At 39.8% G+C, this 72,089-nt stretch overlaps 3 protein-coding genes across 4 annotated transcripts; 1 reads left to right on the plus strand and 2 right to left on the minus strand.

Annotated features, from left to right (window-relative positions):
- Positions 1 to 24,991: 24,991 nt before the first annotated feature.
- LOC144709840 (inositol diphosphatase DSP4-like) lies at positions 24,992 to 26,927 on the plus strand. 2 transcript variants are annotated; one of them, XM_078583491.1, is made up of 6 exons: positions 24,992 to 25,123; positions 25,258 to 25,560; positions 25,711 to 25,804; positions 26,292 to 26,349; positions 26,432 to 26,475; positions 26,582 to 26,927. In XM_078583491.1, exons 2-6 carry the CDS (start codon positions 25,262 to 25,264, stop codon positions 26,804 to 26,806), a joined length of 720 nt encoding a protein of 239 aa, XP_078439617.1. In that variant the 5' UTR covers positions 24,992 to 25,123; positions 25,258 to 25,261; the 3' UTR covers positions 26,807 to 26,927. The 2 variants fall into 2 exon arrangements, with proteins under 2 accessions (XP_078439617.1, XP_078439616.1); XM_078583490.1 differs by lacking the exon at positions 24,992 to 25,123 and having other exon boundaries at positions 25,142 to 25,560.
- A 13,909-nt stretch (positions 26,928 to 40,836) lies between these two features.
- Positions 40,837 to 43,809, minus strand: LOC144709189 (putative plastid-lipid-associated protein 2, chloroplastic). Its single transcript, XM_078582635.1, has 3 exons — positions 43,220 to 43,809; positions 42,366 to 42,564; positions 40,837 to 41,279 (listed from the first exon to the last, which is right to left on the minus strand). Exons 1-3 carry the CDS (start codon positions 43,663 to 43,665, stop codon positions 40,968 to 40,970), a joined length of 957 nt encoding a protein of 318 aa, XP_078438761.1. The 5' UTR covers positions 43,666 to 43,809; the 3' UTR covers positions 40,837 to 40,967.
- Positions 43,810 to 50,039: 6,230 nt separating this feature from the next.
- LOC144709280 (ethylene-responsive transcription factor 3-like) lies at positions 50,040 to 52,469 on the minus strand. Its single transcript, XM_078582778.1, has one exon. It carries the CDS (start codon positions 51,362 to 51,364, stop codon positions 50,885 to 50,887), a length of 480 nt encoding a protein of 159 aa, XP_078438904.1. The 5' UTR covers positions 51,365 to 52,469; the 3' UTR covers positions 50,040 to 50,884.
- Positions 52,470 to 72,089: the final 19,620 nt, after the last annotated feature.

Genomic DNA, 72,089 nt, shown 5'->3' on the forward strand with positions numbered 1-72,089 from the left:
ATTTTGAAATTTTGAGATCTGATTTTCGAGTTGGTAATTAGTCTTGTGTTTTGTTGAAGAAAAGAAGAAGACAGTTTGTGTTGTTCCTTTGTGGGGCCCTTCCCCTCTTCATCTTAGATTTCATTCGTGTTTGCCCCATCCATGGAGACTTTTCTCGTCACCCTTCTTGGTCCTATCTATGTGGGAAGACCCAGCGGATCTTTGCTCTCGCCAGTCCTCCATTCCCGCTTGAGTGTCCACAAATGCTGGTCAAAAAATCCATGTCAGGAATCAGAATACCAACATTGAACCGCACAGTTTGTCGTCATTTTCTTTTCAATATTGTTACTGATAGGTTGGTGCGACTACACTACCAGCAAGTGCAGTTGACAGATTTAATCGCTTGCGTGGTCATCTATTGTGTTATTCATGATCTGCTCTTGCACGACCAGTGATAACACCCTAAATTTGGTAATTATTTCAAGCAATTATCACAGTTTTGTGCATTTAAATAGTTAAGAATAGGTTTATTATTATATACTAAATGAAAATGGCAGTTCTAAAAATTAAATTTGGTGTTGATTAATGTGGGGATGAATTACTGAATTTTTTGGAATTTTCTGAAATTTTATCCGATTAATTGGGAATTAATTCAAGGAAGAAATGAATTTTTAAGCAAAAAAGTATATTTATAAGATAAATAAGAGTGTTTAAAAATTTTCTAAAGTCAAATGGCTTTTTCATAAATTTCCCTTGGAACTCAAAGCTTAAAAAAGCTCTTGGTCTTGGTAGTAAGCAATTAAGATAGTTGCAAGGTTTTATTGGAATAAATCAGGATTTTTCATGGTTTTTTTAGAAAAATGGAGGAGAGAGAAAGTGAAAAGGGATGTACAAAAATATTTTTTGGGTGGCGTCCTTCTGCATTCACACAATTAATTAAGGACTTTTCTGCAACATTCCAAGGAATTCTCACTCCGGGCGGTAAGTTTACCTCCCGTGTGACGCATACATAGCACACACAAAGTAGATGACGTGGCACTCTATGAGTGGCGCGCGACAGTGCAAGCGCACAGATAAATCCAAATTGCTTTGTACCATGTTTAGTTTTTCTATTTTTTCTTTATTTTGATTTCAGGACAGGGGTACGTGGCGTGCAGAAAAATGAGACCGCCATTTGAAGTTCAAAATGCGCCAACCAATCAGCCATCGACACGTCATTATGTGTAAGGAAAAAATTGAATTAAATAAATGAAAAGGGATCCAATGGATTAGATTGGTCAATTTTTATTTATCAATAACTTTTGTTCATGAAGTCTGATTGAGGTGATTTTTTATAGATTTGATCATCTTGACTTCCTCTTTCTGTTTTATGGTTCAATCATCCAAATCAACCTACATTGATGGATACAAATTAATTCTTAACTGGGGGTAAAATAGTAATTTTTACCATATAACCAGAGTATAAAAGCCAAATTTTGAGAGGAGGAGGTCATTCTGGAGGTGGCTTTATCACAGTTACAAGACTGAGAGGAGCTTCATCCTGGATCAACCTTATTATGTGCTTTCTATTTCCTTGTATTTGATTTTTTAAGTGTAATTTGGATGATTTTTTAGAGAATTTCTTCATCTTTCTTCTTGATCTTGGTCTGAATTTCTAAATCGCTAGGCTTGAGTGGAACGTACAAGCCCTTACTGGGATTGAGAGGAGAGATTGTGAAATTTACCTAGCTATTCCATTTGGACATTAAAAAAAATTTAAAAAGTTTAATTTTCTAGGAGATATTAGATTGACATTATGATCTAATAGTTATTAAATTTTGTTACCAAATTTCCAAATATCAAACTAAATCCAAATCAGATTTTCTTCTTATCCCCTCTAATTGACCCCTTTGATCCTTTTTATTGGATCAAAGAAGCCAATCTAGAGCTTCTAACTTCTTCTATTCCTCCCATCTCTTCTACCCACCTTTTCTAACTTCTTCATCTAATTAGAGTTATTTGATCTTCATTGAAGATTACATTAGCTCTAATTAGGGTCAAAATTATTCAAGCAGATCACTAACTGAATTTCTTACTAGCTTCCCTTGGACGATACCCATACTTATCACTATACATCTTAAGTTAGGGTTTTATAAATTTTATTGTATAAGCTAAAATCAATAATGACAAGGGCTTATAGAATTTCAAAATTCACCCCTATTTTTTGGCTTATCAATTGACGCCATTGCCAGGGGAGCAACGCTAAGGAAATTCAATTGGTTTTCATTTCTGTGAATTGAGTGCTTTAAAATTATGTTCAAAATATTTTTGATTTAATTTTCTATAAAATACTTATTATTCATCTACTCTACATTCTTGCACTATATTTTATTGCTTATAATAGACAATTTTTTCTAAGCATATGAAGCAACAATGTCTCACTATAATGGGCAAATTACATTGCCTTTATGAAAGTTCACAATCTGAATATCTTGATCATAGAGATTTCTTGCATCATGTTGAAAAATTACATTGTGACATCAATCCTTTTATGTATGATTTTGACCATTCATACGAGGCCTTCCCCAATTTTCATGAGCATTTGTATTATCCAAAATCTATAGTGGCAACAATCCCTAAATTTTCCCTCCATAATACCCATGATCATTGCTTCAACACCCATGATACGCACCCTTTGGAATATCCACACTATGAGTGGGGGCAATCACCATCGTTAGGACTATCTTCTACAAGTTCATTGGAAAATGCATCATCTTCCTTTTCCAAAGAGCATTATGTGTTTTTTAATGAGTTTGAAATGATTCAGCATAAAATTTCTCAGCTTGATGACTCCGAAGAGAGTGACCAGTTTATGATGAATTATTTTATTGAATATGACGATGTTTTCAAACATGAATGTCTCTCTAAAATGATTTTACTTCACAATATGATTAGAGGATTTCCTACTAAAACACATGATTTTTATGAAGGGGAGAATACATCTTAAGGTTCTTACAAATGGAGAAATATGTTTGTAAATTTTCGAATGATTTATTAGCATAAAGTGGTCCCCTTAAGGAAGATTATTTTGTCAGAAAAATGAAAACTATTAAGATGGAAATTGCTGAACTCTTTTTGTGAAGATGAAGTACATCGGTATGAGGAAACACAATCAGAATGTTATACTGCTGAGTTAATTTTTCCGGATGATATGGGAGAAGAGGTGGAAAGATGATGAAGGTCAGGTTGAAAACACCCATCCTCATCTTGAAGAGTATCAACCTCCTATTCCATTTCCAAAAGCATTGTGTACTGGAATTGTATGTAAACCCATTTACAATAGAATTAAAGAAGAGATGAATGAAGTTGTGAGACACAATTGTTTTGTCAAATCATAGAAGGATAATTTTGGGGAATCAAGCATCTCAATGGAAGAAGTGGATGAAATAATTTCTGATGTTTACATGTTTCTTGATGACAGAAATCATGTGAAGGAAAATAGCAATGTGAAGGCTTCAATGAGGATGATGTTGATGAAAATAGAAATGGAAAACAAATTTTGCAGGACGCCTAGTAAATTATTTAAAGTTCAACCTAGGACAAAGATGAAAAAAAATTGTAATGAAGTTGAGGTTGAATCTTTCTTATGCAAAATTTTTTTTACAGATTGGCATGATCATTTCTTTGAATGGAAATGGGAATTTTCTAGCAGGGTTTTCTTTATGCCCAATCTCTTTAATGTTTTACTTTTGTGGGCCAAAAATACAAGAAACCCCATTCTCAAATATCGGTATGTACACATGGGCATTGAGTTTCTTATACATGAGGCTTTGAATTTAGGTTTATGCTTAAGATAATATTTAGTTTGATTTATTTTTCCTTCTCCTAATGGGAACTGGGATCCTTTCCAGTTTCTATTTATGTCTTTTATCCAATTTCTTCTTTAGCTGTCATATCAAGTAGGTGGAGCCCATGCGAAGAAGGAACTGAGGGATGCAACAATGCCATAAGGGGGAGAGGGTTTGAAGAGCTATCCACATCCTGATCTTTTAGGACCCAAGTCCTCAACCTTATTTCTCTCTTAAATTTCTCTCTTTAAAGAATTGAAATATTTTGTTCATGTGGAACCTCTATCAGTCTTATTGTTGTGTTTTTATTTTTTGATCAGGATGTTGACCAAGTTGGAGCAATTATGACCAAGTTGGATCAATTATGACGTACGATGCAGCCATAGTTTATTCAGGATTTTTATATCCATCATCTCAATGGCGAGCCACAACTTCCATCCCCACTGTTTGCCATCCTCTCCCTCATCTTTCCTTCTGGTCATTTGTTTAATTATGCATTGAGGACCATGCATTTTCTAGTAGGGGGGAAGCTAGTTCATGTTATATGGCAAAGTGTGCTTTATGCATTTAATTTTGGGGAACATCATATGCATTGAACCTGCTTATAACCATAATTTACATGTATATACATGAATCAAAGTTTTCATCCGTTGGTTTGGGATCATGTGATGAGAAGTTATGCTCCTAGAACGAATCAAGAGCATGTTGTAGATAGAACAGTGTGTGATTTTGAGCAATGTGGATTCAACTTCAAATTGGGGAGAGTGCCTAGTGGGTGATTAGATGATAGAAAGTCAAAGGGTAGAAGCTCTTTGCTCCAAGGTAGAGTGATGAGTGAGTGAGGTCCCCCATCCCATCAGCACAAAATAACCGATCCACTTATGTGTTTTGTCTCGCCATTAGCCTACTCATATTTCAAGATAAGGACGAGTCATTTTCCAAGTCCGATGCACAGAATACCTCATCTTCCACTACCTTATTGATGCAGAATGACGAAGGAGTCCTCATCCTTTAGGAGGTATCCGAGGCGATGCTTGGATGCTGAGGGTGATAATACGCGGAGGTCGTCGAAGACGTCGTCCGTCGATGTGGACCTATCGAGGCGTGACTATGTGATGTGATGCAAGCCTAGGTGACGGTATGTGCAGGCCCCAACTCGTGGGGTTCGCCGGGCTCCATGCTCTGGGCAGGCGACCGATGACGGTGATGGTGACCTCCTGACACTCGTCAGAGCGACGAAGGAATCTATGGTGCCGAACGGATTAAATCCGTCGGTGCTCTCAGGTAACGGATGGGCTCAGCCCGTACCTAGGGAAGATGCTCTTTGGATGCTCTTGTGTCCGTTATACTCTCGCCTACTCTAACCCGAGCGCGGTGGAGTGCAAACCGAAGAGATATAAAACAATGGATAATTAACGGGCGGGCTAGAGGAGCGAGTACCTCTTGGCGACATTGTCCCAGAGTCGTACACCCGTCGATGCAGAGAAACTGGCGGGCAGGGTCAGTGGAGCTGTGCCGGTGGTGGCATGGCCTCGCTCGACTGGCGGCGTGGCGCCGCTCAAGAGTGGAAGTGCAAAAGCAGAGTCGGTAGGGGAGAGGCGCGGAGCGTGAGCGGCAGTGGCGGCGGCAGCACAAGCAGCGGCGGCACGGACGTCGAGATGGCGCGACGGTAGTGCATCAGCAGTCCGGGTGTCGACGACGACGAGGGCGGTGTGGTGCGGCAGCTGTAGCGGCAGCGCGATGGTGTGAGCGGTGACAACGTGGGGACGACAGCGCGAGCAGCAGTGGCGTGGCAACGCCAGCGCGAGCTCCGGCGTACGCAGCAGTGCAGAGCACAACAGACTGGCCGCGGATGTCCAGCGACAACGAGGACCCAGCAGTGGCGGCAATTCTGTGTCGGCTGTGGCGGCACGTCGGCCTAATAGGCAGTGGATCCGGCTTCAAGAGTGCGTCGGCCTGGTAGGCGGCGGAACTGGCGGCGGCAGATCAGGCGTCCCTTGGCTCTTGCGGTGGGAAACCGGCAGCCCTCAGGGGGCAACATCAGCGGGGATTGGTGGCCTAGGGTTCCTGCGGTCCCAGACTCGGCACAGGCAGAGCTGGGCGGCGACCACGTCACATAGGGCAGCCGCCTCCGATTCAGGATGGGGGTGACAGCCTTAGGCGATGGGGCGACAACGGCCTAGGGTTATGGCGATCCCCGACTCGACGCGGGTGGCGCTGCGCAACGATTAGGGCAACAGCCTCCGAGTCGGCGCGGGGCGGCAGCCTTAGAGAGCAGCGGCGGCCATGGGTTCTGGCGGTCCCCGACTCGGCGCGAGCGGTGCAGGGTGGTGGCCTCTGAGTTGATGCGGGGAGGCAGCCTCGGGCGACCGGGCAGCGGCCTCAGGGTCCTCGGCGGCGGAGCGGCGACCGCCTAGGGTTCAGTCGGCGGAGTCCCGACGGAACGAGACTCGACTGAATGGGGGATGGGCGATCGCTATCGACCCCGTTACCGTTCTGCCCCTCTCTCTCTCTCTCTCTTCTCCTTTTTTTTTATTCCTTACTTTCTTCTTTGTCTCACAAGAGGACGGGACGTGATTCCTTCCTTTTCCAAAAATTCAAAAGACTTCTCTTTTAGGACGTCCTCTCCTTCCCTTATGTAGGGAGAGTGATGGGCCCTAAGGAGGGACCAAAAGAGGGGGAACACATTAGGTAAGGGCCCCCCTCTTAAGACCACTAATACAGACTTCTTAAAACAAAACAAAGGGAAGAAAATGAAGAGGGTTCAAAGGGGAAAAGATGAAATGAAAAGGGCCTTTGCGAGGATAATGGCCCGAAAAAATCAAATCTACATAGATACCTTTCGCCCTCGCCTTGGCGGGCCGATCTGGCGGGGCTCGAGCCGCCAGGTGTCGCCGACGACGACGGGGTCTTTGGCGTCATCTTTGGTGGAGCGGGGTCTCATTCTCCATCACTTATTTTTCCCACACATTTCATATTCTACCAATCATCACCTTACTTCCACTACCGAGGATATACCTATCTCCCAAGTACGTCTATCTTCCTTTCCACGATATCACTCCGATATCGACTCTTCGCCTCTTTTTATGTCCATGCTTTGCTCTACATTATCTCAATCTTATTCCTCTGTCATTTCTATCTTGACCAATGTGATTGTATGCCATTCATGCTAGCTGTGATCAGATATTTAGAAACCATTTATAGGATGGAAGGTGTTTTATTTTTGTCATGCCCATCTTCTATTCGAAAAGAAGAAGAAGAAGAAGAAGAAGAAGAAAAGAAAAAAAAATATTCGAAAAAATAACTTCGGTAATTCCACCATTCCCGCTCGAGTGTCGACATATCCTGGTCAAAGAATCCATGTTGGGAATCAGAATAGCAACATCGAACCGCTGAGTTTGCTGTCATTTTCTTTTCAATATTGTTACGGATACATTGGTGCGACTACACTGCTAGCAAGTGGAGTTGACGGATTTATCGCCCGCGTGGTGTTATTCCTCTGTCATCTATTGTGTTATTCACGATCTACTCCTGCACGACCGGAAACCTTTGACAAGGGTAACGCCGTTCTGAGCCATATTGGCCACTCTCCACCTGATACGTAACCTCTGTGCTCAATTTCATCGATTGTTCTGCGATGTTTGGTCACCTTGATGCATGCGGGGTTCTTCTTGCGCAAGGCTTGGATTTGCCATGTTGTCGACATGTTTTCTTCAACCATGATTTTGCGATGGGGTTGCATAGATCTGTGCTTCATCATAAATCCGTGGAGAGACCAAAATCACTTTCTACTGCCTACTATTTCTTCTGGCCATGATCCCGTTGACCAGAACCGTGAACCAGATGCCAGGACTGTAGCCTGGTTTTGACATAGGCGATCTTGCAACTTTCTCTCAGTCCAACGACAACGTTGCTTAGTGATTGATAACTCTGTCAACGCCTATATGGATCTTCCCACCACATCTAACGTGGTGACCGCATCGACCGCAACCCGCCTGGAGCATTCGACCCCCTCGGATCCACAGGTGGCTTGTGATCAATTGATCAATTTTCTTTGACGGCTGCCAATTCTCCTCTAGGATAACGGAATCCTACCACAAGCTTCGGGAGCATAATCTACAAGTCTGTTTCTTCCCCTATTTTCACAGTATTACTATCTCTTTTAGTGCCGATCACTGACTATTCTTTGCTCCGAGTGAACTTAACTGTGTTAAACTTCACCATCATTCGTGTGTTAAGTAAATCTTCTTGTCGGTGTTGGACTAATGTTGCTCTCGGTGATAGTGCAGATGCTCACGGATGGCGAACGTCCCCTAGACCATCGGCCTTGATCTGAACAACTAGGTCATTGGGAGCATGTCCATGTCATCACCCGTCCGGTGAGATGATACCGATGACGTCTTGGATCATCCAACGACTAACGTACTTCTTGTTGTTATTTTCTCAAATCATAAACATCGCATTTAGTGCTTATCCTCTGTACGTAACATGAAGCGTCAATTTTGACCGTCATGTTACAAAAAGGATAGATGTTGCCGAACGGAATGAACGCCTTGTGGTGTAGTCGAATGAATGGTCGAGAGTCGTGGCGATACAACCCTGGATTATTGACAAGCAGAACGGGTTTTCAAGGAACCCTTGGGAGAAGAAAATTGGCGGAGCTTGGCTGACGATGACGTTGGCACAACCCGTCATACTATGGATCTCTGTGTTCAAACGCAATTCACAAAAGCTGAGCGAACCCAATCAAGAAAGATATGGGAGTGGCATCCCGCCAAGCGATTTTGACAACATGTGGTGGTGTTCTCAGCATCCGACGTAGAAATTGGGTGACGACGAAAAGAGAAAATTTGTGTATCGCAGATCCTCTCCTCTCCTAAACTAGCAATGTTCTAGAACAAACGGGGCACTCAAGGATCTCTCTTAAAAAAATAACTGACTTCTCAAGTCTAGATCTGGTTTTTTTCCAAAACAATCAAGCATGCCCTCCCACATCCACCCCCACCCTCTTTACAGAGAGAAAGGGGCAGTTATGGGATGCCCAAATGGGCTTCTTTTAAAGGGGGAACCTTATTGGGCTTCCCCTTAAAAGGGTTCTTTCAGGGGAGAAGAAGCCCAACATGGATTTCCTCCCCCTAAAGATGGAAACTAATTTAACCAAGCTAATAAAACCATACGAGGGGGCATGTACTCACGCAGGAGGGGCCACCCTACAATCCAAAGACAACGAAACAAGAATAATACGACACAAAGATGAGGCTAATATACAAGGAGCGTGCTGCCATAAAATCAAGTGAACATCACGACACGTACCAAGACGGTGTGAATGCAGCTTCTCAAATCTGGTAGCAAAAGTGTGGGTTATTCACGTCGGCTCGGCCTCCGCGAAGTGGCTGATGACGAGTCTGGACGCGCGCGACTGGATGGTCCTCCATCATAGATGAATGTGCAGACACGAAAAACATGGCTGTCTCTCCAATCATCTCTCCCTCTGAATGAGGCTCCCCACATCATGTAAGACAATGTCTGTCGAGACAACCCTTCCCCTAAACACTACCTCATTGTGGTACAACCATATCGCCCATAGTATCCCAAGGACCCCTCCCCATCCCATATGTCCCCTTGGCCTGGGTCAAGCCCCAGCATGCCTGGATGGAGCCCTATCATGCCTCATCAAAGGACACGTCCACCCCCAACTTGGGCAGACAAACATTTGAAGAATAGATGCGAATGATTTTCCTCCTCTTCTGTGCATATGGGAGTCTTAGAAGATGCATAGTAGAGGATACACTTTCTGAGGGTTCTGGTCATAACTCATCTCCTAACCAATAGCCATCCAAAACATTGTGTCCCATTCAAAGGCAGAAAGTATGCCATGGCCTGCTACATTATCAGCCATTCATCTACCCTCTAGTCAAAAGAACCCCCTCCAAAATTGAGTTCCATGTGTCATCCCAACAATCTTTGACCGATGCTTTGGGACTCCTCTCATAGCTTACCACAAGCCACCCAGCCATCCATCCAGTATCAGAATAGAGACCCATCACCTAGCCTGGCTTCAAAGAACCTCTAAACTACCGGGAAGATGAGTTTCATGCCTTGCCAAAAAGGAGACACTCCTCTGATTGGGGATCTTCTTTGCTCCCAATTTATCTTTGTGCCGTAGCTATCTCTCCCTTCTTTCATGACCATATCTTTAACTGACCCCATTATCCTGGCCCCATCTATTCGAAGGCACCAAGCGTAGCAGCCCAAGCCTCGCTTGCTCCGCATGTTGGCAAACCACCTCCCAAGAGACCTAAGCATGTCATGTACCATTCCCTGCTTCACATCCTTTCCAAAAAAAATTATGATCATGGTTTCCTGCCAATTGCCAAGCAACTTAAAGACTGATAAGTAAAACAACGGAAAGGCTGAAAGCACCAACCGTAAGAGTACCAACTGGCCCCCTCTCAACAACACGTCACACTGCTAGCCATTTAATCTCGTATCCACCTTCTCAATCACCAGGTTCCTATCTTTACTCCTGAGTCTTCCACGTAGAGGTGGCAATCCCAAGTCTCGAATGGGTAGCTTATGTGCACAGTATCACTTCATGTTGGCTTAGTTCAAAGCTAAATAATGCAGATTTTGCTCTGTTAAAGGTTGAACATGTACCTGCATTGGCCGCATGACATTGCTGCACTGGCAACTTCTTTTCTGATCGGCCCGTTCCAGCCATCATCCTAGTAATAAACAAGCTAGAGCAGACGCCAATCGACGACCTGGAATGATGTGCCATGAGCGTTGAGAAAAAGAAAAGAAGTCCAAGGTCTAACCTCAAGGCATGCCAGCGCATAAGATATGCCCTTTCCTCTTCTCTTCATCCTTGTTTTTGTATTCTCCTCCTCTTCCCCCTCTTTGCCGCCTCTCTTTCCTTCTAAAGTTTTCATTGTACTTTTTCTCCTTGAAACTTTTCCCCCTCCTTTCTTTTCTCCTTTCCTGTCCTTCCCTGTCCATCTTTTTTTCTCTTGGTCCATTTTGTCCTCCACTTTTTTCTCTTATCCTTTTTTCCTCCATATTTTCACTTCGTCCTTTTTTTCTCCTCCTTTTTTCCCCATCTCCTTTTTCCCTCCATTTTCTTTATCCATCTTTTTTTCTCTGTTTCTGAGTCTCTCTCTCTGTCTCTCTCTCTATCCCCTTCTCTCGCTCTTTCTCTCTCTCACTCTCTCAGTCTCTCTCTCTCACTCTCTCTCTCTCTTTCTCTATCTGTCTCTGTCCCTTCTCTCTCGCACTCTCTCTTTCACTCTCTCTCTCTCACTCTCTTGATCTCTCTCTTACTCTCTTGATCACTCTCTCTCACACACTCTGTCGATCTCTCTCTCTCTCTCTCTTTCTCGCTCTCTCTCTTACTCTCTGTCTCTCTCTCTCCCTCTCTCTCTTTTTATCTGTACATTCTCTCTCTATCTCACTCTCTGTCTCTCTCTCTCCCTCTCTCTCTCTCTCTTTATCTGTCCATTCTCTCTCTCTCTCTCTCACTTTCTCTCTCACACACTCTCTCAAACTCTGTCTCTGTCTCTCACTCTCTCAATATCTCTCTCACTTTCTCTCAATCTCTCTCTCTTTCTCTTAATGAGGAATGTAAAGTGATCTACTTCGACTGATAGGATTTAACAGAAGTAGTTAGTAAAAATGAACATGTACTTATACTCGTTAAGATATTTAGATTGATAGGATTACATGTAGGATTAAATCTAGTGGATAGAATTAAGTCTAGATAGGATTAAGTCCAGTAAATAGGATTAAATCTAGATAGGCAAAATAAATCGTTAGACAAACTAACGGTCATGTTTTATTTAAAATAGACAATTACGTCTCTTGATCTATAACTGTCTATAACTATCCATTGCTAGAAATGCCTATAAATATCAACTCATCTGTAAAAATTTAAAATTTTAAAAAATAGATCAACAATCTTAATCCTTGTATCCTTGTTTTGTTTCTCATTCTCATCTATCTCCATTCTTCTCTTCTTCTTCTGCTACATCTCTCTTTCTCTCTCACACACTCTCTCTCTCCCTCTCTCTCTCTGTCTCAGTCCCTTCTCTCTCTCTCGATCTCTCTCTCTCTGTCTCGGTCCCTTCTCTCTCTCTCGATCTCTCTTGATCTCTCTCTCTCTCTCTCGATATCTCTCTCTCTCACTCTCTCTCTCTGTCTCTCTCTCTCTCTCTCTCACACACACACACACTCTCTCTCGATATCTCTCTCTCTCTCTGTCTCTCTCTCTCGATCTCTCTTGATCTCTCTTGATCTCTCTCTCGATATCTCTCTCTCTCACTCTCTCTCGATATCTCTCACTCTCTCTTGTCTCTCTCTCTCTCTCGATCTCTCTCTCGATCTCTCTTGATCTCTGTCGATCTCTCTCTCTCTCTCTCTCTCTCGCTATCTCTCTCTCACACTCTCTCTCGATATCTCTCTCTCTCTGTCTCTCTCTCTCTCGATCTCTCTTGCTCTCTCTCTCTGTCTCTCTCTCTCTTGATCTCTCTTGATCTCTCTCTCTCTGTCTGTCTGACTGTCTCTCTCGATCTCTCTTGATCTCTCTCTCTCTCTGTCTCTCTCTCTCTTGATCTCTCTTGATCTCTCTCTCTCTGTCTGTCTGACTGTCTCTCTCGATCTCTCTTGATCTCTCTATCTCTGCCTGTCTGACTCTCTCTCTCTCTCGATCTCTCGTGATCTCTCTCTCTCACTCTCTCTCTCTCTGTCTGACTGTCTCTCTCTCTCTCTTGATCTCTCTCGATCTCTCTTGATCTCTGTCTCTCACTCTCTCTCGATATCTCTCTCTCACGCACTCTCTCCCACTCTCTCTCTCTCTCTCTATCAATCGATCGATCCATCAATCGATCGATATCTCTCTCTAGATGTGAACCTTTGGGAACGAGAATGAACACCAACAAGAAAAAGTCAGACGGGGGCATAAGGCAGAAGCGCGGAAAAAAGATGTAGGAGATTTTTATTTTGTGCAGTTCTATATAGATCTTGATTCGATGATCGACTCAAATTATTAAACTCTATGAATTCAATGCAATATTTGCTCAAATGAATGATTTTGTGTTTGATGTTTGTATTAAGAACCAGATATTTAGATCAACAGAAACAAGTCAACTCAAAGAATTCGACACAGAAATTTTTCAGAAGAAGGGATTCGACAAAAATTGAAGATTGTGAATAACTTGAAGTTCAGTAGAAGAGCAGATACCAGACATCAGACATCATTTGCTCGGCTGTTCACTCACTCCTATATTCGATCAATTGATATAATCTGATGTGATAAACTTATATGAACCTTTTAACTTACTGACGTAGGACGACTACGGAGTGATCGACTAGGGTGTGGACGACGAAGGAATGGACGATTAGGTTGACGGGGCAAACTACGGGTAGAGGGACAACGAGGGATAAAACAGCCTCAGAAATCACACAATCGGATTCAGAATTTAAAATCGATGAAAATCTGGTGGTGCAGTTCCGACCCTTGTCAAGGGCGGGAGTACTGTCTTCCCCCACTGCGACGATGCCTAAGCACCGAAATCATTATCCAAATTCGCGTTGCGAGGATACACTCGAGAAAGAGAGAGAAGAAGTAGAAAATCCCAAACCAAATCTAATTCTGACGGCGGTGGAAACTTCTCGAGAAAATACTGAGCGGGGAACACTTCGACACCAAAGAGTTCAAGCGTACCTCGGCACCGTGGTGCGTGAAGAGGATGCGGGAAATTCTGATCGTGACGAGGCTGGGCGAGTCCGGGTGAGTCCGGGCGTTGAGAGGCCCATTGGACGACAAGATCTGGACGTTCCGGGCGTTGAACGGCCCTGGTAGTGAGTAGTTGTCGTTGTCACAGAGTCAAGCGTAGGCAAATACCCGCGCGTGCGAAGCGCGCATAGGGTGCGCGGAGCGCACGGAGTGCGTAGAGCAGCGCGCTCGGGCGCTGAGCGCACGGAGTGCGCGGAGGGCGCACAGCGCACCCCGAGCGCGCGTAGCGCGCGAGGCTCGAAGCGTTGGACGGCATCGACGACGGCCGACGTTGGGGCACAAGCGCGCGCGGTGCTGACCGGCAGCTTGGGGCGCTCTAGGCGGTGGCCTGGGGATGGCCTTGGGTGGCCCTCGAAGGGCGACCTTTGGCGTCCCTGCGTGGGCGGCCAGGGGCGGCCCTGGGGCATCCCTAGATGGCGGCTCTGAGCAGCCTTGGGCGGCCTTGCGTGGGCAGTCTGAGACGGCCCTAGACGGCCTTGATGGGCGGTCGTGGGCGGCCATGGGCGGGGCAGCCCCTACGTGGGCGGCCTGGGGTGGCCCTGGGCGGGCCTTGATGGGCGGCCTTGGGCAGCCCTGCGTGGGCGGCCTGCGGCAACCCTGGGCGGGCCTTGATGGGCGGCTCTGGGCCGCCTTGGGCAGCCCTGCGTGGGCGGCCTGTGGCAAGCCTAGGCGGGCCTTGATGGGCGGCTCTGGGCCTCCTTGGGCAGCCCTACGTGGGCGGCCTGAGGCAACCCTGGGCGGGTCTTTGATGGGCGGCTCTAGGTGGCCTTGAGTGGGCGGCCTGAGGCAACCTTGGTCGAACCTTGATGGGCAGCTCTAGGTGGCCTTGGGGGGCCCTGCGTGGGCGGCCTGAGGCAACCTTGGGCGGGCCTTGATGGGTGACCTTGGACGTTCCAGGGTAACCCAGGAGGGTGAAGGAGAGAGAGAAAGAGAGAGAGAGGGAGAGCGCAGGAGGGAGGGAGAGAGAGAAGGGACGAAGATGGTGGAGGAGACGATCGGGTGGATGGCCGGCAGCGATGACGATGGCGGTTGCGGTGGCGGCACTAGGGTAAGAAGAAGGATAGGGGAGGCTGGGCAGTCCTCCAAGAAGAGTTAAACAAAAACTCGATTCTTGAATTACGACTGCCTAAGTGTTTCTTGAAAACAATGGCCTATATATAGGCCTTGGAGGAAAGAGAAAATGACGAGAAATTAGAGACAAGAAATTAAAGACGTGCGCCGTGTCACGCCAAAGGGCAGTTGTGGATCTGCCTCTAGCGTCGTTTCATGATGCATGTAGGGACGTGCGCGGGTGGAGACGTGCTTGTCGACAGTTGCGACGTGTTGACTTTGGTGTTGACTTCGGTTGATCGTGGCGGGTTGACTTCGGTTGAATTCGCCGTTGGGTCCATAGCAGGCGTGTTGACTTTAGTTGACCGTGGCGACGCGTTTGACAGTGATGTGTTGGCGTCCTCGCCATCACTTACTCTTATTTTGTTCTATTATTCCCTCCGACAAAACTCCTTTATTAGTGACTTCACGATACGTCACTCTCACATATCTTCACTTATATTAATATAACTCCCTCTAATTTCTGTCTAACTCCTCTATTGACTCTCTCTAACTCTATTTCTAGATTACTTAATGCTACTATTTAAGCTCATAATGAGTCCAGCTTCCCCTATCACAGTTTATACAAGATTATTGAATTATTTCCCATTTCCTAATAGAAATGTCAGCCTCATTTCTTACTATCTAACCACATGGTTGTGTCTCACAATCAACAATAATCATATCATACATTTTTGAAGTATTATCCACTTGACTTTTATCTATAATATTATTATCATTCATACTAATTAATTGGAATAAGTATTGCTTATAGGGAACTGAAGGTTGATTATGAGGGAATTGTGTACTTATAATTTTCTAAGGCACAAGTAAGTGGTGTATTTTTACATGATAAATCTTTTTTCAAGAGCTTGCAGAAGTTGCATGTGGATATGATGTTGCCTGAGATGATTTGCACGTGCGGGCTCATGGGCATGGTGATAAACTCAAAATTTGGATTTTAATTCATAATTGGTGATTTAAGTGTAATCAATAAAACTACAAACCTGTAATCACTTAAGTATTTTTGCTAATCATTAGTATGCATTGTCTCCAGAAGGGAACAATACTGAATGATTTAATATTCTTAAATAGTGATTAAAGAGATGATGGGAGATACATAAAACTAAAAGGTCAAGAGATGAGGAAAATATAAGTCGAGAAGGTGATAATTATGAATAAGATTGAGATTAATAAAGTAGATAACAAGTAGATGGTATAGATGTGTTAAAGAAAAAATTGTGCAAGGGCGGTGATGATGAGATGAAAATGACATGGTAAAGTGCATGGCATAAGATGTGATGTGATGGTATAATTAGATGATGAGATTGAACAAAGCCAATGATAATGATGAAAGGAACCAATGTAATAAAAAGGATGCTTATAATCCACCAAGATCATTGCAATTATTTGAGTGCAAGTAGTCTCACTCTCTTCTCTCTTGCCTTTCCTCAAAAAAACAAGACAACAAGAGCAAGCTTCATAGATCTTAAAAACTCACTCTATTTCAACCAGCTCACTAATGTATAAAAAATTTAAATTACACATATTCATTCATCAATTTATAGATCATAGGTCATAGATGAAAATAAGGGATCAAGATGAAGCTACCCTCAAAATTCCAGCTCAATCGATTTTTTGAATTGTGAGATCTCAAGCTCCCAAATTGGATAAATCTTGGTCGTCCATTTTTCTCTCTTCTTCTCAGCAGCTTTGTTGCCTGAAAAATTGATGGAAATATATGTGGCCGTCAAGCCAATCACACATTCCATATTTCATTCCATGTACATTAATAGAACATATTCATTATAGTGTATGTGTGATGCTTATAATGAAGTTCATGAATAAATAATCAGACTTACTGAATTATGATGAGATCATAATATGGAGATCACTAATTTTTAAGCATGTGTTCTAAATATTCCTATTTGAGGGATACTCAAGAAGGACATCAAAGTATCCGGGTAGAATATCGCTATCTAACCTCACTCATATGATGAGTCTGGCCGGTCTCTTAGTCATTAGCGGAAGACAGTAAGGACAGATAGTGGGTGCTCTTTAGTGGAAAGAGTTCACTGAATGCATCTGTATGAATCCCTGAATGGTATTATACTGAGAAATCAATCAAGTTGATTCATGTCACGGTTGTGTGAGTGGTCCTTACACCTGAGACACCGAATATGTATTGTGAACGGATATATGTACTTTGACTATGACATTTGTGTCCCTAATCATGGGATTCTAACTAGTCTCAGTTTGGGTGCATCAAGAAGTTCATGAAGACGATTGAGTGGTCAAGATGGGATTGTCGACCCTTAGTGTAAGGGGTAATAGCTCAAAGAAGACGAGGCGATGAAATCCTTTCCTAGGCAGTGAAATATTGGGAAAAGAGTTCTCCGATGATATTTGAATGCATTAGTACTAACTTGGATGACCAATTAAGGTTTGATAGTTGACCATACCCTAAGTCTTCCTAGGAGTGTCAAGTGGATGAGGGACTATACACACACGATAACTGATGACATGTGCCATGAGTGAGTCGATACATACTCATGTGTATCGTTTGGAGCACGAGGTGTAGCTTGGCGCCCCACGTGTTGGAGACTCAACCTTTCAATTGGGTTAAATCTATCTGACGTTAATTAATCTAAATGATGATATAGTTAATTAATTTTCGAATGCCAATAAATGTTATTGGGTCATTGGAGTTGTTAACTAGACTGATACATGGGCCTAGAGGGTCACACACAAAAGGTCTTTGGACATCGAAAAATATACTTAAGTTTGGGCTTTTATGAAAAATATCCACTTAGTATAAATAGGGGAAGGCTCTAAACCAAATTCACCCAAGCCAGAATTGTTCAGTGGCCTTCATCTTTCTCTCCTTTCTCCTCACACTTCCTCTCCACTCCTAATGCGATCGGGATGTCATGATAACGACGAGGGAGAAGGAGGAGGAGGAGATCCAATGTGCCAAGAACTGTGTAGATATGTCTAGAGGTTGCACATTTGAGCAGCTCAATTTGTCTCACTCTGAGATCCAAGAAATTACGGATGTGATCCATGCGCATGTACTTTATTTAATAGTTTTAATGATGTGATTTTGATTATGTTTAAGTCTTTCGCTGCATCCAATCCTTGTCTTCATCCAGATCTAGGCATGTAGAACCGAACAAAAATCCCAAGAGATTTCTCTTTGAAACATTGATTCAATCTCCTCGTCTTTTGTGAATGCCATGTCTAAGTGCGCAACATGCCCCACAATAAAGAAGAAGATGAAAATACATTTTCCTATTATTAACTAACGCCGATGCATGTCGTTCTTGGCACAAAAAAACAAGGGAACTACATTCATTGTTTACATCATAGACTTGAAATTATGGCACCGTTTAGGAACAGATAGAAATGTTTACATCAAATCCACACCCAGGGTTCATTAACTTCAGGGATTGATATCACAAGAGGAAAGTCAAGATGAGTTTTAAGGGTAGATTTGTCTTTCTCTCATCCATCCATCTTACAGCTTGATCTATAAGATCGGTCCTTGATATTTTTAACAAAATCTGTGAAATCACTTCCTAACTTGGTAGACTGATTGAAAGAGACTAAGGATTTGAAGATTCATCTAACATTCCTTGGTGTGGCGATGCACTATCATATGTTACACCAATATCTTTTCTATTTTTAATAAATTAATTCGCAGATACAATGATCTGTGCCTATAACAAATTTAGGGAATGACTTGGACATGAAGATGTGCTAGATACGTCAAATGTCTTCGCTATTTTCTGCCATTCATTTGTCTCCACGTACTTATACCTTTATTTATTGAATTTTATCTAGGAAAAGAGCCTTCGAAGTAAGAATTTCTTTTGTCAGTCTCTGCCATTCATTTTTACTGTTTGTTCATGTACCATATGTTTTTCACAAAATAGAGAGGCATCAGTGAAATATTAGCCCTTATGGGATGGAAAATGAGATTCCATCATATCAATTTTTTCAATGAGTATCAATGTGTATCAATAACAAAAAATTGTGATTGAACATCGTTCGATCAAGAATCAATTGGCAACACGTTGTTGGGTGCATATTATGTCATAAAAATATGAAAATTTGATTTAATCAAAAATAAGTCATAAAAATATAAAGTTTATAGATTTGGACTAGTCATAAAATGTGTGAGAATAACACAAGAAAATATTAGGATATGAAACTAAAAGAAATAGTTTAACTGATTAATGAGGAGATAATAAAGAAGAAATTTGTTTTTATGTGAAAATTACTAACTCAAAATGAAATAACATGGTGTTTTCTGTGTTGTGTTCTTGAATTAAGAATCCACGTTGTCTTTCGGATCTGCTTCTCTTTGACAATGTCATGAGGTTTCTTATGTATCTTCTACCAGTGTATCCAAAATATTTTTTTCATTCCTTCATTGTTCCTTTCAATGATAGTATCACTTGTAGGACTATTTTCATTCCACTTGTTGATTGATCAACCAGCACCCTCTAGGCGACCAGGGCTGCCTCTCGCCACCCTTGGACAGCCGTCGGTCACCACTACGGCCCTCGGTCACTTCGTCCGCCCTCCGTCTCCTTAGCCGCCTCGGTCGCCTCTACCACGCTCCTCCGCCTCATCCGCCCTTAGCCGAACCGACCTCCATCGCCTGCCTCCGCCGTCCTAGATCATAGTGCGTCGCCTCAGGCATCCATACCGCGCACAATTCAGAGATCCGTACCTGCACCTACCTGCGCCATAGTGTTCACCCGCGCCATATGCACGCCTAGAGTCCCTTAGATTAGTTTCTAGAAGAGTCGTCGCCGGACGACCCGCCGCCGATGCTCACGTCCGTACGTTCATAGCTAGTTAGAGCCCTCTTAGTTACAGCCTTCGTAGCTAGTTAAGCCGATAGAATGTAGAAGCAGCTGCCTTATGCCGCTGCGCTGTCCGTCACATGCAGCCGCCTTCTGCCGCTGCGCCATCTGTCGTCACTTGCCCATCACTCTGGTCTCCTAGAGAAGCTACCAGGGGAGACGATCGCTGGATGACATGCCACCGCTAGTTTACCGCTGCGAAGTACATACCGCAGTAGGATATATAGCTGCCGCTCCGCACCACCAATGTCTATCTTTGACGCTCGATAGCAGAACATAGCCGGGCCCACCCAATCACCGCTGCTGGAGCGTCTGCCTTGCGGTGCTGCTCCGCCGCTCTGCCCTCCACTCCTTGTGGTGTTAATGCGAGCCGCTCGATCCCCGCAGGTCATGTTACATCAACTTGTTGATACACTAATTGATGTCAGACGTCGTCCGGTCAGCACCGAGTATGATGGCTCAGTACCAATAAGTGATCATGGTATCAAACGTCGACGGTGTCGTCGTTTGACAGGTAATCCTAACGGGTTGATGTAACTACGATGCATAAAATGAGTGTCCTACATGTCGTACGTGAAGGCTCCGACTCGAGGGAGCCACCAAGCTCAAAGCTTGGACAGGGTCGCAGGGTGATGCCGACGGTGGCCTCTCAAACCTCGTCGGAGTGACGAAGGCGTCTACGGCCAAACGAAATCTATCCGTACGGCTTGCACGTAATGGACGGTCTCTTTCGTACCGGTAAGACACTCAAAGTTGTTCGTAATTTTCCTCTCAATACCTCTCTCACCTACCTAGCCCCAGCGCGGTGGAGCCAAGACGAAATTATATTGCAAAAGGTAAAAATACGAGCGACGGGAGAGGATGGCATACCTCATCAGTGTGGTTCGCGCTGCAGAGTTTTGTCCACAGTCGGCGGCAGTCGAAAGCGTGTGGAGCAGAGAGGCGCCGAAGAGCGTACGACAACTCGCCGAGCAATGATGATGCTTGAGCTCTATGTAAAGGGTCGGAGGAGAGAGGAAGACAAAAGTGCAGCGGTCGCGGCTCCAGCCAGCAACCGGTCGTAGTCGGCGCTTGTGTAGTGGACTCACAACACCGATGCGATGGGCAGCTATGGCAAGCAGGCAGCAACGGGTTGATTCCCTTTAATAGCAGAATACCCCATTGGGCCGCAATGACTGTCGGAGGTGATATGGGTGATCATTCGAACTCGCTTGGCGGCATGAATCAGCAAATCAGGCAATTAGCCATCGTCGCAGATGCACCAGGCATGGGAGATAAGGATTGTGGCGGATTCCCGATCAACTTTGGATCATGACTAAGCAAGTCCCAAGCAAGCGTGCTCTAGTTCAGTTGGGATTCCCGCTCAAGGAACCACAATCGACAAATTCCCTATCCAAGCAAACTCTCGATCAGAGGGGACTCCCATCACTTTGAGTCACGACCGAGTACTCTCCCAAATCAGATGAAAGTTCAGTCAGGTCGAGTTCCCAATCGATGAGGAACTCGACCACAATGAGTTTCTCAATATGTCGGGATCTCACCCTAGTTGAGTTCCCGACCAAGAATAACACCCATCCAGAACAGCCGAGGAATTCTCGAGCAGGGTGGAACCAGGTCGCGGTAGGGAGTTCTTGGTCGATTCCAAGCCAGTCAAATAGGCCGGGCGAAAAGCAATCTCCGAATCCCGGTGTGGACTCGGCTGAGCAATTGGGTGGAGTCAGCGCTGAATCTCCGTTGCCGTCAATTGCCCCCGCACTGAACTGTGAATTGGGAGGCAGCGATCGGGGGGCAAAGAAGGGGTTGAGGTAGAATTCAGGGGGGGGCCTCCCCATGACAACGATGAAGGACGTACGGGACGAGTCATGAACACGATGAAAACACAACGACGAGACAGGAAAACATAAAACACGAGAGAAAGAAAGACGAAAATGAAAAACGATAATCGAGCATTCAGCACCCAATCTTCGACGACGGTGGCGGGTGGTGCGGACGACATCGTCGACGATCTTTGATGGCGTGCGCCATCACTGATCAATCTATATACAGAGAACAATTGATTGCTATTTAAAAATCAGAGTAGTGATAAATTGATAAAGACATGAACAACCAGACAAACCTCGTTTTGAGCTCAAGATCTCGTGCAGGTTCTGGATAAACCTTCACATGGAAGGTAGGACACTATTACAAAGCACAAGAGAAGAGAAGAAAATCGTGCACAAAGATAACTAGGTTTTACTTTTGCTGTTCTTTTTACCCCCACTCATTCATATATCTGGAAAGCTACATAAATTTAACTTAATAATAACGCCCTTTCTATAGAAAATGCTATGAAATTTGAAGTTAACTTAATAAATCTGGGATTTAAATAAACTAACATATAAATATTTATATGCTCCTTTATACACTTATATGATACTGTAAAGTCATATACATAAATATATATATGTATATTTATCAACGTCCTTATTCATGCATGAATATAAAGCATAAAAGGACAAATAATTATATCAATAATGATACATCATCATAGGTATAAATATATATTAGTTTATAAGATAAAGAGATATATTATATCCTAATATATAATCTTTGAAAATTTTCCTAAGTAATGATATCGTAACTAAGGAGGGATGTTTAAATCAAGGAGTTGTGATAACTATACTCTCATAATCAAATATCCAGATGATGTATAGTAGTCGAGCTAAACATAGTAGAATATTTATGAGTAATATATGTAGATGTAATACTATACTTATAACATTAATATTTTCTCTGACATAAGTCTATGACAGATTTTCCATGAAAAGATCATGTGACATATTTTCTCTAACACTATCCTCTGACAGATTTTCTCTCACATGATTCAATTACCAATTCATCTTTGACAGAATCCTCTGACAATTTCTTCTTCTACCAAGATCTGTACAATATCTTTCTTCTAACTTGTCAGAGCTGCAGATCTTACTTTGTCCCATCATGATCTTCTTGAGCCACACAAATATCTCCTGGCAGCTTCTACAAGTCCTTGAATCTGGATAATATATCTGCTCAGGCCTCTCAAGCTGCTTATCTTCTGTTTTAGCTTGTAATAAAAAAATTTCTCAATGTTTTGAGTTGTCCTTTCATGGGCACAAACATTTTGGACGACCATACACTTGTTGTGGCCTATATAAGGCCTCATGTACCCTTAAAGGATTATTATTGAAGTCTATTATTTTGTTGAAATTCTTATTTCTCCACTTTGGGTGTTCTCTTTGGTAGGCAGTGCTTTAGTCCTTGTGGATTCAAGCACAATCCCTAGTGGACTCAAGGGTTGGAGAAGCAAGGCTTGTGGATTTATCAAACACAGAATTAAATGATTTTTGTACATATAATGAATGACACAAAAAGTTGCAATCACTTTAGTTGATGTTTTCTCCTAAGAAAATAAGTTAAACTTTGCAAAAGATCTAGCTGTTTTTTAATTTTTTCTGCTTGAGTAAAGAATCCAAGAGTTTGATATACTAAACATTGTTACATGATTTTTTTGAACTTTAGAATATTATCTTTGACAAGTAATTAATTAGCTCATTATAGTGGATGAGTAAAGTTTTGATTGAAGATTTAATGAAAACTCAAATTATCAATTGGGTTAAATCAATCCATGATTCATCAATCTATATGTTTCTATTGATAAGTAAGTAGTCTGGTCATAACATTTATTGGGCCATTTGTGTCATTAACTGTACTGATAAATGGGCTAGTGGGTCCATCACAAGTGGCATTTTGGATGTTGGAATATATTTTTAAAGTTGGGGGTTTTATAAATCAGAGAAGGCCCTCAACATACTCCACCTATACCATATTTCTTCAAGTGTGCATCCTTCTTCTTTCTTCTCCCTTGTCTTCTGTCCATTTGCCATACGATTGAAAATTTGTAAGGTTGATGGCGGATTGATCATGGAGGATCTCTAAGATAAAACAGGAGATTCGACACACTGAGGATCACATGGATACCTATAGAGGTTGCACATTTGAGCAGATCATGGATTTAATTAGATTATCTGGTTTTAAAGGCCTGCTATGATTTTGTTACACATCTTACATGTTGATGGAATCTACAAACTAAGTCTACTTGTCTTTTGTGCTCTGTACGACCATGCTCCAACTCTAAGCATAAAGTCAAGAGGGACCCCTCCTAATAGGGTATGAGATGTGGCCTCTTTTAAGGGTGACATGGTTGAGGGACTGACTCATCATTGCACATGTGTAATTACGCAGTTGTCACTACATGGACTCCATTGAAAGTCAATGATTGCCTTGCTTAAAGCTTTACCCAATTTCCGAGACTATTAATGATTCTCAGTTTGGCCTTATTTGGGTCTCCAATTTCCCAATTTACTTGGAGGCAGTGATCAGTCTAAGAAAGCAAGACTCTCTCTCTCTCTCTCACTATATATATATATATATATTTTGCTCCTCTCATTCTCATCGCATTTAGGGGGGTTGCAATAAAGCAGAGTTCATGGAACCCATCAGGCCATTCCACCCTAGGGATCGGCCATCCCGATACCGACATTGGATTACAGTATCGGGACGGATGCTATACTGGATACTAAAAATCAAATTTTTGGTATCCATTTTTTTGTATCCAGATATTGGATATCGATATCGGATATTGGTTGCTACAGTACCGATATCCGATATCAGTATCCGTCTCGATGTCATCATCCGCCTCCGTCTCTCGGGGGGGATGACGATATCGGATATCGGAGTTGGATACTGGATTTCGATATCCATATATAAGGTTGTTAAAAATATAATTTAGTCGTCGACTATGTGGGCAATGGTGGAGATTACTGGGCCACGGGTTAGCAGGAGCTTTTTAGGCTATCAAGCAGTTCGTTTAATATATACAGGAAGAAAACAGAAAGTTTGAGCTCCATATATTAAACGAGGTAGGATATATATAAAAACACATGTCGTTGTTAACATAAATCATCGAAAATGATAATGAATACTTGGTTTTTTCTGTTGATACTGGATAGCGATATCTGGATACCGGTTACGATATCCGGATATCGAAATCCCCAATATCCGGTATCCAATATCTATCTAGTCTTCACCCATTCGATATCCGCCGCCAATATCCATCTTCACCTATCGGACGAATATGGTCTAGTATCCAATATCAGACACCGTCCCCTTTTTTTCCGGACATCGGACGGACAATCCCTATGCCCACCCAATTTACTGCTCCCAGGCGGTGCGCCACGTACGCCTAACTTATGTGGATCCTTTCTATCGCCCTAAACAACCAACACGAGGATGACTGGCGATAATTGGACGTTCTCCCATCGCAGCAGTGCCCAGGTGTCACCCTTCGATGGATATGCGAATATCCTGAGAATCTACGCGTGACTTCCAGAGTCGTGACAGCCGCCGGCAGACTTCATATCACGCGTGATCTAAGCCACCAAACCATTAAAACTTTCCAATCTCCAGAACCCATCATCGTCAACCTCTTCAAAATCCTTTCCGTGGGCGCTTTCACAAAATTTTCCGAGAAAAATCGCATTTTTAAGGTGCAAATCCACCTTATTTAAGTCCTGCCTTCGTCCATGCTTACCTTACGGTGCCGGTTTCTTTCTTCCTTGCTCCTCCAACCTTTAACCTGCTCTCTCTCTCTCTCTCTCTGCATCTCTCTCTATCGCTACAGGCGGATGATACTTCTTGGTGAGATGGCGATAGAGAACGGGGTGGTGGAGAAGGAACATGTGAAACGGCGTGGCATGGAAGATGAAAGTAGCGATGATGAAGAGATAGAGGAGCTAGACGAAGAAATGGAGGCGTTCAATGGAGATGGGCTGCTTCTTGCAGAGGAAGGGAAGAACTTGATAGCAGAAGGCCTTTACGTTCCTCCACTGAATTTCGCCATGGTTGATTCTGGCGTTTACCGCTCTGGCTTCCCCGCCGCGGATAACTTTGGCTTCCTCGAAACTCTCAACCTCCGCTCTGTTCTGTGAGAATCTCATATCCTTTATTCTCTACCCATCTACAAGGATTTCTCTAGCTCGAGATAGAAGTTTCTCTTGCTGCTTCTGCTGAAAGATTTGCCTCTTTCTTTTTACTTTATTTGTACTTAATTGTTTCATTGAAAAAAAATTGATAGGTACCTCTGCCCAGAGCCGTATCCCGACGTAAACTTGAAGTTCCTGTATACGAATGGAATCAGGCTCTTTCAGTTTGGGATAGAGGGATGCAAGGTACTCGTTTTGATCTTCTCCTTTCAATCTTGGACCTGGGAATTAAGATTTTACGATGGCCCACTACATTTTCCTCGTTCCTCAACTTGCTTCACGCATGATAATGAGAATTACTGGTGTTTCTCTTGCGTTATATGATTTTAATAGTTTCTCTGGAGACAAATAAGATCGCGGGTCTGGAGGGAGTCTTATTTGCATGAATATTGAATATTTATGAAAGAAAATTTTCATATAAAATAAGGCTTGACCGTATTTATCGGGGGGGTCCACAGTGGTGTGACTTTACGTTTATGTTTTTCTATGAAAGTGAACTACAAAAAAAGACATTTAAAATATCCTTCCCTCAGTTTGTAAAAACCAGACATAACTAAAAGTGCTGATTGGTTTAAGGGACTTAGTTATCATTGCAATCTTTTCTTCTCCAAGTAAAGTACTTGGGTTTGATGTCCTTTACAAAGTCACTTGACACTGAGTTTGAAATGTTTAGGAACCCTTCGTCAATATTCCAGATGATAAGATTCGAGAAGCTCTGAAAGTGTTACTAGGTAAGACCGCATCTGATGAGTATTCTCCAATTCTTTTCTGAGATTCACATTCGTTGAACATAAGATATTTATGACGATGCAGATGCCACAAATCATCCAATCCTAATTCATTGCAAACGAGGAAAGGTATTTACAGGCAAATTAAGGGACTTAGTTATCATTTCAAGAGCCTGTTTTGGGTTTCCTTTACAGGCAAATTTTCATGCTTTTTTCTTAACATGATTTCTTGCAGCATAGGACAGGTTGTGTAGTGGGTTGCCTCAGAAAGTTACAAAAATGGTGTTTATCATCCATTTTTGATGAATATCAACGATATGCAGCAGCTAAAGCGAGGATTTCTGACCAAAGGTTCATGGAATTATTTGATACTTCCACTTTGAAAAGCTTGCCCAGTCCATTAACGTTGAGTGCTGTTGGAAATTATGATTCAACCTGGATCTTCCCCAAGTCTCTCTAAGTTCGACCTGCATGACTGAACTGTGAAACTCCTGAGGAAGTGAAGGAGCATATATTTTTTTCTCTCTCGATGTGATCCCCACATTACTCTATTACGATGATGAAAAATGACACTTCCTTTAGATATTTTTATAGTTTTGTCAATCAGATCAATGTTATTTCTGACGGAAAACCCAACATATAATAGTGTAAAAGTACAATTACATGCAGTAGTATTTTAGGAATGAGTTTATTGTGTAAAATTCTGAAGCTTATAATTCACAACTCAAAGGACTGGTGTACAAAAAAGTGAGATACCCCCCATCCCCACCACCCACCCTTCGTCTATTATGGAACCCGAAGTGTGCTTAAGAATTAGCATTCACCATCACCTTTCGAATATCAAAACCAACTCTAGATTTAAATACAACTTGCACATGAAGAAATGATAATGTACACCAAAGGTGTTTGTGCAAATTACCAACTAAACGGAAAATAATTTATGGAGATTACACTCCAAATTCAGTGCCAGAAAAAGACATATGGACGAGTGAAAAAATAAAAAAATTATGACAAATATTGTAAGACTTATTTTGACTGGATAAAAGGTAGGACGTACTAACTATAATATTTATTAAAATAACTGGTATAATTATAAACTTTAATAAATATAATATTTATTGAAAGGTTATCTTGAAATCAACATAGTACGGATACATTACAAGAATCACAAAATACTAAAAAATGGATACGGAATGTGAGGGAATCTACATTATAAGAGATTTTATACAGGGAATCTTAAATTTACAGGGAATTAAAAATTGTTGGTGTTCCCTTTCAGTAATGGAACTAAAGTAATTTAGTTTATGGTGAGCGATTTGAAGTAAACTTTTTCTGGTGAAATCCTTCTAATCTTCACCTTTTAATTTATTCCAATAAAGGACCAGATCCGTAGAGCTGCCTCCAAATATGTATGATATTTTTTACGAACGAGGACCAATCCAGAGGTATAGAAGAAGAGTAGGGAGGGAGGCATGAAGGAAGAACTCGACAAATATAAAATAGACACTTTCACTCTTCTCCCGAGGGTCAATAATAATATATACAAGGAAGTGTTGGGAAGAAAGCTACTTAGAACCCAATGTGTGTCTAAACAGTTAGTCTAACAGCTAGTACAAAATTCTTTGGCATTTACTAAGTCCTTTTAACACCATTGACAAGGCCATGTAACATCTTCCCTCGAGCTAAGGAATGAGTATCCTGCATTCCAAGCATGGAGACTTGAAATTCATATTGATCATGGGAAAGGCGCTTCATGTGGAGGTTGGCAAGTTGCTGGTGAGTAGGTGTATATTACATGGAATGAGCTTGGACTCCGATTTGTCTTTCATGAAGTGACAAATGATCAGATATGCTTGGTCCGAACATGCTGCATTTGATCATGGGCCAAGTTAATTTTGGAGTTGTTGTCGCATAGAAGTTAATTTAGGGACTTGGGAGAGAATCCCAACTCCATGCGAATGCCCTTAATCCGTAGTGCATCACAAATGCCATTCTTGAGAGCACCAAATTGTTTGTCAGTGCTGGAGGGTGAGACAACCGCTTGCTTATTAATATGCTTGGTAACCAAGTTCTCTCCCAAAAAGAAGCAGCACTCAGTGGTAGATTTGTGACCTGCCTGCAAGCCAGCTTAGTCAAAGTTAGTGTAAATCCCCAAGAGACAACAGCTTACCTTGAGAAAAGCAAAGGATAAGACCAATTTGTTCTGATAGTATTTGGTAGGCAGAGCCTGTACACGAGAGACTTTAGAATGATGCATAAACTGACTACGAAGATTTAAAACACATGAGACTTTAGTCTTGTGTGAGCTACACAAATAAGTTTGCAATGCACTGATAGGTCATGCAATCTGTATCAGTTCATCATCCTGTTTATGTTTAAGATTTAATTCCATTGGATTTAAAACAGGTAGGTACTGGAGATACCCTGTTTAATTAACTAAATCGTACATATATATATGCTGTGAAAGGGCAATACCACTTAATGAACGAACACTTCAGTACATGATGAGGCAAAATTGGTGTATGAATATGTCATTGTTATTAAGTTTACTTTGATTGAATAATATTTATAAATTTTGAATCTCACTGAAATTTAATAGCGGTTAGCACGGCCGTCTCCACAGGGATTAGCACTCAGAGATAGAATTAACTAAATAGTTGGAAGATAGGAAGAAGGGGTTTTAAGATGACATTTTGCATAAAGAACTTTGTTGTTGTTGTTGTTATTATTATTATTTAAATCCTCAATAAATAAAATTAAGGAAGGTATAGGTGTAGAAATTAAGAAATTAAGAAATTAAGAAATTAGGTGTAGAAGTCAAGAAATTAAGAAAATAAAAATAAAAATGAATTTAATTGATAGGGATTTCCAGGTGTTTGGGCAAATGCCTAAGTGAGAGAGAGCACTTATCTAACTTATCTAAGGTTTTCTTATGAACATATTTGATTCTTTAAATTAAATTACTTTTACAAAAATAATGAATTAAAAATTCAGGAAAAATTAAAAAATAGCTTGAAATTGAGATGAACTTCACGTGTTTTTTGAAGAACCTAAAAGAGAAGTTTGGAAATTGTAATGCAAAATTTTGGTTTTATCATATTTTTTCTATTAAATTTTTAGGATTCCTAAAAGAGTAACTTATATATGTATATTCTAATGTTGGCTTACCAGAATTCATCTCTGTTTGGAGGGCCTTCGTTAGCTTCAGACCTTCCTGCAACATCATCTTTCTCCATGTCGGCCTCTATTTCTGTTCTTTACTCTCATTCACTCATTTTTATTTCTTCAGGCCCAGGCTTGTCAGCACCTCTGACCAATAGACTCAAAGAGAATGGAAGATAAACACAAAGATCTTCCTCCATTCACAGGTCAGCGTGGTTTCTGATTACACCAAAAAAGATAGAGCTCTTGGTAATTAAACCGAGTTTTTATAGGATTTAGTGCTCTAAGGTCATCACAGGACGATATGAGCCCACTCCTTGATTTTTTTAGGAACCACTAAGCAGAAATTTGCTTTCTTGTTACCGAAAATGGATAATCTGGACAGAAATGAACAGGCTGGCCCTCGGCCATTATATTTCTGGTATGAAGGATTTTATGACTGTGATTAAATTTCAGTCTTGAACCCATCTCCAATCCAGTGGACATAGCTTGCATCATCAGCATGGCTCATCAACTGATCTCGCCAGTTGATAGTTTTCCATTCATCCATGTAGAGCTTGGCACCTAAAAGAGAAAAGAGGAGCTTTTAAGAGGTGGCAATGAATTTTGAATGTTAGATATTCATTAAGAAGATAGACTATCAAGATTAATTTATTTATATTAAAGAAAGCCCATTCTGACTTTGTTTTGTTAAGAAGATAGACCCAGGTAGCTTGAAGTCCAAAAGTCAGTTTCTATCTTTGTTTTGTTAACATGGGGGCAAGATGGCCTTGGTTAACTTCTTTTTATGTGCCTTGGCTCAGCTTGCATTTCAACTGAAAATGATAATGGGTTTATCCAATTGCGAAATGGTGAGCCGATTGAATTTCAAAAAACACAACATTTTCTGTTCATGCACACACATGGCTATTGACACTCAGATTACCTCTCAAACCAGGTAGCCATAGGTGGGTATGTAGTTACACATGTGACCTTTAGGTTGCCTTAGATCTTATAGATGTGGCTGCAGCGTGCAGGTTACCTTAGATAGTGTTTACAGCTTTAGTGTATCATAATTCAGTGTTTCACATAAGATAGAACCTTTAAAACATAAAATGCATGGTTAAATTTGGATATATCAATACCCATGAAATATTTAAGCTCTCCCAATATGTTGATGTCAATATTTGTTGTATCATTATCCATTATAAGGATGTTGTGAACGTATACAATCAGAATAACTGTGCTATTGGAAGTTGATAACACTCTAAATTCGGTATCTAATTCAAGTAATTAGCACAATTGTATGCATTTAGAATGTTTAAAATAGGGTTGTTATCATATATTTACATGTCAATTAATTTTTCAAAGTAATTTCTGATTTTTCCCTAGTTTTCTGTTAATTTATGAATTTTATGGAATTTATTTAACCGTGGAATAATTCTATTTAAAGGAAAATGACAGGTTTAAAAATAAATTTTCATGTTAATTAATGTGGGTGAATTACTGAATTTTCTAGAATTTTATCAAATGTTTTGGGAATTTATTTGAGAAACCGATGAATTTTTTAATAGAAATTGAAATATTTATAAGGAAGATAGGAGTTTTAAAGCCATTTCTAAAGTCGGAGGGACTTTTCTGAAGTTATGTTTGCAAATATATTCTATTACGCATTGAAGGCGTAAAAATCCAATAAAAATATTTCCAGGGTTTTATTGAATTAGTTGGAATATTTCTTTGATTTTTTCTACAGTTTTTTAAGGAAATATGGAGGAGAAAGAAAGTGGAGGGGCACATATATAAATACTTTTGGGCAGCGTCAATTTGCGCATGCATATTTTAGCAGGGACATAAGCGCAAATGATGTCGGACGTCGTCAGAGACGTCGTCCACTCGGCACCGAATATGATGGTCCAGTGCCGGTCAATGATATTGGTATCGGACTACGGCATGGAATCGTCCGATTGGAAGTCCTAAATGGAAAATATACTATGCTGCAATGCAAGATGCGACGAATTTGGTACGTGCAAGTGCCGACTAGCTAGGAGTACTGACTCCCGGGGCTGAAGGAGTCACCCGGTGGTGGAAGGGTAGACCCCTCGAGCCTCGTCCGAAGGGACGAGGACAACTACGACGCCGTACGGAGTAACTCCGCTAGGATGCCCATATGTGACGGGCGAGCCCGACTTGTACCAAGAAAAGACGCTCAAGATTTTTTATTTCACACTCAACCTATCCCTCTCACCTATATCTAACCCGAGCGTGGTGGAATCAATCAGAGAATATACTGCAGAAAATAAGAGACATGCAGGCCAGGAAACGATGTACCTCGTCCGGGCCCACGGGTCGGAGTCCTTCTGCACTAATGTGTCCGAGCAGTCGTGGGGTGAAGGCGGAGAGGAGAGCTGCCATGGAAGGTGCCGGCGAGGTGTGACAGCCTCGGCTGGAGCAAATGATTAGGGGACAGCTGAGGAGGGGCTGCGCAAAGGCGGTGTCTCAACACCAAAATTGATTCACGTAGAAATTCAGCAGAGTCAACCACTCTTGGTGGGAGTGCTGGAGGGGGCGGCACAGTTGGGAAATTGGTCCCCAACTTGAGCATTCGGCCCCTGCGAGCGGCAGCAGAACTACACGGGAAGTGCCTCACGGTCTGTCGTGGATTTAGAGCATGGGCAGGGCCGAAGCCCTAGTGCCGTGGACTCAGGCAGGTCGTCTGGCTACCGACCTAGTCGGTTACCCCAGGGGGGGGTGTGGCACCCATGTCCTCGACCGATAGGATTTGCATCCGAACAGGGCCTCCATCGAGGGAGAAGAGAAGAAGCGCGAACAGGAATTCTCCCGATCGTCCGTCCTCCCCGTCGCAGTATAGCCAAACGCTCGCCCTGAGCGATGTGAATCAACACGGGCGAGGTCTTCGGCGACCATTCACGGTCAAACGGGTCCCGCGAGGAGCAGTAGACGTCTCGAGCGCAGACGGGCCGATGCAAGCTAACGATTCCGTCATTGAAATAAACCGGCAACGTTGTTGCAGTCTCTGCATGACAAGGGGGAAGGTTGCCTTCGGGTAAGGGAGATCCAGGGAAGCGACGTCCCCTCCCCTTCTCCGCCAAGGGTTCCTTCTCGCCACTTGAGTTCTTCCTTCAGCCCTTTCCTCTTTTCTCTTCCTGGGAGCGGGACCTGTTCCTTTCTCAACAAAAAGATTCTTTTTCTGAAAACAAACAAGTCCAACCTGTTAGGGTGCCCATCCTTTCCTTTTATAGGGAAGGACGTGAATGGGCCCCTTACACCCCAAAAGAGAGGAAACAGAGGGGTTTAAGGCCCATTAGGGAAATAAAAAAAGGGGGGGGGGGGTAAGGGCAGTCCTTATAGAATGGACTTCCCCTCACTACAATGGAAAAGGAAAGGAAAGGAAATAATAGACAAGAGAAGGTGGACGATGATATAAAACACGAAGGCTGACGGTGGAAAATGCAGGAAAATACGGATAGAGACTCGGATGAAAACTACAGAGAAAACAAAGATGATATGCCCTTACCCCGGATATTTGAATCAGGGCATTCACGCTGTCGCCTTGGATTGCCGGGTAGACTGAACGTGAGTTGGCGGTGGTGTCGTTGGCGACGGTGATGTCTCCGAAGACGTTCCTTGGGGCGGCGTCGCGCCATCAGCAAAACTCCAAGAGTTGGATATCAGGTGACCACGCTGCCAAATCTCGGCCGTCGGAAGCAAATCCGATTGCCTAAATGCTATCCACATATAATTCTTCTTTGTGGGCAGTAAGTGCACCTCCCGTGTGGCGCATAAAAAGTGCATGCACGAGAGGTGATGTGGCGATGTTTGATTGGATGGCGGTCATACAAACGTACAGGTAAGTACGTAGTGATATGTATATTGTGTTTTTTTATTTTTTTCTTTCTTATTTCAGCCGAGAAAGAACACCAAAATTTGTGTCTAAAATTCTCCAGCCAATGGAGATCAACACATGATTGGTCAATTTTCATTTATAAATAACTTTTGAACCTGAAGTTGGATTGGGGTGAAATTTTTATGGATTTGCTCATCTCGGTCTCCTCTTTCTATATATGCAGTTGAATCATTCAGATCAAGCCTACATTGATGGATAACAATTTATTAATTATTGGGGGTAAAATTATAAATTTTACCATTTAACCCGAGTATAAAAGCTGAAATTCGAGATGAAGAGGTCATTCTGGATGGAGATCTTTCACAGCTGCAAGATAGAGAGGAGAACCAACCTGGATCATCTGTATTTGGTACTTTTTTGCTTCATTGTATTGGAACTTAGTTTAATTTGGATTATGTGCTAGTGAAATTTGAAATTTTTCCTGTTGACCTTGGTGTACATTTCTAAATCGCTTGGCTTGAGCAGTATGTACAAGCCCTTATTAGGATTAAGAGGAGAGATTATGAAATTGATCTAGCCATTCGACTTGCAAATTAAGAAAACAATTATAAAAGGGTCAATTTCTAGGATATATTAGATTGTATTTATGGGTAGTAGTTAGCGAATTTGGATAGCCTATTCCCTTAAAACAACCAAAATCAAATCTCCTTCTTAACCCCACTACTTGAGTCCTTTGATGCTTTTTATTAGATCAAAGAAGTCAATTTAGAGATCCCTAATTCTTCTAGTTTTCCCATCTATTATACCATCATTTCTAAATTCTTAATCTAATTAGGGTAATTTGATCTTCATTGAAGATTAAATTAACTCTAATTAGGGTCAAATTATTCAAGTAGATCACTAATTGAATTCCTTACTAGCTTCCCTAAGACGATACCTATACTTATCATTATACATCTTAATTTTAGGTTTTATAGATTTTATTGTACAAGCTAAAATCAAAAACAATAAGGGATAATAAAATTGCATAATTCAACCCTAATGTTTTGGCTTATCAGAAGAAGAACGGTGGTGTCAGATTGAATGATCCCCATTTGCTTTTGGTTGTCTAAGTTTTTCATGGCTTGAGTGAACCATTCAAACCATGTCGGGGGTGATTGTTTAAGTTTGTATAGTGCCTTTCAATGGGGACACAATTAGCCATAAGGTATGTCATTGCCAATTGTTGTCCTTGAAGGATGGGGTTTTTACATCAAAATATAAAAGAATCCAATTACACATTGCAGCAAATAAATTGATGTTATGTACACAATTCATTTTGGCTACAGGCACAAATGTCTCCATAAAGTCAACATTATATTTTTGTTATATCCTTGAGAAGTGTGCTTTATACCATTCTATTTGACCATCTACACAATACTTGAGTGTGCACACCCATTGGCAACCAACTGGACTTATTTCTCATGGTAGAGAATAAAAGCCTCTTTGCAAGATGCTATGTTGTCCCCTACTCTTCTCTAAATCTTCAATTAGCTAAGCTTGAACCCCCAAAGGTTTCTCACAAGAATGCTCTTCAGAATTCTTCCAGAATCCCACCCATTCATGATGAGACAGGTACCTCATTTCATAGAGCTCCATGGAATCCTCTAGATATGTCTCTCTCCAGAAGATTTCTGCACTGTTTCAGAACATTTTGAAAGACTCACATCCTTCTAGAAGGATACATTAGCTTCTAGGATAGTCTCTAGGACGCCATAAGATTCTAGAATAGTCTAGAAATTTTTAGATAATTCTGGAATCTTCAAGAATATGGGATTTGAACCGGTTAACCCTCACAATATGGATCTCAAAGACGAGTCCTGACAAAGTGCCTTCGGAATGATGGTAGAAGATGACACTTGCTTCTATTGGTGGAATCATGGAGAGTACTCCTTAAACTTTCTCGACTGGAGACTAGGACAGGATCTGGTACATCTGAGGCAATCATTTTGTCTAGATTTAGCATATAAGGTTAATAACATCAAATAAGATCAATAAAATTATGCTTTTATACTTATTTTTTTCACATCTTTTTAGATTTTCTCTTGTATTTTTCACCATTTAAAGATAAAATGAGAAATTTATGATTTATTTTATTAATCTCTATTTTTTATATATTATTGATTTTTTAAAATAACTCCACTTGACTCCTTAAAGTCAAGTGGATTTCTCACACCTTCTTAGAGTTTTATTTGAAAAACAAGACTTATGTAAATACAATGGTGAATTGAGGATACAAATGAGAGAAAAGGAGAAAGACAAGTCATACCATAGATAATAAGAAGGGGCCCAATACACAATAAGCCAACTCTAGAAGCCCATTAAAACCTCCTTAAAAACCAGATTAACTAAAGGTGTGCTTGTGGAAATAACCCACAATTCGAATTTGAAAGGCCTGCTTTAAAATCTGGAAGGAGGGAATGTAGATCCAAGATGAAAACAAAGTAATCCTAGCCCTCCAAACTCTTGGAATTAAATTCAATGATTAGGAGAGTTTGGGTATTTCTCTTTAATCTCTTCTCCCTTTTCTTTGTATCGCATCTTGGATTTCTGCTCCTTAAATTCAATTTGTTTTTGGAGTACTAGTGCATCAGATTTATTTGATACATTATTGTATTATAATATTTTGGGAGAGAGAGCTCAAGGGTGATCTTCACTTGGATAAAGAGCATTGTTTAGCCCTTGGGGAAGTGACAAGAAGGTTTGGGTGATCTCGTGAATGTTTTATTTGAACTTTATCACCATTTTATCTAGTAAAAATAACCAATGATATCCTAGACTTCAAGTTTTCCAACGCATCAAACATCACTCTAAAATTCCTCATGTAGATAAAGTTATAACATTTTCATCCACTACCTATTGGCCCATTTTTGCCACATTGCCTTGCAAATTGTACCAGAAGAAGTGTAACCAAATGTTATCTTTAACCTTAAATTTCATTTATTTCCCTAAAAACTCCCAAAATCCTAAATTCATCTTAAATTACTAGCAGTTATCTAAAACAAAATAAATATTTATTTTATTTATTTAAAATAGTGTTGGCCAGTTTTCATTTATTTCATTAACTATGATCTTTAAAAAAATTTGAAAATATAAAAACTATAAATCACCTAAAAAATTATTTAAAAATATATTTGGATTGGAATTTACTCTCTATAACGTGTTCGTTGTGGATTCTAATGAATATTATGTGGCCGTCAAGCCAAATTACACCACCATGTTTTATTTAAATTCATGGAATAAAATATTGATTCATTATTATTTCAGTATGATGTTTACAATGAAGTCCATGTATACTTGGAATTACCTAGTGTATCATGATGAGATCATAATACAATGATTGCTAGCCTTTAATCATGCATTTTGAATACTCCTCAATGGACATTCGAGATGGACACCAAATTATCTGGATAGAATGATACTATTTGATCTACTTAAATGCTAAGTATGGTTGATCTTGAAAATATTAGTGTGGCGACACTAAAGATGTATAGTGGTGCTCTTTGGAAAAAGAGTGCACTGGATTGATCCAAAGAATCTCGCAATGGTATGATTCCTTAATGTCAATCATGTTCCAATTGTATAAGTGATGATCTATTGACCTTAGACATCAAGGACATTTCATTAATAGAAGACTATGTTTTGACTATGACTTTCGAGCCTCTAATCATGGGATTCAAACAAGTCATAGCTCGGGTTGTAATGAGAAGCTCACGTAGACAATTGAGTGGTCAAGACAGGATCATATGCCCTCGTTATAAGAGGAGATGGACTCCACTAAGACGATGCAGAAAATCCCTAGCCAGGGTAGTAAGAACATTGGAGAAGGCATTCTCCAATGATTCATGTTCCACATCAGTACTAATTTAATGATGGATTAGGCTTTGACGATCATGATAGACATATATGTGGTCGACAAGCCAATCACACATTTCATATCTCGTTCCATGTTCATTAATAGAAAATATTCATTATAGTGTCCGTGTGATGCTTATAATGAAGTCCATGAATACATGATCAAACTTACGAAACTATGATGAGATCATACCATGGAGATCACTAATTTTTAAGCATGTGTTCTAAATATTCCTATTCGAAGGATACTCGAGAAAGACATCAAAGTATCCGGATAGAATAACACTATCTAGTTTCACTCATATGATGAGTATGGCCAGTCCTATAACCATTAGTGTGGAGATACGAAGGATAAATAGTGGGTGCTCTTTAGTGGAAAGGGTTCGCTGAGTTGATCCAAACTGTCAATTAGGTTCATTAACGCCACTATTGTGTAAGTGGTCCTTAAACTTGAGACACCAAAGACGTTTTGTGGATGGACAATTTTATTAAGACTATGACCTATGTGTCCCTAATCATGGGATTCTAAATAGTCTTATTTCAAGTGCATCAAGAAGTTCACAAAGATGGATTAAGTGGTCTAGATGGGATCGTCTACCCTTGGTAAAAGAGGAGACATCTCAAAGAAGGTGATGCAATTAAATCATTGGCCAAGGCAATGAAATATGGGAGAAGAAAGCTCAAATGATTTCCAAACGCATCAATACTAACTTGGATGACTGATTAGGGTTTGACAAATGACCATAGTCTAAGTCATCCTATGAGCATCAAAATGGATGAGGGATTATACATACATAGTAAGCAATGATGAACAGGTTCCGTGAGTGAATCGATAAACGCTTTTTTGTATCCTCTAGAGCACAAGGTGTAGCTTGGCATCCCACGTGTTGGACACTCGATCTATCAATTGAGTTAAATTGATCTGACGTTAATTAATCTATATGAGTATACAGTTAATTATTTTAAAAGGCCAATAAAGGTTATTGGACCTTTGGAGTCATTAACAAAACCCATACGTGGACCTTAAGGGTCACACGCAAATGGTCTTTTGGAGGTTAGAAGATATACTTATGTTTTAAGGGCTTTAATGAAACATACTACTTAGTGTAAATAAGGGAAGTCCTTGAACAAAATTCACCCGAATCAGAATTGTTCAGGAGTCGTCCTCTTCTTCTCCCTTCTCCTCATGGCTCCTCTCCATTCCCCTTGCGATCAGGATGGCATAATGATGACGAAGGGTGAAAGGAGCTTGTCGAGACGAAGGAGGAGATTCAATGTACCATGGACTGCGTGTGTACATCTAGAGGTTGCACACATGAGCAGCTCGGCTCGTCTCGCTCTAGGATTCAAGAAATCACAGATAAAATTCGTGCACAGGTTCTTCATTTCATATATTTGTTGATGGAATTAAAATTTATTAAAATATTCTATTATGTATACTTCTATAATGTTCAACCAGATTGAGGCCTTTAAAATCCAACATGTCCTCCTTCGTGAGTAATGATGAAGGCCTAGATACCATTGTCTCCCTTGTAACTGACAACAAGCATGAATTTCCCTGGTCGGAAGAGCCCAAGTAGTATAGTCCATTCTTGAGTCTAGCTAGTCCATGGCTCACTCCCTTGAACTTTTCAGACCATGAGGCATTAACTTCGTCAATTATCAGTTTATATGCTGTGTTTTAAGCTATTGTTTTGAGATATATTAAACTAACCCATAACTTGGGAACATGTAAGCATGATCTAGAGTCCCAATCAGGTAAAGATCTATAATGCCTACGCCAGAAATAGTAAGCAATGTAAAGTTTGAACTTTCTTAGGAGTGTGGCACTGATAATATTGTATAAAATCCGATTTTAAATAGGTCATATGATCCGTTTCTCTGAGTCTAAGACCCAACTATCAGATCTGTGAGACAAATTACTAACAGTGGAGATGCATAGTTGTTTGCCTGAGGTAGCCAAAGAGTTTGATCCAACAAGTCCCATAGCTTTTAGCTTGCTCTTGATTTTTTGAAGGTCATTCTTGGATCAGCATCTTAAGGTGGATCATTGGTCAAGTGAAGGAGTTGACTTCAAGCTAGAAGTGCTCCATGTATGTATGTAATCCACTGGTACAGATTTTGACCAATGAAGATTTTTCTTGGTATGGTTTGAGGAAACTGTGCGTACCATGTTTCTCCTAAATGAGTGAAAGAAACACCCAATTCTTATCTGGCCATAACATAAATGCAAGATAAAGCATAAATCATACCACAACAACTATATGGCAAAGAAGAACTATCACCACAAGGGAACGCGTGCAAGTAAGACCACATAAGGAAATAGAATGATTTCACATGGATGTAAACAGAACAAAAAAGGATGCACTGCCTCCTAGTCAATCAGGAGAGCAAACTCTCATGTTAGGGTAAGAGTGAGGTCCAGTGTCCCTTAAGTTGTCATGGTAAAATAATGGTATTGAAGTATCAATGAAGTCAATCTTCCTATCAGTGGGAAGATCAATCTCATCACATAAGCGGTGGCAGGACTTTTCTGTCTCCTCTTTGTACACAGTGGGTCGGCAGAGAGTTCTCAAGCTGGATATCATGATCAGCTTGAAGTAGCTACACCTTATCCCTCAGAAGTTATCCTTCTAGAGTTCTGATACCATGTCATGAGGACCACTCCAGAGAGGGTGGAACAAGAGTAGAGAGGGAGGTGTGAGGGAAGAACCCAATAAAGAGAAAATCAATGACTTCACTCCTTTGTTTAGGGTTTAATAATATATAGAAGTAGGTATTAGACCAAAAGCTACATAGAGCCCAAAATGTGTCCAACTGTTAGTCCAATGACTAGTACATCAAATCATGTGTCATTGACCTAGCACATTTAACACCATTGATGTGGCCCATTTAGCAATATTACCATAATGTTGTTCTACTTAAGTGACAGTATCAACGCAGAAAAATATTATTTGATCTGACATGGATTCTTAGGACGGCCAACTAATTCCAATATATAACCTTCAAATTAATGCAGATACTCTTAAAAGAGGTGTTAAAATTTTAGAGATATTTCTTTATCGAATTACATAAAAGTGTTGGGCTTCACTATGGAGAAAATTAGAGAAAGCAGATTACATATCTATTTCCAGATGTTAAATTTTGAAAGTTTTGTTGGTTATAGATAACATTCAAACCTTTGTTCAAATTAACATTCATATGGCCATAAAATTTGTAATGCTTTGGAACTCTGTGTCTTTTAAGCCATAAAGCTAACATTTTTGTAAAATGATGGATAAGTATTATCTATCTATGCTCCTTTCCACTGTTCCCCTCGTGCAAGTTCAGAAAAGAATGATGACAATCTTCCTCCCAAGCAAAATGTCCGTTCACCATCTTATTCTAAGCCATCAGATAACAGTTTAAGAGTACACCTTTCTAAGTGCAACAAAGCAGCGAAGGTAATCCATCTAAATCTGACACATTTTAGCAATTAGAGATATCATTTGGACCCGTCCTCTGCTAACTTAATCTTTCTTAATTCCATCCAAATCAGATTATTCATGGAGACATAAAGAGACGAAATTGGATGGGGGCCATACAACCAGTTAGCTCACTACAGGTATAATATACATTTTTTCCTCAGATACATGGAGTTTAAGTACCTCCATACACATGAAGTACCATATATATATGAACAGTAGTTACAAAGGAAGGGCTTTTATTTACTAGGCCAGCACTAGTTCAAAAGAGAGCTTCCTTCCTTGATAAGCACAAAGACACTGCTGCCATCACCCCTTGAGATCCTCAGTTCATCATCCAAGTAAGTTGTCAGCAGCCATGACTCGGCGTTGGTGTTTGTTATTGGGATCTTCAGCGGGGGGCGACCCGAGATGGTCCTTGCAACAGATGATGCTGCATCCTGAACTGAAGTAATGATCCCCTTAAAAGGAGAAAGATCCACACTCTGCCCAAAGAACTCCACTTTCTCCGGGATGACAATGGAGTCGGTCAGCTGTGGAGTGCCGATAATTCCCTCATGGAACTTGATCTGAAAATCCAGATCCAAAGATCAGCAAAAATTATGAGGAACCTGAAAATTTTGCACAGTAATGGCGGCCTTTGCTTTCAAGATCATAAGTTAATGTTCCTAGAGCTAGGCCGGTTTGTCATCTTCATCATCATAAATGAGTTTCCTCACCGTCATCGTCATCATCATCTACATGTTTATTGGACCGATTATGAGGATGATGATGATGAATTTGTCTACTACAAATGAATGATGATGAGAACACTTGGCAACTGGATGACGATGACGAAGACAGCAGTATGATCAAATACTCTATCTTTGCTAGGAAACCAGAGGATGACAATGACGACGATGACCGTTGGAACCAGATGACAATGATTCATCATCAATTGACGGATGAATGGCATCTCTTGCGAAATCAAAAATCCATGATGATGATGATAATGATTCTTCGTCGTCGTCATTCTTGATGATGAACCCCACATTGAGTAGCTAGGTTCTACGCCAAAGTTCCAATTGGAAGCTGTTTTAGCCAACAATTCGATAGAGACCTTGATCATGGTGTCTATAGAGAACAGTTCTTGAACGGCAAAATAGAAAATGGAAAGGTGAGAAAAAAAACAGTGGGAGCTACAGGCCCAGATCGGTGCATGAACCATATTCAACCGTTTTCCACTGTCTATCCTGCTTCCTTACTCCTTGCAGAATAGGCAAACTATCTTCAAAATTCTTGCCTACTTCCAAAGGCAGGGGAAACAGCTATACCAAGGGAAAATTATCCTATACACCAGGGGGAAACAACCCCTCACAGAGGTTGTGGTTTGTAAACACAAACAGCGCCTAAAACCGGAGTTTTAGGCTTTGATGATACAAAAATCGTTTGGGGTCAAAAACGTCGGTTTTAAGGTGGGTTTCGCTATTGCGCGTGTTACACATGCGATCGCGAGTAAATGCCTTGCCCTATCACGCACTTGCCATTCCTGTACTTGGAACCCTGTCTCGCTCCCCTTTAAAACCACAAAGTAACTTTGACATCGCCTCAAGTATACGCTCGCATCCAAACTGTTACTTTGAATACGGTATTGCTGAGCAAAGTGTGTTTCTAACCTGAACGCGCTTGGGGCTGCGGACCTCGAACTTGGCGTTGGTTGAGACGGAGGTGGTGGCTAGAGGACCAGCAAATCTCACAGAATTCTGTACTGTGAAGGACTCCGAATCGATAGTCTGAGAAATTTCCTCCACCTTCACCAGCTGAGGAACCCTGTTCGATGCCAGCAGTGGGAACAGACCCACAAAGGACGTGTACCTGTTCATAATCCATGGGATGAGATTGATTCAATCTGTTAATTGTTTGATTCTCAGGAGTAAGTTGAATAATAAAGGAGCAATATGTTTCTTATTCCTTCGTGTTGTTTCAGCTCTCAACATGAAATCAGACTATAAGATCCAGGATCAGATTGATTCAACTTCTTTCAGCGCCTTTCTAATCTTCCAAACCGGGAAACGCTTCTTTCACGGGAGTTAATCCTAAAAGAAATTGTATCGGATTCATCTTCATTCTCAAGCTGAAATCGAAAATAAAGAAAATGACGCTTCTTCATATAGCTGTTTCATCCCTCACCGATCCCAGATTTGTTAAATTACCACCGATGAAATCAAATAAAACACAGCAATAAGAATCATCATCATCATCAGGTCATTTATCTGCAGTCGAACACTGAACAGTTGAATTTTCACGAAGAAATCGAGTATAAAAAAAAAACAGAACGATAAGATTCATAGCATTCATACAAATCGTCCATCAACCCCGATCAAATATCTTCACCATCAGGATGAAATTGAAAAAAACGGCAATAGTATCTTCACTATCCGATCAAATATCCGCCGAAGAACACCGAATCACTGAATTTTTCAGGATGATTTCGATTTCGAAATTGAAAACAGAGACAGGAAAAACTTACGCGAGGACCCATTTGCCGTTAAGCAGAGATAGGGCTTCAGTCGGGGCAGGGGTAGGGTTCTGCGCCTCAAGCTGCGTGATGAGCTCCACGATATCCGCCCGCGTCTCGCTCGAAGCCCTTAAACCCCTCTCAGTGCCATAGAGCAAATCCTTGAGCTGCCCCTTGAGCAATCCAACAGTCCGACTCTCCGACGGAACGGGGGGCTCCGCCACCGCCACCGGCGTCCCGTCGGGGGCGTCCTTTCCCCACTCGTCGTCATCCGTCACCGCACGGGCTCTGAAGCTCGCCGCTCGGCCTCCGCCCTTGGCAATGGCGACGGTGGCAGATCCGCAAGAGAGTTTCAGCGAAGGAGAGCTTCCAATTGGGGAAATCATGGCGGAACGCGCGTCCGAGGCGATCGGGAGGGGCTTCAAGAGGAAAGGGTGGAAGGGAGACGCTCCCGCCATGGCTCGAAGCTTCCTCTTCTCAGTCTTGCTCTTCTGGGCGCGGCGACGCGGCCTATATATAGGAGGGATTCTTCTTCCCCTTTCGCGGAAAGATGAGATTTTTATCAAGCTTGTCGCCGATCTTTTCCTCTCCTACGCGACGACGAAGAAGAAGAAGAAGAAGAAGAATCGGTCGGCTTCCAGAAACTACTTCGGCCTTCTCCCCGCCGTTGTATTCAACGGCTCTTATTGCTCTACGTGGCATGAGTTCTGCCAGGATTCCAAATTCGTCATCCGTCACCCGTAGCGACGGATGACGGATGACGAAAATTTTAAATATATTAATTAGAAAACTTAAAAATTTGTGTAAATTTCAGTTCAGGCCAACTCCTTGCAAAACGGACGAGAGGCCCAGGAAGAGGAAGAGAGGCGAGAGAGACGGAGAGAGGGAGAGAGGCAGGAGACAGAAAGAGGAAGAGAGGCGAGAGACGGAATGGGAAAAGGGCTGGAAGAGGAGGAGGGGAGGGAAGGACGTCTGTTCAGTCACCGGAACGTCCGTTCTGTTCCATATTTTTTAATGGACGAATGACGGTATTGTGATGATGATGAATCAGTGACGAATGACGAAAATGACGAAAAAAATTTTGCCAGACGGATAACAGAACGGAAGTCTGTTCCATTCCGTCCGTTCGAAAAGGTCATCCATTTTCGTCCAACAGCTCTATTTGTGACAGAAAATCAAGTCTGGAAGTAACCATGAGATCCAATATGCCAGTGGCAACAATTAAGGTCAAATGTATGAATACATTTTATATACATCTTGAAGCTCCCTTGTATGAATCTCCTACATTAATTTACAATTCCAGTGTAGTTATTTTATAAAATTCGCATGGGGTAGGGGATAATAGGGCCTAGATTTAAGACAAAAATTTTGAAGATTTTGGAGGTCAAATGGCTTTGGTTGGAAAGTGTTCTGTCCTTCCTCGTTGCAACCCTAGTTACATAGGTTGTCTATTTTGTTCCAAGTACCAGTAATAAGGTTGGTTTTTCCATTGAGAATCATGATCTTGCAATTAATGATTGTATTTCAATGGTCTTTATGTGCTTATTTTCATTTAAACGATCATAAATGCATGTTATTAAGTTTTGTTATCAGACAATCTTAAAATAAGTTATTACATTTTTAGAATGAAGTTCTGTTTTTTCCTGTTTTATGGTATTTTAAAATAATTTTATCACATCGAGTACATGAAGAATTTTATATAAGAGATATTCTTATTTAAAATATTGGTGGGGTCATTATTTTTAAGAATGATTTTATATTTTTTGACAATTTTGTTGTATTTTATGAATTTTTTATGCTAATACTATAGAGAAAATAAATTGATAAGTCAGGATATATACTTCAGAATTTATATATTTATTGAATTATTTTATTATTTCTAAGGTTAAAAACACATAGTTTTTTCATTCCAATTTATTTGGGTTGCAGCCAATGATTAGAGTCAGTGATTATAGAGAAAAACATAGATGTTGGCGAATGATTGGCATCGGCCAATCATTGGAGGTGGCCAACTATTCAGACACATTCTTAAATACTAATTTATGTTATTATTTTTTAAATGAGCAAGATGATGCATGATGACTAGTGCTACAGTGGGATAGTTCAACTAAAGACCACCAAGGGATGGATTAAACATACCAAAAATGCACATGATCACATAAAACCTGAAAATCAAATAACATAATGATGGTGCAAGCCCTTTCCTTGGTCCAGGGCAGAGGTAATGTCTATGTAAACTATGGAATTGGTAGGGAAGTCATTTCATATATATGTAATCTGTGAATAAATTTAATGATTAAATGATAAAGAGATAATGATAATACTTAAAAAATCAATCATTGTATTCTTTAACATTGATAATGTTATGGTTCATACTAAAATTGTCAAGTTAATCTAGAAGAGGAATTTATAACTTATTTTGTACTTTAATCGAGCTGATTTACCTCTAATATTAATACTTGTCCTCTAAGTCCCCTTTTTTGGTATTAAAGGAACTGGAACATCACATGGGCTTACCTTCTCATTGAAATCCTCTCAACTGACCCCATTATTTGTGTCATAAGTTATCCGTGTTGATTAGATTTTATAATTTGAATGAATATCCGTGGAATTATGAATATTTATTGTATAAGGTAAGGAATGATTGAATCCTTGAGAAAGACGACACTAATTTTAGATATCATATTATTAATGTCAGGTCTCAAATTATTATATACTTATGGTATGAATAAATACCATGATTGTATCATGATTTTATTCATCAATTTGTGGACGTGTATTGAAAGGATTTAATAGACATCAATTAGAAGAAAGATGAGAGATATTATCTCTCACAAGTCCTTTCTATACTTGCGAATAATGAATATAATAAGGATACCCTCTCTTACAATCCTTCTCTACGCATTCTAAAAATAAGTTTTATATTTTCTCCCACTATACTTAATGGTATACACCACTCTAAAATATTAATAAAGTGAGCATCATTCCAATAATTTAGAGATTTATGAATGTTTTATTTTAGAATTGACAGAAAAGAGAAAATGTAAGTAATAAAGCATCATGTATATTTGAAGATTTTTTATTACATCAGTTCTATTTTTTACACCTGGTATTCTTGGCCATATATTGTCCCATGTTCGCATAAATGTTTGGGAAAGTACACAAATAAGTTAATTAGCGATGGAGGTGTGATACATCTCCAGGCACTTCTTCTATATTTTTGCATAGTTAAATTTACATCCTATGTCTAGTCCTATAAATCACTTATTTTTCTCATTGAATCCTCCATTACTAAAAAACCTTCCGTTATTATAATTTAAAAATTAAAAAATCACCAGAGTATAAGATGAAACATGACATGATGAAAAATATTTCCTTTTATACAAATATACGCCTAATGGCTTCATATAGCCAAGAAGACAATTTCACATTTGGCATCTCATTCAAAATTTATTAATGGACAGCATATTTTATTCTTATTCAAAAGCGATATATATTTATATCTATAATGAAGTCTAAGAATATAAATAATGATGAAGGAATCATCATGTCACCATACTAAGGTAATTACTTATCTTTAAGCGTGTATTCTAAATTTTCCTTTCCTTAGGATATTTTAGATTCACACCATAATATCAAGATATAATAGTCCTTACTCTAGCTCAAATGACAAGAATGGTTGGTATTGTAACCATTTCTCTGGCTCAAAGAAGAGATGGAGAGAGAGATTGTTCATTTAAATCTGGATGGTTTAATAGTTGACTCTCAATCAGGTCAATTCATGACATAGGATTTTAAGTGGCCCCTTAGACCGAATACACCAAGGAAATCTTGTGGATGGATGGTTGTAGTTTGACTATGAGCCTTCAATGACGTGATTCCACATCATCAACTCTAATGTAGAAACTATTCCATTATGGTGACTGTGTGGTCACGATGGAATCATCTAACCTCAGTATAAGAGGAGACAAAGTCAATGAAAAGGATGTGATAAAATCCTTGGTGAGGTAGCTAAAAGTTAGAAAATACATATTTTTTTCTTATTTTCCAATGTAGCAGTCCTAACTGTAGTGACAGATTAGGGTTTGATAGTTGACCTAGCCCTGAGTCATTCTATGAGTGTGGTATGGATGAGGGATTATATATGCACTGCCATTGATAATAGACATATTGCATGAAAGAGTTGATAAAGTCCCTTTTAACATATGGAACACCCATTGTAACTCGGCAACTTCACATGTTGGCGAGTGGACTTTAATTGATACATGATTTATCTGTTTTTATTTTATATGTATTTTAACTAACATGTTTAGTCATTAAACAATAAATGAGCTTGTAGATTCATTAACTAGACTAGTACAGTAACCTAGAGGGTCACATGCATGAGATTTATTGACCATCAGAGGATACATTTAAAGTGTAATGGTTTTTATGAAAAAAACCATTAACTATAAAATGAGCCAAAGTGGTACGAGAAATATAACCATGCAATTTTTTCCTTCACTGTATTTCCCTTCTTATTCATTATTGTTAGATACTCTTCCATTCACTGACCGAGTGGAATGGTGAGAATATATCTTGGATTTTTGATAATATAGATCAAGAATAAGAGGATATCAATGTGTTCAAAACCGCATGGATAATTTCAGAGGGCATACAAGTGACTCATCAGATGGCTCATTTGAGGAACAAAACAATAACTTATTTGAATCTGTTCTAGATGATTTGATTTTTGAAAGTTTTTTATTTTAGTTTAAAAGGTTTGATTGTATTTTTATTTATTAATTTGTAAATATCAATTTGGACTATCAACCATGCCAGAATCCAATAGTGTCCTTGGGCCCATTGGGTCTAGATGCCCATTGTCTTTGGGTCATTGGATGGTTTTCTCTATTCGGATATAATTTGGAGCTGGATGGATGACCACTATTTCTCCTAGTTGGTAGAATATTTTTTTACTATTTTTTCCAACTGTTTCAATTCCTTAGGCATAGAGATAGGGCCTGGTTTATGGGGCTGTTCATGCACCCTTTATGCCCTCGTGGCAACGAAAGGACAAATCTTGGTGCATTTCCTTATTCATTCATAATCTTATATGTGATACCACCTTTTTTTCCTGTCTTCAAATGTGTAGCCATATAATCAATGATACTTGACCATGCGTAACCTTCTAGATATGGCTCAAAATATTTTAAAATTTTGAATCATATAATGGTATCATACTTCAGGTAATTCGGCTCTGTACTACGTATAAACTAAAGGAAATGCTTTCTTGTATGAAAGGCAATGGACAACAAGGTCTGATGGCTCCCATAAGATCATTTATGTTATGCCTTTACATAATTGATTTAAAGTATTTTATAACTTCAATTATTTATGATTCCTAAGGCTTTGTTTTGCACATAAGATATGATTTTACGAATTCATGGAGGAAGCAAGCCCGAATTGATTGAAGTCAATTAAAAAGTTTGTAATGAAGATTCTAAAATTTATGTGTGTACAAAACTCATACCAATTTATCTGAAAATTTAAAAAGAATGTATGGATATGCATGTTCCAAGTATTTGGGAACTGAATAAGCTAGATATGGGCAACAATGCTACAAAATGGGCTACACCAGTTTCCTATGAGTTTATTTGTTAGGCTATTTGTCTTCTGAAAACCAATATACAAATAGGAGAATGATGAGGATGATCCCAAACATCAATTCCCATCAGTCTCATTGCAGTTCAATGTTGTGCATGATCCACATCTTTAGATAACTTGGTCATCCTACTTTTATGAGTGGCGATTGTGTTGGGACTACTATATAGTGAGGATGGTTAGCCAAATGAGGAAGACATTACTGAGGTTGCTTCATTAAAATTTAGGTCACATTGGCAATCCCAGTTTAACTGCTTTTTCATCCTTTACTTTATTTCTACTTGTTGGAACCTAGCTCTCTCTCTCTTCAGCAATTCAGACAAAAGAAGGGAAGAACATGCACTCACTCTCCCAGTGACTCGCTCAGCTATGAAAGTTGAAGCTCTCACTCTCTTGGTCTCAAGCAGAGAAAATAAGAAGTAAGAGTAACAAATAACACTTTGAGAGAGGATGGAACCAATGATGCACACATTATACTTCAACAAAGCCCTCATATTTATTTATAGGCATTTCCCCAAACTGCCAATAGACTCAAACTAAGCATGGCCACACACTTGTCCAAGGACTTGGTCCTCCAAAGGCACCCAGTCCACTTCTCCGAAAACCCAGCTCTTGCTTACACAGTTCCCTAAATAAATATGGCATTCCCCCCATAACTATGTATTTATAGGTATTTCCCGATTAGTGTCAATAGACTCAAACTAAGCATGGCTACACACTTGTCCAAGAACTTGGTCTTCCAAAAACACCCAGTCCACTTCTCCTAAAACCCGACTCTTGCTTCCACATCTCCCTAAAGACCATTGATCCATGCTGACTTGGTTATTCCTTGACCCATTCCGAACTAACTCCCTAAAGCCAACACTAGTTGCTACCCTAATCTTCTAAATGTTCCCCCATAATTCGGAACCATTATTTCATCTCTTCAGTATTCTACTTTATACTGGGACATTGTGGCTCTCCCACTTTAACTACTGACCCCTAAAATGCGTCAAACATTAAATATATCTTAAACGTGGTTCTGGATGATATGACAGCTAGGAAATGTATTCCATGGGTAGTCAGTATAAACATGGTACTACAAATAATACTTTCTGTAAATTGGTTCCTTGCCATTGTTTTTAACTTTTTGTATAATTTCTACTTTCGATTCGTACAAGCAGAAAACAATACAGGAAAAAGAGGCTAATTACAGATACAAAATTATATAATCCAAGAAGCAGAATTCAGCTACAATTCTTGCCTTTCTTTTGGGCATTCCCATGAGCTCAAATCTGGGGAAATTCTGATGATCTTGAAAGAAAGAATCTGGGTTTGGGTTTTCTCATAGAAAAATCAAGAATACGGATCCACAATTCCCAATCCAAAACGGCAATGGATTACCGAAGAAGGATTTCAATTCAGCAGGTGAGGAATCGAAAGAATCAGGGCTTTATCAGAGAAAAAGATCAAGAGCAGGGATCCAAAATTCACGGTCGTGGGGAACTCAAATGTGGGGAATTTCTGATGATTTCTCACAGAAAAATCAAGAACAGGGATCCACAATTCCCAATCCAAACGGCAACGGATCACCGAAGAAAGGATTTAAATTCAGGAGGTGGGCAACGGAAAGAATCAGGGCTCCACAATATCAAGAGCAGGGATCCACAATTCACGGCCGTGGGGAACTCAAATGTGGGGAAATTCTGATGATTTCTCGTAGACAAGTCAAGAAATGTGGGGAAATTCTGATGATTTCTCGTAGACAAAGCAAGAAATGTGGGGAAATTCTGATGACTTCTCGTAGACAAATCAAGAAATGTGGGGAAATTCTGATGATTTCTCGTAGACAAATCAAGAAATGTGGGGAAATTCTGATGATTTCTCGTAGACAAATCAAGAAATGTGGGGAAATTCTGATGATTTCTCGTAGACAAATCAAGAACAGGGATCCACAATTCCCAATCCAAAACGGCAACGGATCACCGAAGAAGGGATTTCAATTCAGGAGGCTTGCAATCGAAAGAATCAGGGATTTCTCAGAGGAAAAAAAGATCAATTGAGGCGGAGAGCGGTGGAGTGGAGGTGATCATCAAGAGGGGGAGGGAGGTTGAGATCGAGAAGAAGAGGGGAGGAGGCGAGGTCGTCGTCGGCGTCGTCGAGGACGACGGAGGCGGAGGAGCCGCAGTCGCTGCGGCAATCGCAGCCGTCGAGGGGGGGAGGGGGAGGTGGGGGGAGGGGGGATCGGACGGCGGGGAAGGAGTCGACGGTGCTGCTGTGGCAGCTGGAAGCGGGGAGGGAGTGGGAGGGGTGGGAGGGGGGGAGAGGGAGAAGGGGGAGGGGGAAGTTGGTCTTGGCGTGGGGGCCGCGGAGGGCGCTCGCGGCGGCGTCGTAGGCGCGGGCGGCGGCGGCGGCGGAGTCGAAGGTGCCGAGCCAGACGCGGGTCTTCTTCCAGGGGTCTCTGATCTCCGCCGCGAACCGGCCCCATGGCCGCTTCCTCACCCCTCTGAACCTCTCTGCCCTCTCCCCACCCATCGCCAGACCCCAAAGAAGAAGAAGAAGCCGATGAAGACGACGATGAAGAAGAAGCACAAGAAGAAGAAGAAGAAGCACAAGAAGAAGAAGAAGAAGAAGAAGAAGAAGAAGAAGAAGAAGAAGAAGAAGAATCTCTCTCCTCTCTCTCTCTAGATTTCTCTCTGGGTGGAGATCCTACCAAGACCCGCGAACAGGACGACGAAGAAAAAGAAGAAGAAGAGGAAGAGGAAGAAGAAGAAGAATCTCTCCTCTCTTTCTCTCTAGATTTCTCTCTGGGTGGAGATCCTACGAAGACCCACGAACAGGACGATGAAGAAAAAGAAGAAGAAGAGGAAGAAGAAGAAGAAGAATCTCCCCCCTATCTCTCTCTAGATTTCTCTCTGGGTGGAGATCCTACGAAGACCCAAGAACAGGACGATGAAGAAAAAGAAGAAGAAGAAGGGGAGGAAGAAGAAGAAGCCCCCCGAACAAACGAACAGGACGATGAAGAAGAAGACGACGATGATGAAGAAGAAGAAGGAGAATCTCTCCCTTCTCTCTCTCTGGATGTCTGTCAGGGTTGAGATCCTATGAAGACCCACGAACAGGACGATGAAGAAGAAGAAGAAGACGGAGAAGAAGGAGAATCTCTCTCTCCTCTCTCTCTAGATGTCTCTCTGGGCGCAGAAGAAGAAGCAGAGGAAGAGGAAGAAGAAGAAGAATCTCTCTCTCTAGCTGTCTCTCAGGGTTGAGATCCTACGAAGACCCACGAACAGGACGATGAAGAAGAAGAAGAAGGAGAATCTCTCTCTTCTCTCTCTAGATGTCTCTCTGGGTGGAGATCCTACGAAGACCAACGAACAGGACGATGAAGAAGAAGGAGAATCTCTCGCCTCTCTCTCTCTAGATGTCTCTCTGGGTGATGAAGAAGAAGAAGAAGAAGAAGAATCTCTTCTCTCTCTTTCTCTAGATCTCTCTCTGAACAAGTCTTCCTGGAGCGAATCGGAGGAAGAAGAAGACACCTCTCTCTCTCTCTATCTCTCTCTTCTCCCTCTCTGAGCAGGTCTTCCTGAAGCGGATCGGAGGAAGAAGACAACTCTCTCTCTAATCTCTCTCTATATCCTCTCTCTTGTTTCGGTCTTATTTTGAGACTGCCGCGCTTCAGATGGCAGGAATGACGCGTCACGAGACTTCCTTGAAGGTGGTAGAACAAATGACGGAATTACCCCTGTATGGCGGCACGGAAAACGAGGGGTACTTATGAGATTTAAAGTTAGTGTCACCGCGTGATTTGAGCGCGACCGAAGAGGTCGGCAAATGCAGCGGTGCGGTGGACCCTCATGGGGCGTTACCAATTAGAAAGGGAACACTAATTGGACGGTTGAGATTGGAGGAGATACAATCCATCGGATTTGATTGATATTAGGGTCTTCTATTCATCTGGTCTGATTGTTGACCCCTGATTCAAACCTCTTTTGCCCCTATCCATCCCCTTTGTCTGAGTGAAGGGATGAGAAGGGGACGGTTTTTTCGTCCACGTGGACTAAAACCATCCGGTCCGGGAATCTCGGGACGAATTTCAGTCCCGATTTTTGTCCAACCTTGAGGACTGGATAATTTTTTCATACTCGGACGAAAACACTGTCCCGTCTGCTCCTTGCTGTACTTGAGAATCTCATTATAGATGTTACGCTCATCAACATAGGAGAATTGACACACTTAGAACTTTTTTTTTGACTAATTTGTAACAAGTAATTTTTCTTCGTCAGCATTTTTTAAACTTTTTCGATAGTGTTGAAGATTAAGGGTATTTTAGTATGCCTTAATAGGGGTTGTGATCAAGCATAATAGGTCCCTGTCCAACTAGTTGATTGGTTATAAGTGAAGACCAAATAGCTTCCTTAGTTATTTCTTAAAGACTACTCAGTTTGATTATGTGGTGAACAAGTCAAATCACTCATTTAGACCTTAAATTTCATATATCACGAATTTAAAAATATTTTCTAACATTGTTCAACTATTTGTGTGAATTTAACCTCATTTGATTGGTTTCCATGACTTCGTCAAATTCCTATTACAAGTTTCATATCTTTAAGGCTGAATTTATTGATGATTTAATGAAGATGAAATAAAAGAAGATATTACTATCCAATGGTGATATCTTGAGTAAAATGATGGAATAAACATAACTGAAATATCCAGATTTTTTTAAGGTGAGATTGTTGGCATAACGACTAGTTTTTACTCTTAACACTTGAGAGATGTTTTGAACTTATGGCAAAATAAAAATTCAAAATTAATGGGAACATTCTTTCATATTCTCTTATTAAGAGGATTAGACACGAGAGGTGTGATAAGCCAAAAATAAGTGTAAATTATCCAATTAAAATCCCTTGTCATTGTTAATTTTGGCTTAAACAATACAATTTATAAAACAGTATGGGTATCGTCCAAGGGAAGCAAGTAAGGTAGTTCAATTACTTATCTAATTGAGTTATCTGACCCTAAGTAGGGTTAATAAAATCTTCAATGAAGATCAAATTAACCTAATTATATAAAAAATTTAGAAGGATAGAAGAATTAGGGATATCAAAGTTAGCTTCCTTGATCCAACAAAAAGGATCAAAAGAGTCAAGTAGAGGGTTCAGAAGAAGATTTGGTTTTAGTTTTTTTTTGGTGGAGTTGGATTTTCAAATTTACTTGCTACTTTCTCATAAACACAATCTACTCTTCCTAGAATTGAAATTATTTTATCATTTTTTTGTTCTTAATTTACAATTGGAATAGTTAGATCAAATTCCCACACCTCTAAATCCTAGTAAAGACTTGTACATTCAGCTCAAGCCTGGCAATCTATAAATTCAGACCAAGATCAAGAAGAATAATAAAAAATTCACTATCACTTGATCCAAATTACAAAATTTTTAATACAATAAAGTAAAAAGTATCAAATACAGTTGATCTTGGTTGGTTCTCCTCTCTGTCTTGCAGCTGTGAAAGAGCACCTTCCAGAATGACCTCCTCAACTTGAATTTTAGCTTTTATACTTTGGTTAAATGGTAAAAATCACCATTTTACCCCAATAAGTAATTAAATTTTATCCATGAATATAGGCTTGATCTAAATGATTAAACACCTATACATATAGAAAGGGGAGGCCGAGACGAGCAAATGCATAAAACTTTGAGCTCAATCCAACTTCAAGATTAAAATTTATTAATAAATAAATATTGACCAATCATAGTCGTTGGATCAATATTTATTTATTTAAATAAAAAATTTTAATACATGCAGTTGCATGTCGATTCCCGATTGGCTGGCAAGTTTAAACTTATTTTTTCGCATCCTCTCTTGGTGTGCCACATGATGGAAAATATGTGGCCATCAAGCCAATCACATTACCATGTTTATTTAAGTCCATTGTATAAAATATTTACGTTCATTATTATTTCATGTGATGTTTATAATTAAGTCCATGAATACGTGCAATGACTTAGTGAATTATGATGATATCATAATACAGTGATCAATAGTTTTTAAACATGTATTCTAAATATTCCTATTTAATGGATAGTGGAGACGGACATCATATTATCCGGATAGAATAACACTAGCTGATTGTACTTATTCGATAAGTATAGCTGATCTTGGAGCTATTAGTATGGAAACACTAAGGACAGATAGTGGGTGCTCTTTGGAGAAAGAGTTCACTGAATTGATCCGTACGAATCCTTGATAATATTATACCTAAACGTCAATTAGGTTGATTCAAGTCACGGTTGTATAAGTGATCCACTAACCTGAGAGACCAAGGACATATCGCGAGTGGATGACTGCGTTTTGACTAAGAGTTACGAGCCTCTAATCATGGGATTCAAATAACTTATAAATCGGATGTAGTAAGAAGCTTACGGAGATAATTGAGTGGTCAAGATGGGATCATCCGCCCTTGGTATAAGAGGATATTGACTCGAGGAAGACGATGCAGAAAAATCCCTGGCCAGGGTAGTGAGGATATTGGAGAAGGTGTTCTCCAATGATCCCCGCTACGCATCAGTACTAATCCAATGATTGATTAGGGTTTGACGATAAACCATACTCTAAGTTGTTCGAGAGTCTCGCGCATATAATGGATTATTCATATACGGTAACCAATAACGGTAAAGGTTCCATGAGTGAGTTCAAGACTACTCGGTATCTTCTATAGCACGAGGTGTAGCTTGGCACTCGACGGGCTGTAAACTTAAGTTATCGATTGGGTTAAATCGATCCTTATTTAGTTAATCTATATGTTGATATAGTTAACCCATGCAAGCCTGATTTGAGAGCCCCCTGCTTTCTTTATTCTCTACATCAACCAAGGCAAGAGTCGCCAAGAAGGGTTAAAGAGGAGGAGGTGGAGATCCAAGCACCGAGTAACCGCGTGGATACTTCTAGAGGTCGGACGTGTGAATGGATTTGGAATGATCTCAAAGCGGCAATGTCAAGGGTGGAATAAGTTTCCCAAAAGGTACACTTAATATTTTTTTTAAAGATTGATTATGAATCGATCGACCACACTTCCATATCCATGGAAACGTGATTTCCATGGATGAACCAAAGCACCGAACCGAACACCACATACCCCCTGTCCTGAAATTAAAAGAAAGAGAAAAATAAAAGAAATACATATTAAACACACTTACATATGTGTTTTTAATAGCGCCACCACTCACAAATTGCCACGTCACCTCCCATGTGTGTGCTCTGTATGCGCAACACATGTGGTGTACTTACCTCCCAAAAGGACTTCTTTTGATGTATTCAATCCGTCAGATTCTTTTTTGACGGACAAGATTGATAACGCCCGAAATTTGGTCTTTATTTCATGCTATTAGCACAATTTTATACATTTAAAGAGCTTGAAATGGGGTTGCTATCATCTACTTACATGAAACTACTGTTTTTAAGTGATTTCTGATTTTTCCCTAATTTTCTGTTAATTCTATGAATTTTAAGGGATTTATTTGAGCTTGAAATAATTATTTTTGAATGAAAATGGCAAGTTTAATATTTAATTTCAAGATTTATCAGTACGGGGATGAATCATGAATTTTCTAGGATTTTTTACAATTTTTTAGGATTTTTCTGAGATTTATTTGAAGAAGAAATGCATTTTTTCTAAGAAAAAAGTATATTTATGAGGAAAAAATGAGTATTAAGATTATTTTTGAACTTTAGAGGGCCTTTTTGTAAACTTTTGTTGCAATGATACCCTCAAAACAGCTCTCGGTCGTGGTTGCAGGCGTAAAGATATTATTTAAAATATTCTAGGGTTTTATTACAATTATATAATACTTGTTCTAATGTTTTTTTTTTAAAAACCAGAGGAGAGAGAATGCGCAAGGGGTATATATGTAATTATTCTTGGGCGGCGTCGGGCGGAAATTTTTTGTTTCACAAAGGATTTATATGTAAAATGTCAGGGCGACCTTTGTGGGCGACGACGTGGCTTCATCACAGCCTTCGGATGAGAATCCGACGGGGGGCAGTGATAGAGGCCATTGGGCAGTAAGTTTACCGCCCGCGTGGCCCATGCCAAGCGCACGCACGGGTGGTGATGTGGCACGTTTCAATTCGATTAAGTCGAATACAAATGCACACGTACGTGCGTATCAAAATGTATGAAATTCCCGACTTTTGAATTGTTTTTCTTTGTTTTATTTTTGCCAGGGGGTACGTGGCGCAACACGATTGAATCCGCCCTTTGGAGTTGAACTGTTGCTGGCCAATGAACGCTCGACACATCATTGCGTGTCTCACAAGAAAATATTTAAATAAATGATTTAAATCCAATGGTTAAAATTGGTTTAAATTCATTTATTAATAACTTTTGATCTAGAAGTCCGATCGAGACGAATTTTTATGGATTTGCTCGTCTTGATCCCCTCTTTCTATCTGTTGGATCATCTAGACCAATCCTACATTGATAGATAAAAATTAATTACTAATTAGGGGTAAAATGGTAATTTTTACCATTTAACCTAAGTATAAAAGCCGAATTTCGAGAGGAGCGGGTCATTCTTGATGGTTCTCTATCACAACTGCAAGACAAAGAGGAGCCCCAGCCTGGATCAACTTGTTTGGTACCTTTCCCTTCATTGTATTTGAATTTTGGTGCAGTTTAAATGAAATTAGTTCAATTTCTTAATTGTTCTTCTTGATTTTGGTCTGAACCCTAAACCGCTTGGCTTGAGCGGCATGTACAAGCCCTGATTAGGATTGAGAGGAGAAATTGAGAGATTTAACTAGGTATTCAAGTGCATTTCCAAAGAAAACTCTAAAAAAACTTTAAATTCTGGGGCATTAAAATATTTTAATTTTTTTATTATCTAATAGTGTATTTATTTCTGAATTATCAAATCTACAAAAACCAACCACCTAAATCAAGAATTTATTCTTAATCCCTGTAATTTGGATAAATTTGGATAAATTAATTCAACTTAGAGCTCCCTCATTTCTTCTACTTTTCTCATCTCTTCTACCTCCCTCTCTAAATTCCTTGTCTACTTAGGTTAATTTGATCTTCAAGTGTAATTATAAAAAAATCATCGAATTGAACTCCTTACCAGCCTCCCTTGGACGATACCTCTACTCATCATTGTGCATTTTAAGTGAGGTTTTATAAATTGGATTGTATAAGCTAAAATTGACAACGACAAAGGTTTAAAATTGCATACAATTTTTTTTGGCTTATCAGAGATCATGCCATGTGTCCCCGCAAAAATCAAGTTCTTGAAATTTGGCGAAAAAGTCCCAACTTGAATTGGTGTTCACAAACAGATGCCCTAAAAAACAATTGGAGATATACCCCTCCACTTTCTCTCTCCTCCATATATCTCTAAAAAAAATAGAAAATTCAGGTGAATTCAAAAAAACCCTGCAAATATTTTTATTGGTTTTCTACGCTTGTAATGCACGACTGAGAGCTATTTTAAGGACATCTTTGCAACCAAAATTTCAGAAAAGTTCCTCCATCTTTAGAAATTGATTTAAACTATATTTGATTTATAATTATATCCGTTTCCATTTAAAAATTCATTTCATCTTCAAATAAATTCTCACAAATTCAATAAAATTCCAAAAAAATCTATAAAATTCAGTAATTCATCCCCACATTAATTTAAATTAAAAATAATTTTAAAATATGCTATTTACATTTAAATATAGTTATTTTAAGCTTAAATAAATTCCATAAAATTCATAAATTAACATACAATTAGGAAACAAAATTAGAATTCACTTGGAAAATTAATTATCATGTAAATTTATGATAATAGCCCTATCTTTAACTCTTTAAAATGATTAAAATTTTGCTAATTACTTGAACTAAACAGTAAATTTAGGGTGTTATCAAGGTGTAATTTATCCCTTCTGTAGCTTTGAGATATATTGTATTATAGAATGTCATTACAGATGGTGATGGAGGACCATCTGGAAAATCAAGCCCAAGCTCGTCAATAGGCGCGTCGTGGAGCCCAAGCCGATGTGAAGAACCTGAACTTCGGTTATCAGGCTCGACAATAGCTTCCTAGAGTCGTTTATTTCTTGCACGTGTCATTTCTATCTCTCTCTCTTCCTCCCTCATCCCCAACTACCCCACTATATAAGGGGAAGGGTGATCGTACAATTTCTTTGGGGATCATTTTGAAGAAAAAAGAAAGCCTACAATGTTGCACCAAAATGGTCTCCACCTTCCCCTCCATGGAGGAGTGGTAGATTTTCTTGATTTCTAGGTTGATTCTGAAGTAGCCGAGTTTCTCAGCCATCGCCATTGTCGAGCCGCCACTGGGCCGCACCCTGCTGCGTTGGGCCTGCCGTCAGACTCTGGTGGTCGCTCTGCACTTCCAGCGGCTCTTCCCATCCTCCAACCACGCTCCCTTGCACCCAAGAGATGCCGCCTGAAACTGCTCTGCTCAGAGCTTGCCAACACTCCGAAGTTTGTGGTCCTACTTCCTTCGCGCTGCCAGCCCTTTCCGCATGCTCTAGATGCCTCTTGCAACCGTCAGTGTGCTACCAACGACCTTGCCAACCACGTCCATTGCTGCCCTTTCCTTTGGCAGTCCCCGCTGATGGCGCGGTGCAGCTCGAGCCCCCAGAAATGTCTTCGGAGACGTCACGATCGTCATCGACATCGCCGCCGGTTCACGTTCAGCATGCCCGACAAGCCAAGACGATGGTACGTATGCCCGAATTCAAGTATTCTGGGTAAGAGGCTCGTTATCTTTTCCGTGTTTCTTTCCTTTCCGTTGTTTTTATCTCTCGCTTCCCATCTTTTATTCTCGTCTTACTCGTCGTAGTGAGGGGAATTCAATCTATAAGGAATTCTTCTCCACCACCATTCAAGGGAAAGACAATTCACTTCTATCTCCTTTCTTTCCTCATCCTTTATCTTTTCTTTTCTTTTCTTCCCTTTGGTTTTCTTTCTTCCCTTTTGTTTATTTCCTTTTGTGGGCTTAGGCCTGTTATGTTTAGGCCTATCCAATTCCCTCTATAAATGGGACAGGAGGAAGCTTACCCTTGTTTATTTTTGACTAAGTTGTGTTTCTTCAAAGAGAAGTTTAGACGAGAGGTTGCCGCTCACGATGGAGGAAGGAGAGAAGAGGAAGAAGGAGGAAGAGAAGGAGGAAGAGAAGGAGGGAGGAGAAGAAGGAGGAAGCGAGATGGGAAGCCACCACCCACTGCCGCCGGTCGCCAGAACGTGTCCAGACACCGCCTATCACGCGCGCCGACACCAACATTCGGCAGCGGCCGCTGCTCGTGCGTGACGCGTCGGCACCAGTAGCGCGTGCGTGCACCCCACACTACCGCCCTATCACGGTGTCGGTACCGCACGCGAGTGCCCGAGTCTTCCCGAAGGACCCTCAACTGGTGCTTCCCTTTGATCCACCATCTCCGTCGCCGTCCCACGTGACCGTCCGCCGCCGGTCAGGTTGCACCAATCAAAGCCAGACAGTGCGCTTGCGCCCGTGGCGGGATAACCCCACCTCTGCCCGTGGACCTCCCTGTGTACCTGCACCTCCGCCACTTGCCAGGCCGGAGGATGCAGCCTCGCGCTTGCACCGGCTACCCGCACCGAATCGGCACCAACGGCCAGTGTCAACGCCAATTCTCCTCGCGTCCTACGCCGCCGTTATGCGTCTGTACGATGCTCTCACAATTGCAACTACCTTCTTTGCACTCCCCTCGCACCCGTGAGTCATCGGGTGTTTGACCTATCGACTTGGTTGCTTCTGCAGCTGCCACCTACGCCTACTCGGCGCCCGGTAGCCGCCTCTTCGTGTGTGGAATCTGGCACCCTCCGTGCCTGTTCAACTACCCAGCTAGTCACGTACCCGCACTTGCCGCGAAGTCGCCGGCGCCCTACAGTTGTCTTCACCGTGCTCGTCAGCCTGGTCACTACCCGCGTTTGTACCCCACAACATCCCCAACGCCGCACGCTCAAACACACCCATTGTCCTCGCCGAGTTCCAGCCACCAATGCCCACATTACCGCGCTAGGACGCATGCACGAAGCCAAGAACGGTGGTCAGCCGACCTCGACGAGGTACATCCTCTCTGCCCCGTCTCTTATTTCCTTTAGTGCGTAATCATATTGCCTCCACCGTGCTCGGCTTAGACTTAGGTGAGCGGGACAGGACGAGTGAAAACTCGCGTATTTTGTGCATCTTACCTGTTTGGTACAAGTCGGGCTTGCCCGTTTTGTGTGAGCAAAACCCGCGGGAGAATATCCCAGTTGGCGCCGTAGCATCCTTGATCCCCTCGGGCGAGGTTCAAGAGGCCTACCATCCCCCATCGGGCTATTCCGTCAGCTTCTTGGGAGTTGGGGCTCATTGCTTGTCGGCGCTTGCACGTACCATACGTAGACTCGTCCCACGATTCATCGTAGATCCCTACTGTAGGGTTCATTATCAGACGATGATCACTGCTGTAGTCCGATACCTGTCTTCTTATCGACACCGAGTTCACCTGCTCGGTGATGACCGGACAACGTCCCGACGACGTCCGGCATCACCCGCGTTCACGCCGCTGCCCGTGGCCCTGTCCCTTGCATTTTCAGCATCCCTTGCAGCGCACTCCTACAAGTTCCCGTAGCTGCACGGCTTGCAGCCAACGGCTGCACCACCCGCGGTTGCAGCCACCCCCGCGCACGGCCCCGCAGTCTCTGTTGCCACCCACGACCTCCGCCGCTCAGCACGCAGCCCCATCTACGCCGCTAGAGGCTGTAGTTTTTGTGCGCACACCTGCTAGTCGTGCCCTTGGAGGCCCTTTCCCTCCCACCTATCATTGCTGCACGTGATCCCAGCTGTGGCACCTACGACGTCCTACCTCTGTGCCTAGGTCATCGTGTCAGTACCCTACAACTGCAATCACTACGGCTCGACCTGACGTGATTCCCTACTGTTAGGGACTGTGTAGGAGGTCATGATAATTGATTTTCCTCTGACTCTGAGGTCAACCGACCTTCCACACCGTCCCCGTTTGTGCCAAGATCTCTCCCACCCTAGGCTTCATCGTCAGTCAGTGATGGTCACAACTCGCCTCGAGCATCCGGGCCTGAGCACACAATATTATTACCTTCTATAGTGTTGTCATCGTCTGCTCTGATGTCGAGAGTTTTTGTGTCATAAGACTAGCTATCTAAACTTGAGTAAGGGATTTTATTCTTTTGGTATCGGATCTGCATCACTCTTGGTGATGGTAGGGATGTTCACGGACAATGATTATCCCCCATCTCGTCGGCCCTCCAGCTGATCATTTGGGTCATTGGGAAATTGCCCCTTGCCAAGACCCCTTGTGTCGACTATTTGGGCTGCCAGCCCGAGTCACTGGTCTTCTTTCGTACTTCTCGTTAGTTTTCTTCAAACGACGCATCATCTTCCAGTTTGCATCACATTTTCCTGCCCCCTCCCTGGGCTGTGAGACGAGTCGTTCAATCCGTCACTTCATGTTACATCAGATGTAATGATAATCAAAATAGGTGAATCAACAAACCTAGAACATATTTTTTGACTAATTTATAACAAGTAATTTATCTTCCTCTGCAGTCTGAAACTCTTTCACCAGTGCAAACATAATATTAGTTTAGAGAGAACTTTCCAACTCTGGTCACGATTTTCTTACACCAAGTATTTCAATCAACACAAGTAATAATGCAATAAACATCATTTGGCCTAAACCATGCTTATCCCATTTAATCTGTCAGGTTTAGCACATGAGTTTCCAAAATAACATTTTTTTTCTAAGAGCCCCAAAGAGCCAAATCTTGGATTCAAAGATTCTACAAGCATTAATATACTTCATGGATTTACATGTATAATCTTTAGTTTCCAAACTTGAATTCAATGATTCTTCAAGCATTAATATCTTGTTGGATTTACATGCTTATTTTAATGAATTTCGGGTATTTATTTTCTGTATCTATGTAAATATATTTGGTGATATGTGTTCCTCTCAATGTATTTCCTTATCCATCATTACTTATCTTATTATTTCTTTGTTTATGAACATATTTGTCTGGTTATTTATCTCATCGATTATCCACAACTTTATCTTTTATTTGGAATCTGATAATATGTGTTGATGGGTCCCCTCATTTGCAATACTTTGAACTGCTTGCGATTAATCATCCTTTGCAATGAAATATGCGAGCAGTCTCTCAAGTTTCAATCAAGCCCCACATTTGAGTCGTAGATAATATATGTTGAAAGAGGATGTCAACCGAGGACATTCCAAAAAGAGGGAAAAAATATAGAAACGTAAAATGGGTTTTCATTGTCTTGATTTCATCCTATTTTTTAGGTATAATTTTTAACTTTAAATTTTGTTCTCTCACTGGTTATATTCTGTTCTTCTCACACCTTGAGCTTTATCCACATCTTCATAATAAAACACAACATAAAACACAACATTATCCATTATATCCTTCTATATTGATTTCATAAGTTCTCTTCTTGCTTTACTCATTTATCATCTCAAAACCTATCTCTTATTATAGCTTTTTATTACTTCACAATCAACTTGTATCCTGATTCTAATACATCCGAATCTTGAAGTTATTTATTAAAAACAATTTATTTACAAAATAATATCTTACTAAATAGTCTTAATGAATATTTTGAAATTTTCAGCCTCGAATGCATCCTTCACATGATTCATTAAAATCTCTTTGATATATTCAGCTGTAATATAACAAGATAACCATTGAGTCATGAATAGTGCTAATTTTTATCTTTTCTCGAGAATCATCATGACATTCACTTTAACATTTTAAATGATATTCATGAGTGATTAATGGTATGTGTACATGAGTGATTAGTTTTGAGATTAGGTGAAAAACATTAAACATATTTCCAGTAATAGTTGTGAATGATATTTATTTTACCACATCCATATTAGATTTATGACTTATGTATCTATCATTTTGGGAATAAAGTTTTTTTAAAAATCAAATGAATAATACATAAATTAGGAAATAAATTGATGAACTGTACCATATTTTGTACTAAAAAAAGGTCAGTCACAAGTAAAGGTGATGACATATAAAGTCAAAACATATAATTTTACAAAAGAGGAAATCTAGGAAAATTCAAAGATCTTTGGAGGAAATTATGTGGAAGAAAAGGTGTTTTAATTAAAATTTTAAAACTTTAAAATAATTATTGGAGTTTATGTGTGGATGTGCTGTTTATTCCAGTTCCTTTGAGTTTGGCTTTTATTTAGAGATATAAAGGGAGTGATAATATCAAATTTTTAGAAGCTATATCAGATGATTCATTGGATTTTTTAGAAATGATAATCCAGTGATAGTTTCAAATATCTTCAATCTACGCAAAACATAAATACATATGAAGTTATTCTTTGACTCAGTGATGCACAGTTTATCCTAGGAAAGTCCATTTTCTCAAGGAAACTCAAGCGAACATTGAAAAAATGGATAACCAGATTGAAGAATTTCTCAGCACATCAAAATACAGAATACACAATGATTCACTTCATGATTTCATTTGAGTAAAGAGTAGAGAAAATCACAATAAACTGAACAAAAAAGAACTTACCGTACAAATTTGAAAGAGACATCAGAAAGGACAAGTAATTTTCTTTGTTGAATGATGATCAGTTATGTGACTCTATATGTGTAGGCCATTTATGTTATTTTGATTTGCATTTATTGTTGAATTTGGACCTGGGTTGTTATGTAAATCCTTGGGTGGTCAGAAAATGATGATAACATGTGTGGTGGATACATGTGATCCTTAGGTATCTGGAAGGTTGGTATCAACAAATGGAAGGTGCCTTCATTGAGAACAATTCCCAATTATTAACTAGAATCAATAGAAAATTATAAATTTTCATTCCTTTTCTTCTATCCCCTATCATTCTATAAGTATCTGCACTAAATATATAAATAAATTATTTTTAAATACATCATGGAAAAAATGAAACAAGTCCCAATATGCTAAAAACCCAGTTTTTTGTTCCACAAAACCAAATACATCAGTGCAGCGCGTTAGTCTAGATGGGTACTGCATAATTCAATAAATTTATCTAAGAGAAAACTTTTGTATTTAGATAAATCTATATTTTATTAAGTCATCAAAGGATACACTTCATAAACTTATGTAGATTAAAATTAAAAGAAACACCAAAGGTCTACTTTGCGATTAAAACATGTTGTAACTTCTATAAAAAAGACCAGAAATGAATGATGATTTAGCATAATTTTAAAACTTCAGACACCTACTTTGAAAAAATTAATAACAAAATAATTTGGTATGTCTATCATTCGCAAAATCTGAAAACATGTAATATGAGAAAGACATACTCGTCTGATGAAAGTTATGTTAGTCTGAAACAATACCTAGCCCTAGAACTCTAAGTTAAGGTATTTGAGACATTTTATAGTCTTGAAACTATAATGTATAGAAATCTCATGAGTTATAATTTAAAACGTCCATCACAGAACATCTTAAACCGATAGAAAACCACCTTATTCTATCTCCATATATTCTACATCTTTCCTCAAATAAAAATACTGATAACAATTCAGATAACCAGCTCACCTTGAGTGGACCTATTTTATTTGAATGAAGTTAAAATTTTCTCTTCCTGGAATGTAGAGAAATATTTAAGGGGAAGCCAAATTCATGATGTAGGTGCACTTTGATTTTATGTTGTTATATGTACTAGTTAATGTGACAATGGTTATAAACTATATATTAGTTTAAGTCATGCGGTAACATTTTGAGAGCTTTGGTAATTACTCTAGAGAATGTTAAACAAAGAGGGAAGAAGAGAAGGCCAACTTGAGAAAAAGGGTCAAGAAAAGGAACACACTGCACTTTTGATCAAGATCTTGGGCATACCAATAACTATCTTAGTATTGGACAAAGAATGTGATGGATAATATATGGCGATAATGTTAAGTACGTTGGTAATCAAAATTTTTCATTATTACTCTCGTCTGATGTTTACAACGAAGTCCATGAATATGTGTAATGACTTAGTGAGTTATGAAGAGATCAAAATGCATCGATCGTTTGTCTACAAGTGTGTATTCTAAATGATATTTGATGCATATTTGAGACAAACATCAAACTCTCTGGATTTCATAGTACTATCTGATCATATTTATGAGATAAGTATAGTTGATCTTGTGGCCAGTAGTGTGGATTAACTAAATATAGATGGTGGATACTATTTTAAAAAAGAGTTCACTCTGTATGAATCCCTGAATGGTATTATACCTAGACTTCAATGAGGTTGATTCATGTAATGGTTGTATAAGGGGTGTGCTAAAACGAGATGCCGAGGACATTTTGTGCATGGACAACATATTTTGACTTAGAGGTGCATGTCTCTATTGATGGGATTCAAATATGTTTTAGCTTGGATATAGAAAGAAGTACATGAAGGTGATTGAGCGGTCAAGATGGGATTTTCCGCCCCAGGTGTGTGAGGAGTTTGAGTCAATGAAGAATATGAACTAATGGTTGTGGAGATATCATAGAAAATATTTTCCAATGATTCTTGTTACAAATCAGTTCTAATTGAATGTTGGATTAGGGTTTGACTAATAACTATTCTCTAAGTCATCGAGGATTATACATATAAGCTAATCGATGATGGTAAATATTTGATTAGGGAGTTCAATTAATACTTTGTATCTTCTAAACCATCAAATATATCCATGCACCCCATGGGCTGGAAACTTAATCTATTGATTAGGTCAAATAAATTCTTGATTAATTAATCTATGTGGTGATATAGTTAATTAGTAATGTTGCTCAATAAGTATAACTAGGCCATTAAATTTATTAAATTGATACATGTGTTGGGTTCTAGAGGCCTTGATATGGATGAATAAATTAAAATATTCCATAGTGGAAAACTTGAACGGAATTGAACGACATCATTAAATCTATGACACAAAGTACCTTTGCACGGATTGCATCCATGATTTCTTAGATCCCGGAGCGAGACAAGTCAAGTTGCTCAAGTGTGCATCTCTAGATGTATCCACGCAATCCTAGGCACATCGAACCTTTTCCTTTTCATTGAGGAGCCCCGTTCAATCTTCGTCGTCATTGTCGCTACGCCATTCTGATCACATCAGGCATGGAAAGGGGTTTTAGGAGAGGGGAGAAGAGGGGGAAGGCCCCTCAACAATTCTGGCCTTGGTGAATTTTGTTCAAGGCCTTCCCCTATGTATACTAAGTAGGTTTTTTCATAAAATCCCCCAAAACTTCAGCATATCTTCCGACATCCAAAATACCATTTGTGTGTGACCCTCTAAGCCCATGTATCAGTCTAGTTAAAGACTCCAGTAGCCTAATAACATTTATTGACCTTTCAAATTAATTAACTATATCATCATATAGATTAATTAATGTGGGATCAATTTAAATCAATCGATAGGTTGAGTCTACAACATGTGGGGTGCCAAGCTACACCTTCGTGTCCTAGAAGTTACAAAGGAGTGTGTATCGACTCACTCATGGAACCTGTTCATCATCGGTTATCGTCTACGTATAATCTCTCATACATTTTAAGATCCTTGGAAAACTTAGGGTATGGTCAACTGTCAAACCCTAATTGCACATCCTAGTTAGTGATGCATTCCGAAATCATCGGAGAACTCTTCTCCGATATTTCACTGCCTTGGCCAAAGACTTCATCGCATTGTCTTCCTTGAGCTATCACCTCTTATACTGAGGGTGGACGATCCCATCTTGACCACTCAATCGTCTTCCTGAACTTCTTGTGTAATCGAACTAAGACCATTTAGAATCCCATGATTAGAGACTCGTTGACTATAGTCAAAGTACGATCGTCCATCCACAAGACGTCTTTGGTGTCTCATGTCTAAGGACCACTTACACAACCGTGACGTGAATCAACCTGATTGACAGTTCAATATAATACCATTCAGGGATTCGTACGGATCAATTCAGTGAACTCTTTCCACTAAAGAGCACCCACTATCTATCCTTAGTGTCTCCACTAATGACTACGGGATCGGCCATACTCATCATATGAGTGAGGTTAGATAGTGTTATTCTATCAGGATACTTCTATGTCCTTCTCATGTATCCTTCGAATAGGAATGTTTAAAATAAATGCTTAAATACTAGTGATCTTTGTATTACAATCTCATCATAATTCACTAAGTCCAATCATGTATTCATGGACTTCATTATAAGCATCACATGTGCACTTTAATCAATATGTTTTACAAATGAACATCGAACGAGATGTGGAATGTGTGATTGGCTTGCCGGCCACATATATTTCCATCAACATGAACCTAAATTCAAGCTTTATATAGAAAGAAAATATGCTTATGAGCATTGTAAATGATAATTTTAAATGAATTTTGTTTTCTGGTAGAAGTGTATGTTGATGAGCTCATAGTTGACAGAACCCATAAATCCTAGATTGTCCATTGAATGATCCGAATGAAGGTGCAGTTTGAGATTACATGGGTTTTTTAACCTCCTATTTTTAAATTAAAGTACCCCAGCAAGAGATTTGGATGGAGAATAATTTAGGATCTTATCTTATCATGATTCTTAATATTATGGCATGGTTTACTGAAATGATGCATCGACACAAATAAAAGCTAGAGTTATGCTCTGCTGATTACAAAGAGATTAGACGTCATCTCCCTTAACTTCAAAGGCCTCATAAAAAGGTGAGGTATTTGATTCATACTCTTCCTGAATTGGTTAGTTTTTCAGGGCTTTTGGTAAAACACAATTTGGTCTTACTAAAGTAATTGTAAAATATCTTTGATCGAGAATATTGTAATACTTTCATTACTTACACAATGTTTAACAAGTGAGTTTTGGTGAATATACATGTTTTTTAAAAGTATTTTTCAATATTTTAACTTAAAAATAATTTTCCAATTTAATCAATGAAATCAATTACAATAAATTAATTTAACTTAAATAGTTTAAATTAATTATTTCAAATGTTATTAAATTTTATGAATTTATTTAGAGTGAAAAATTTAGGATAGGTAAAATAACCTTGTGAGCAGTTGGAAGCATTGGATGGTGTTTTGGAGCAACATAGTGTGGTAGTAGAGTACAATACACATGTAATTTTGATAGGAGTTGGTGGTAGGAATTATTTCTTCTGCCTTCATGTGGAGCTCATCCGCTCAGTCAAAGAATATAATCCATAGATTGTGTGGCATTTGCTGCATAATGTTGGGCTAGAAGATGCGTAGAATAGAGTGAGACACATGAAAACTTCAATAAGTTTTGTTACTGGGAAGTTTTTTAGGTGTGGTTGACTACGTTGAAAAGACATACATCTAGACTGTCTGAAAGAGCAGAGTAATGTAAAAAGATGAGAGAAAGCAGGTGAAAAATTATATTGGACACATTAAACTTATCATCACACTGTTGGGAGCCAAGATGGTGTTCTTTCTTGTTGTTTTATGAATGGATTTTCATGATGAAACTGATGAAAAAAAGCTGGATATATTTGTTCTTCATTTTGTATGCAGCATTAATTTTTTAATTACTGAAATCCTATAATTCTAGAAAGAACCCATTAACATAGTTAACAATAAGGCTCTTGATTGAAGTGGTTTTTATCAAACTAATATCATCTACCAATATATTCAAAACATAGGACTTATTAAATATTTTTTGCTTTCCCATTTTTATCATCAATGATGGGCATTATATATTGAGAACTAAAATGCTTAACTTCTACGTCAAGCATATTGATTACTGATGATCATTTTCAAGTTCTTGATGGAAATTTTGGGAGTTGGATTGACATGATCCAAAATCAATTGCAGCACAATATTGATTCAAAGATAGATCTAAAACCAAAAATAAAAAAACCAAAACTGTGCATTCTAGGTTCCTCACGTGACCATCTTCAAGATATTAATATACTCAACACTTGGTCATCTCCATAATATTGTTATACTTTGGCTATGATCGTTTGGAGTTCCAAGTTTAAGGACCACTTACGCAACCATGACATGAATCAACCTGATTGAAACTACACATAATATCTAATATGTGGCCTTAATGTCCGCTTACTAATGTATGCAAGATTAGTCATAATCATCATATCAGTGATACTAGACAGTGCTATTTTTCCACATATTTCATCGTACTTCTTGAGTATCCTTTGAATAAAATTATTTAGAACACATGTTTAAAGGCTAGTAATCACCATATTATTTTCTCATCATAATTCCCCAAGTCATTGGATGCACTCATGGACTTCAATGATAAGCATCACACATGGCTTAAAAATGAATATATTATGAGTGAATACCGGATAATACATGGAATGAATTCTGATTGGTTTAACGACCACATATGTTTCCAAAAGTTATATAGATGCATAAATTCCCAGTAATTAAGTTGAATAACGTTAAATGGGCTAGAACATTGCACTTGATTTTTATAGCTATTTCTTTAGGCTATTAGGCTAAATTAGCATAATTTAATTAGAGTAATTTATGTTTAGGGCTTCAAATGAGAAGTTATAGAGGTATGGGACATGTCCTAGATCCCTCAATAATTCCCTGTAACTTACATTTCAATGAGTGCAAAATTCAAATAGAGGAATTGAAGGAATTCTAATTCAACCAGTGAGAAAAGAGGAAACAATATGAATAGAGTATAGTATAAAAGTAATGGGAGAGTATTTTATATTGAGCACTATGTATTAACATTATCTTCCTCTCTCCTCCTGCGTTTTCTAGATGCGTTGTAATTGGTTAGCCAACAAGACAAGGCCCTTTAGGATCTACTAAGTGTATTGAAGTGTTTGTCTTTTCTTATCCTTTTATTTTAGATAAAGAAGCCTCATCATGATGAAACATAAAAATCCACATTTACGATGAGGCGTGAGCATAATAAATAAATTAGGAACAAGGGTAAATTTTCTTTTTCATGCCCATCAATTTCCTGTACTTTGACTTCATTTTAAATCACTTTCTCTCTCTATCGACCCATTTCCTACCACTTTCTCCCTCTCTAATCCAATAATTATTTTCCTAAATCTTATATTCGATAAACCAGAAATTAGGGTTAAAAATGTTTTTTAAGGCTTTTGGTTTATGAAAATTTTTTTATAAGTTTCCTTATGGCCACAAGTATTGAATAAGTGAATTTTATGTTTGATTTCTATTTTATATAACTTTTATATTTATTTTAAAAATCTAATTTAGATAAAGCAAACTAGTGAAAAGTAATTCAAAAGAATTCGAAGAATTTCAGAAAATATTAATTCTATTTAACCAAATATATTCCGATATTATAGAATAATCTTGGAAAATTTATAGATATTTATAATTAAAAATACTATTATCCATTACTGGTCGTGACAAATATGATGGCTGATACGTGCTGACGAGCGCGGAGGGAAGGTGAATGTTGATGATTTTTCCTTGGATGGTGTAAATGAAGATGTAAGCGGACAAGTACAAATGAGCGGTAGAGTTAGAGGTGACATGCATGATAATGAAAACCCAGACTATCGGTGATGATAACCAAAGGAAAAGGACAAAGCCGTGAGTTGGAAAAAAGACGAAGTTTAGACTAACCTCCTTGTCATGTGCCCAATGAGCTGAGTGGTGCTTTTTCTTCATGTGTTTTGATCTAAATGTCCCCCCTTCAATCCTCTGATTTTTTAGTACAAGAAAGAATCCAATGAGATTTTGAATGAGAAAATCACTCCACTAATTGTATTAAGAAACAAAATTAAAGGTTGTGTTTTTTAGTACAAAAATTACCCCAAAATTTTAGCAATCTTAGCCATCCGATTTTCTCTTTCTTCTGAATTTGTATGATGGATTGCCAGCGTCCTTGAACCTCTATGACCAGAAAATTAAAATAATTAATTATAATTATTCAAATAAATTTAAAATTATATTTTAGGACTTATAAAAATATTTTCTTTATGAATTAAACTTCAGAAAATTCCATAAAAATACTAGAAAATCCTAAAATCAGAATATCAATTTGATAATAAGATAAACCCCAAAAATGTTTTAATAAATTTAAATACATATTTATGACTTGTTAAAATTGTTTTTCATGAATTTAATGTCATAAAATTATGTTAAAATACCATAAAATAAAGAAATTTTTTGAAACCACTCCAAAAGTGAAATACATCATTATAAGCTTTAATAACATGGGTTTATACTAATTTTATTGATAGT

Source organism: Wolffia australiana, chromosome 11 (assembly GCF_029677425.1).
Source record: "Wolffia australiana isolate 7733 chromosome 11, ASM2967742v1".
Lineage (NCBI taxonomy): Eukaryota > Viridiplantae > Streptophyta > Magnoliopsida > Alismatales > Araceae > Wolffia > Wolffia australiana.

What these genes read in the sequence shown, in the direction of transcription:
- LOC144709840 (XM_078583490.1), top strand. Translation starts at nt 25,160, where the DNA reads ATGCTTACCTTACGGTGCCGGTTTCTTTCTTCCTTGCTCCTCCAACCT. An exon ending in TTGGGATAGAGGGATGCAAG is followed by an intron (nt 25,805 to 26,291) that starts GTACTCGTTTTG and finishes TGAAATGTTTAG; the next exon opens with GAACCCTTCGTCAATATTCC. An exon ending in AGCTCTGAAAGTGTTACTAG is followed by an intron (nt 26,350 to 26,431) that starts GTAAGACCGCAT and finishes ATGACGATGCAG; the next exon opens with ATGCCACAAATCATCCAATC.
- LOC144709189 (XM_078582635.1), bottom strand. Translation starts at nt 43,665, where the DNA reads ATGGCGGGAGCGTCTCCCTTCCACCCTTTCCTCTTGAAGCCCCTCCCG. An exon ending in AACGGCAAATGGGTCCTCGC is followed by an intron (nt 42,565 to 43,219) that starts GTAAGTTTTTCC and finishes GATTATGAACAG; the next exon opens with GTACACGTCCTTTGTGGGTC. An exon ending in GCAGCCCCAAGCGCGTTCAG is followed by an intron (nt 41,280 to 42,365) that starts GTTAGAAACACA and finishes CTGGATTTTCAG; the next exon opens with ATCAAGTTCCATGAGGGAAT.
- LOC144709280 (XM_078582778.1), bottom strand. Translation starts at nt 51,364, where the DNA reads ATGGGTGGGGAGAGGGCAGAGAGGTTCAGAGGGGTGAGGAAGCGGCCA.